The sequence below is a fragment of the Bombyx mori genome, chromosome 24, assembly GCF_030269925.1.
Source record: "Bombyx mori chromosome 24, ASM3026992v2".
NCBI classification, from domain to species: domain Eukaryota; kingdom Metazoa; phylum Arthropoda; class Insecta; order Lepidoptera; family Bombycidae; genus Bombyx; species Bombyx mori.
The window spans coordinates 15,336,406-15,408,494 of NC_085130.1; the positions used below are offsets into that span (position 1 = coordinate 15,336,406).

Genomic DNA, 72,089 nt, shown 5'->3' on the forward strand with positions numbered 1-72,089 from the left:
AAATGCTTTGTTTGTATGTAGGAGCATACAAAGTATTTGCTTGACCATCTGTGCTAAGCAGTCCTCTACTCAGCACAGGAAACTTATGTGAATATTGACGATCAAGCTATCACCACTGATAACTTGACTGATAATGAAATTATTAACTACATATTACTAACACATCATCACGTTCTTACGCATCCATCAGATCCAATAACCCTTGCATTAGATACCTTCAGCTCTAACACTAGGAGCAGGCTGAGGAACCCCGGTAACCGTACTCGTCGAACTCGACAAAGAGGTCGACGTGCAACCGAACCCATGCATCAGCCCGCTGAGTTTCTCCCTCCGGATCTTCTCAGCGGGTCGCGATTCCGATCTGGTAGTAGATTCATTCGCGAAGCAATTGCTCTTGAGTTGTTAGGTCTCCTTCGGAGGCGCTCGGGCAGCTGTTAGCAAGTCCCACTTCTTCTGGCTGAGCCTTTTAATCTTTCAATCATAAAAAAAAACATCATATGGAATTTAATTCTGAAATAAAAATGTATTGTTATTTAAATTTTAACTTTCTCAGCTTGCGCTGGTAGTACTTTAGTGGGTTTTACCACGGAATAGATAAATAAGGTTGGAAAGGCAATTTTGTATTAGAACCAGTGTCGCCGCTTCACCCCCACTATTTTAATTTCTACACATACACATACTGTGATTACAAGTATTTCGCACACAACAAAAACACCCACACATAAATCTCAGGACAGATATTCGTTCGCAAACTAGCACAAAACACCCGTAGGCATACACACTCACACACGCAAAAAGGCAATAAAAATGTTCATACACGCTAGTGCTTGATAAAATCGATATTCTTTATCGATAAATTATCTGATGAATGAATGGAGAAAATGAAACATGAAATAAATATTGAAAAAGAAAACTATTTTACTTTTATTAATTACAAATAGTCACTGTTCCTGGAATAAAACGTATTTGTTAAGCAGTTGGCGCTTGCTATTAATTGCGAATGATTTTTTCAAAACTAAGTGTATTCTGATTTTTTTATGGTAAAATCATTTTCAGTAAAATGTTTAGAGCAAATAGTACTCGTCTTTGTCTCCAGTTTCCTCTACCTGTCACGTCAATCCATTGTTCCCTGGCGTTAGGTTCTTTAGGAAACCTAAAATTTTTAATTTACTGCATAAGTCAAATAGCATTTTACTTAGATTTTAATACGTCTTAGACAATATAGTAAATACCCGTAAATGAGAGGTCTACGTGTCCCTTTATATTATACCTTCACATTAATTCAATGATAATAATTCAATAATAATAATACATATTTATTTTACTCAAAAAACGTCTCACTAAGAATATACTAGGTATCATTAATTAAATATAAAAAATAAAAGTGTGTGTGTCCGCTCCGACGCACGACTGGAGTTTACTGGATATAAATATAAATTTGTGTCAGTTGAATACAGTAAAATATGGAAGTTACGTATTCTAGTGAGAATGATCCGGGAGTTGCGGAACACGTGGATGCGGTAATTAAGTAAGTCTATATAATTCACTTTTACAATTAATATATAAGTTGTCCATTCACTGATAGAAGGAATTGTTTATATTTAATAAGCTTTATTAATAAATGATTTGTAGCGGGTTATATTCGGGTATCAACCCACTAACAGTTGATACGTTCAGGAATCGAACCCGAACGGCGTCCGGCCACAAGCAAAACGATGTCGGTAAATTAAACGAAACAATACGAGAAATAGTTCTATATTACGACAACACGATACACTACAGATTATTAACAAATTAACGAGACACAAAACAAACGACTAACAAATATATGAAAATACAATAATGAGAGAAACGCGCGATCAGTACGAGGCTTTGTGGCGGACTGCCGGCGCAGCAGCCCGGCGTCACCTGCGATAACGCGGCCGCGCGTTGGCTCCTGATTGGCGCGCGCACGCATCACGCAATCAGGAGCCAATCAGGCGCATAACGCATTTCGTGTGACATGCTATACTCTCTAGTACGATTTTGGTCCCCATAATTTTCATACCCCGGGCCTATATATGTAAATCGATTCTTAAGGAGTAAACTCCAAAATAATGCAAAAATTATCCATGTCAAATGTAAATATAGTCGAGAATTCTGTCGATGATTTTATTTCACCACATGGTCACCTCACTATCGACAACTGCACCACGGCCAATCAGGGCAAACGCCGAAATTTCAAAGATTGAAGTGTAGAGAACGCTATGCATGTAGTACATTGGAAGCTGACTTGGTCATTGCGTTCATTGGGCGAGTACACATCGCGCAATGTATGCTATTTATAACTTGCTGCAATAATATTGTTAATGTTTGGAATTTCATAATGCTCAGTATATTTTTATGTTTTAAACAAATAATATTGTAATTAAATGGTAATTTCGACTTACCGATCGAAAGATATACCTCCTCGCTCTATACTTGAGGTCTGATTTTTTGTTTTACAAGTTATAATTGCACAACACGGCACTATAAAGCGGAGATCTGTTCGCCAAAGTTGTCCGAAGCGCACTAAACGCGGTGAATGAAAGAATCGGTCGAGTTATGTTTGTATAATCATAAGTGTGGCACGCTTGCCCCGCCTACATTACCATTCCAACCTTATTTATCTATTCCGTGGGTTTTACGGACTCGCTCAAGTAAATGTCACGATTTCTTGGGGTTGGCTAATTAAGTGTGTTCTACTATTGCATTAAGTGGTTGATCATCTATTTGCAGAAACTTTCTCACGATTCTGCATGTGTTTAATATAGCAGCTTTTTGAAGAAGCATGTAAGTGTTGGGTTTCAGGTCAAGGAGCTTCAAACCATTATGTAAATGTTTTGGAATAACATCAGTTGTGGACAATACTAGAGAGACAATGTATACCTACTTTTTATTGTTTCCAGATTCTTAAAACTTCATCCTTAAGGTCTGCATATTTGTGTATTTTTTCTGCTATTGTTTTTTGTAGGTTATGGGTGTTAGGGACAGCCACGGAATAGTTAAATAAGGTTTAGGCTTATTTATCTATTCCGTGGGGACAGCTATATCGACCAGGTAAGTGATTTTATTTATTTTGTCTCGTGCGGTAATATCGGGACGGTTGTAGTGTATGGTTCTATCGGTTAGTATTGCACGGTCATAGTAAATTTTATGAGTGTTATTTTCCAAAACTGTTTTAGGAGTGTATTGATAGTATGGTGTATGTGTGTCCGGAATGAGTTCATGTTTGAGAGCTAGTCTTTGATGTATGATATTTGCAATTTTAGTATGTCTATGTGTGTAGTCTTTATTATTATTGTTATTATTGAGTCTGTGCTTCAAACACAAGAAAAGGAGGATGAAGAAGATTGCAATGTAAATGATATTCCAACAACTAGAGATGCATTATGTGCTATAACAACGCTCAGAAAGTACTGTTTATTTGGTGAAGGTCGAAATAATTTACATGTAGAAGGGATCATCGATCGTAGATCGTTAGATGGGCCGCTCCATACTAAAGTGCGCACAATATTATGTCATCACTCAAAGAGGTGCACGCACAACTCTTATCTTAGTACGCATAGATTATACACTTAATATTATATTCGAGCACGCGACAAGTGCGTGCTGTGAGTTGGCGTGTACTTAAAAAAAATATTTTACTTTTTTTCTTGTTTAAACATTTAATTATTCCTTCGGGTTCATTTTGGAATTGTTAAAACACAAGCCGAAACACAAATAAAGACAAAGGTGTTACTTTTTATGCGTAATTATTTGTAAACAATTTAATTTGATTTATTTAAAACACACGTCTCGAGCGGCTAAGCGTGATGAAGAAGAGGCGTGAGGGGTGGAGAAGCGGCCGGCCGTCAAAGATTATGTACTAAACAGAATGGTTAAAGTTCTGAAGGTAACGATCACTATACGGCACTGTTCCTTTTTGTGCAACTGGAATTGAACAAAATTATATACTATGATATGAAATACTTTAAAATAGCAATGACGTAATAACTTTCATTATGAGTGATTTTTGTTTCTATTTTCTACAATCTTAAGTTTAAATGTAAATCAAATGTATCATTATATTTTTATACAGTACAGGGATTATATCTTTTATAGTCCGGGAGCTGATTACAAAGTATGCGACCGTTTTTTAGTTTCCCTCGAGATCCACGAGTTAAAGAGAATGTATTGAAGTAAGTGGATTTTTGACGGACTTTGATTTAATTAAAGTGATTAAGTAACTGTGCATAATAATTTCTCACAGATTGTTTTTTTATATTATATTATTATTTAACGTATTCTAAATAAATGATTTTATTTCATTACTTTATTTTTTTATTATTTTCTATCATTCTTCCTAACCTGATTCCTTACAGTACTGTGAAGGTATATATAAACTTCAAAAATCAGAAGATTATCACTTCTGATCAAGATTCTATTTATTCTATGACGAATTATGACTTACCCAACGTGCGAAAATTGCGAAACTAATGACAATTCCGCGACGAGTGGGGGCCTATCTAACGATCTACGATCGATGGAAGGGATTATGAAAATGGAATACACCTTACAGCGCAGCTTGCAGAAAAAACTAAACTTAAACAGTGCACTAAAACACGTTTTTTCAATAACATCCGTGTATACTATAATTAAATAAATGATAAGTAAATACTTAAGTACATGACTTTTTATTATTTCGGATAAAGCGACGACATTAAAGTGCTTTCTGGGAAACCCTGTATATATATAAATACAGGGTATCCCAAAAAGTATGGATAATCCAACGCTCAGAAAAAAATATCTAAAAAAAATAATTCCAAGTGATATCCAAAATATGATTTTTTTTAGAAAAAAATTCGTTATTGTTACTTTGCTTCACATTCATGTGCACAACGGCCACAAAGTAATGAAAGGGGAATGCCCATTTCAGGCCCAAAGCGGACAATAGATTAGAGAAAAAATACTTAGTGCATTAATTTTGTCATAAATAAATATGCATTTACTTTCCAAATAAGCGCCACTACAGTTTACAGTAAGTAGTTTTAAAAAAGTTACTCTATTGAAAAAACAAGGTTTTTATTTTTGCGTGAAAAATATTTCCAGCATCAAAACCTTTTACGTATTAAGCATACATATTAAGTATATAAATTAATCATTTTAAGTATTATCACGAATCAATCGATTTTAATCGATTATAAGCACATAAAATAACATTAAAGACATACCCATTGGACCTTAACTTGTGGGGTAAAGTTGGGTGGCGCATTTACGTTGTAGATGTCTATGGGCTCCAGTAACCACTTAACACCAGGTTGGCTGTGAGCTCGTCCACCCATCTAAGGAATAAAAAAAAACTTTATTAGTATTGTTATTTAAATATGTACAACTAAAACAAAAACATAAAAAATAATGTGTACTGGTAAAAAAGATTAATAAAAATAAAAACTATCGGTTATTTAAAAAAATAATCGAAATATGAATTTAATGTAATTATTTTTCGTTATACTGGTGGTGGGACCTCATGTGAGTCCGCACGGGTAGGTACCACCACCCTGCCTATTTCTGCCGTGAAGCAGTAATGCGTTTCGGCTTGAAAGGTGGGGCAGCCGTTGTAACTATACTGAGACCTTACAACTTATATCTCAAGGTGGGTGGCGCATTTACGTTGTAAATGTCTATGGGCTCCAGTAACCACTTAGCACCAGGTGGGCTGTGAGCTCGTCCACTCATCTAAGCAATAAAATAAAATAAAATAAAATATATATATATACTGACAACACTGAATTTAATCTGACTGACTGGACGACTTTTTGGCGGGAACGCGAGGAGTGAAGTTGTGTGATTTGTTTTATTTTGTCTATTTAGTATTTCTTCAGGTTTAAATGTGTAATAACAGTGGTTTATTAACTGTTTAATATCTGTGAAAGTGAACAAATGTGGGAAAATGAAACAAAGCCGCTGGACGCAACTTCTCGGGGTCCTCCAAAAAGTCCACTGAAAAAATCTTAGTAAATGACCACCATTTTACTAAGATTATATTTCATTTCATATCATCTCATTTCATTTAATTTCATCCCAGTTGATTAACGTCTCAAATTAATCATTTTCATTTCATTTCACTCCATTTTATCATTTTTCATAAAAATAAGAATATAAACTAAAATAAGACATGACTTAAAGGTCTTAGTTACCAGGTCATAACATCAATTAAAAAAAAAATCTGACTGACTGACACTTCGCAGTTCGCTTGCTGCCAGGGGGGTGCAACTAGGTGAATGAAGTTAGCCCCTCAAAACATTTTTTTTTTCCTATTTTATACTTATTTTCTATTAATTCGTTTGTTCATCATTTGTTCTTGATTGTTCACTGTTAATAATTGTTTGTTCTGCATTTATTTATTTAAAAAAAATATTTAAAAATATACCTACAAGTTAGCCCCCCTAATGCAATTTTTAATATTTTTTCATCCTTAATGACTCATAAATATTCATTTTCGATTGTTCTTATATAAAACACGTTTGTTCTCTTTCGAAATTACTCGGTTTTTGTTTAATTTACTATTTTTATTAGTGGAATAAATGTATGCAAAATATGTGTACTGCGCATGCGTCAACTATAATGCCTTCCGCACCGTTTGCGGCTTATCCGGGGTCACCGTCGAGGCCCCATATAGAAAAGGCACTCCCGGGCAGTGCCACCGCTGCCAGCTTTACGGCCACTCCGCGCGCAACTGCCACGCGCGTCCGCGGTGCGTAAAGTGCCTCGGAGACCACGCGACAGCCGACTGTTCGCGGGTCAAAGAGACAACGACCGAACCACCGAGCTGTGTGCTCTGCCAGAAGCAGGGCCACACAGCCAACTACCGCGGATGCCCCAAGGCCCCGCGGAAGCGTCTGGCCAACGCGCCTCCAAAAACCGTCGGCCCAAAGACTTCGGCGCCCCGCGCGCCGAAACCTGCCTTCGTGCCAGCACCGGTGCCCACCGTCTCCGCGTGGGCAAAACCGCTGCCGCTCACGTTGGCAGGAAAGCCACCGGCACCCCAGCCCCTGCTCGCGCCGCGCCCCGCCCCCGCCCCCGCGCCCGGTCCCGCGCCTCGCCCCGGCCCCGCGCGGCCTGCCGTTAACGAACTCTCAACCGTGCGCGATTATATCGCCGCGATAAATATCGACCGCATGCGTGCGTTCGCCGACGCCATGCGCAGAGCGGTCACGGCCGAAGACCGCCTAAACGCGACGTTCGAGTACATCGACGTCATCGAGTCCGTCCAGCGCACGCTGGTTTGATTACCGGTAATCAATGGCGTGCAACGGTAGGGAAAAACCGCGTTCCATAAAGTTAGCATTTTATAATGCTAACGGACTCGCGCGTCAGCGCGATCAAGTATATGAGTTTCTCCGCGATAATCTCATCGACATCCTTCTGGTGCAGGAGACCTTCCTAAAGCCCTCGCGTCGCGACCCCAAAGTCGCGAATTACGTCATGGTTAGTGTTCGAAACCAATCCGTTAGTTTTTGAATTCTTACCACGGCAACACGGGTCGCGATTTGACGGTGCCGTCGCGATTTGACATCTGTCACTTTGTCTTGCTTCTCGAACGGGACGGTACCTGTATATTGACGGTCTACGCTAAAGTTGTGTATCATCGCTAATCCTTATCCATTCCTGCCCCATACCCTTCTCCCTAAGTGATACGGCGTGAGAAGACGAAGGCATCGGTTCCGGTGAGTGATTGCATGATATTTTGTTAAAATAGTACATACGGCGCCGCGAATCGCGGCACATGTTCGACGCGCACCTCGTGCTGGTTTCCGTAGCCCTAGGCTGCCACGAGGTCGCTGGGTTCGAATCGAACAATTTCTGGTAGCAGAGCGTGGTTAGATTTCTGAAATCTATAGTAATTACCGCGAATGTAAAATTTTTTACGTCTAACCTCACTTAATTTTGTTACTAGTCAGCAGAAGTAGTGTAGGCATAGGGTTCGGTTCTGTTTAAACTATCATTCTGCTGACCTAGGTCAGGTCATTTAGTGTGTTTCTATCCACCTGGTTAAGAAAATTAGTGAGTGGTAATAGTTAGTAATAGTAAGACTGATTTATTAGCTTCCACTGCGCATAGCTGACTAATTGTACGTGAGTTGGACAGCTGTGCTGGCTGAGTTTATGACCTAGCACACAGCTGCTACAGTGGTCAGCTATTTTCATACTATTACTACAGATTTATGTTAATTCTGCTCATCATAGCAGTAGATTACCACATCTATTTAAGCATAGTTGTGTGTAACAATCTGAATGTTATTACAGTTTGGGTTTATAATTCATTATTAATTTGTGTATGATTGTAGCTCACTTACTACTTATATTTTAGTATAATTACACATTTGTAATTGAATATAACTGGAGTACTTGTTGAACTTGTAGTAGTAGATTGCTGGTTGGGCCCTGTTTGGAGACTAGGTTAGTTATAGTCCAGAGGCCAACGGTGTATGAGTGTCATTTCAAAACTTATACCAGCAATTTGCTATTATATATATTTTTTGTTATTTGTTTTAATTTGTTCTAAATTTAAATTACTTGTTTGAATTTGTGGTAGTGGATTGCTGACTGTGGGCCCTGCTTGGTGACTGGCTTTGGTATAGTCCTGAGGCCATCAGTGTTTGAAAATTAATTCACAAATTTTTATCAGCAATTTGCTATCATATAATTAATTTTTAATTTTAATTTTGTTATTTGACTTACCCGTTGAACGGTGTGAATACTTTGTGATAGTAAATTGTTGATTGGGTCCTGCTTGGTGACTGGCTTCTAGTTATAGTCTAGAGGCCAGGTGTGCTTGAGTTTAGTTTTCAACTCAAAACCTGATATCAGCAATTTTCTATCTTATAACTTTTAATTTTAAGTTTGTTCTTAATTGTTGGGGTGTCCTTGGTACAGTGGTGAGGTCTAGGTTACCTAAATACTTAGGAGTAGGAATATTTTGGTGGGCTCACTCGTACACTACTTTAAATAATTCCTTTGATTTTTTTTGAATTTTTATTTTGAAATTTTTTTTATTTTTATTTTTTATTTTTTTTTGAATTTTTTTTTGAATTTTTTTTGAATTTTTTTTGTTCTGGTTGTAAACTGCAAGTAACATGTCGGTGTCCTACATTCGCGGGAAGGTGACTAGTGAGCTCCGATGGTTCGCATCAGCTCATGCTTTGGTTGACAGAACAGATAGGGATGCGGCATTGCTCGATAGGGCGTCTCAGGTGCACGGACGGTTGGAGGTAGTGTACGATCGGTTGTCTGACCTCGTTGCTTTGGGGTCCGAAGTGGAGAAGGAGGTGATCCATGCCATCAGTCTTGACGTGGACCAGTGTCAGGAGTACGCTGATGCCATTCTGCAACGGGTGGCCGATATTAAGAAGCAGTCGTCTTCCGGTGGTAATGGAGGTTCGGGAACTTCGTCAGGCGTCATATCACGCCTCCCCTCCATCGACCTGCCGATCTTCCACGGTGATCTGAACGAGTGGGTCGGCTTTATTAATTTGTTTGACAGCCTGGTCCATGGTCGGTCGGACTTGACTGCCTCTTATAAGATGGCTCAGCTTCGGGGTGCTCTGCGAGGTGAACCTGGTGAATTGGTGGCACACTTGCCTATCACCAACGACAATTATGCGGTCGCACGCCAGATCCTGTTCGACCGATATCAAAATCAACGACGGTTGGTGGACGCTCAGCTGGCCAGGCTGTTTGCGATACCAAAACTTTCTCGGGCTTCCGATATCAGAGCCGAGGTACTGAATCCAGTTACGGTGGCCACTAAGGCCTTGGGCAATTTGGGTCTACCAGTAGACCAATGGTCATATCTGCTCTTTTATATTGTTGCAGGTAGGCTGCCGGTTGAGGTGCTCACTCGCTTCGAGCAGCAGGACAACGCAGGTAGGGACGAACTGCCTACCCTGGCCAGTCTGCTGGCGTTTTTAGAAGCCGAAAGTCGCCGACACGAGATTATGCCACCGCCCTCCTCCTCTGGGTCGCGTGTGCCGGCTTCCGGCCACGCCGTTTCGGTTGCTCAGAGGGGAGGGGGAGGGGATAAGAGGGGGCCGTCTCAACGACTGACTGCGCTCATGGCAGCGGTGGGAGGCCCACGGTGTGCCTTCTGTCATGAGAGCGGGCACGACGTAGCCGCCTGTCCGAGGTTCCGGTCAACGCGCATCAGGGGTAGACGCAACATCGTTGCCCAGCGGCGATGGTGCTTTTTTTGTTTTGGGCCGCACACGGCGAGCGTCTGTCCACAGCCACAATTGTGCCCTAATTGCGACGGTCGGCACCATGCCCTCCTGTGTCTGGAGTCTGCCGCCACTCCGAGGTCATCCGGACGCAGTCATCCAGCCTCGCCGACCGGTGAGCGCACCGGTCGTAGCCCTCGCCAATTCGGCGGCGTGGACCCTCGGAAAGAGGCTTCGCAGGGAGGCGCCGGGTTAGGTACTGCGGGCGGGTGCCAGCGGATGCCCACTAGCTACGCCGGGGTGGCCACGTTGTCCCCCCGTGCGGGGCCGTGTTCGCCTGCTGGATCGAGTAGCCCTGCTCACTCGTCTCCCCCTCCCTCAGAAGTACGGTTTTCCCCTCCGCTGAGGGAGCGGCCGACGCTGGAGCGACTCCCTCCAGTGTTTGGCCCGTTTGGCCATCGTACGCGGAGGTATATGAGGCGGGACGGGAAACGAGGGCCTTATGTGGGAGCGTGGGATCCGCTGGCACGCTACGACCTTCCGTCGCGCGCCGACCGGGATAGCGGGGACCCGGGCCCCCGCTAGGAAATTGCCGCTCACTGCAGTGTTGCCCCAGCCCCAGAAGCTGTTTTACTTCCTACCGCTTCTATTCGGGTGTTGGATTCGGATGGCAACACTGTGTTTGCTCGAGCTCTGTTGGATTCCGGCGCACAGGGCAGTATTATGTCGAGCAACCTTGCAGTACGGTTGGGCAATCCTATTTACAAGTCTTCTTATTCTATTCGTGGAGTGGGCAATGTTAGAATTTCGGACGTGATCGGTCACACTTCATTTATTTTCTCATCGAACCCTAACCCTCGCTTACAGTTTAGAGTCTCAGCTTTGGTGATGCCTGAGGTGATAGGTCGTCACCCTCCGGTGAAGGTAAATAGTTACATACGGTCATTGACTTCAGACTTACGGCTAGCGGACCCCAAGTTTGACACACCGGGGCCAGTAGACGTACTACTTGGGGCGGATGTACTAGGGAAGCTGCTCCTGACTGGGAAGCGCGTTCTTCATGCGGAGGGTTTGGTTGCAATGGACACAAAATTAGGGCATGTATTGTTGGGTCCTGCGTTCCGGCCGGTCGCTGCGAGGAAATCGGACAATTTTCTGGTCGGGTCTACGCTTTCGGAAGTAGTCCAACGGTTTTGGGAACTAGAAGAACCTCCTACAGCTTATCGAGTTAACCCGGATGAGGAGGAATGTGAGCTGTTTTACCAGAATAATACGGGTCGTCTCTATTCGGGCCGGTTCTTGTTAAGACTTCCTTTTCGGGCGAATCGCCCACTGCTAGGCAGTTCGAGGAAGGCAGCAGAGACTAGACTTTTGTCAATGGAGAGACGCATGAGGCGCGACGCGGTGTTCCGTCAGAAATATGTAGAGTTTATGCGGGAGTATGAATCCTTAGGTCACATGTCGGTTTCCAAGGTAGATTGGAGTGCTACGGAGCACTGTTTCCTGCCTCATCATGCGGTTTTGAAAACTCCTAACGGGAAAATTAGGGTTGTGTTTGACGGTTCGGTCACGACCTCCTCCGGCGTCTCGTTAAATCAGTGTCTCCATTCGGGTCCAAAGCTGAACCGGGACATTTCAGATATACTGACGAGCTTCCGCCGGCACCAGATCGTTTTCGTGGCAGACATCCGTATGATGTTCAGGCAAACGGTGATTCATCCGGAGGATAGGCGGTATCAACTCATTCTCTGGCGTGAAAGCTCAGATGAGCCCATAAAAATTTATGAACTGAACACGAACACTTACGGGTTGCGGTCGAGTCCATATTTGGCGGTTCGTTCTTTGCGGGAGCTGGCAGTGAGGGAACGGTTGCACTACCCTCGTGCTGCGGACATTTTGGAACGGGACCTATATGTCGATGACGTATGTACGGGCGCCGACAGTGTCGAAGAGGCCTTATCACGCAAGGATGAACTGATCCGCCTTTTGGGCAGGGGCGGGTACGAGTTGAGAAAATGGCTGTCTAACTGTCCTGAGTTGTTGACTGGTTTGCCAACGGAGTATCAACAGGATCCCCATCTTTTCGAGAATGTCGATAACCCTAACATGCTGTCGGTCCTAGGGATTCAATATCGTCCGATTCAAGACGAATTTACCTATCGGGTGGAGTTGGAAAATCCAAAGGTATGGTCTAAGCGAACGGTGCTTTCCACAATTGCTCGAACCTTCGATCCAAACGGTTGGATCGCTCCTGTCACTTTTCTCTTAAAGTGCTTCATGCAGCGACTGTGGTCTGCTAACCTGTCATGGGACGAGGGGATTGCTGGTGACCTATTGAAGGATTGGTTGAACTTTTTCTCGTCTCTTCCTGATATTAACCACGTGTCAATACCTCGGAAGCTGGTTCCTGCGGGCAAATACAAGGCGTCTCTCCACGGGTTTTCGGATGCCTCGGAACGCGGATTCGCAGCTGCGGTATACTTGCGAACGGTTTCTTCAACTGGAAGGGTTGATATACGGTTGGTGTTAGCTAAGAGTAAGGTCGCTCCGCTTCGGACACGCATGACGATTCCGAAGCTCGAGTTGTCTGGTGCCGCTCTACTGACTAGGTTGTTAAACCATACAGCTACTAGTTTACGGTCGGTTATTGATTTAGAAAACACTGTGTATGCTTGGACAGACAGCCAGATAGTGTTGTGCTGGTTGAAGGCTTCGGTTCATACACTTGAAGTTTTCGTGGCCAACCGTGTCTCCCAGATTCAAGGATCTGAGGTCCCTCTAACATGGAGACACGTGCCTGGTGAGCTCAATCCGGCGGACTGCGCTTCTCGGGGATGCTTAGCATCGGAAATAGTTGATCATCAGTTATGGTGGGGTCCCCAGTGGCTCACAACGAAGGCTTCTCAGTGGCCACCCTCTCGCATAGGAGTTCCTCCAGGTCTCGTGGCTGCACCGGCGCAGTTCGAGGATCGAGGAGTGATTCAGGGGTTGGATTTGGATCTGCTCATCAACCGTTATAGCTCCTTGGACAAGCTGGTTAAGGTTACCGCCTGGATTTTGAGGTTTATTCGGAATTGTCGTTTGTCGGTGTCTCAACGCAATATGACACCTGTTGTGTGTCCCATCGAGCGGAAGAAGGCACTGCTGAAATTAATTGAAGTTGTGCAAGCCACCAGCTTTCATTCAGAATTGAAGGCGCTAAGGACTGAGCGCCCTAAGCTTCGTGGAGCTATCGCTCGTCTTAGCCCCTTTGTAGACGGCCAGGGGCTGATTCGAGTGGGAGGTAGATTAAGTAACTCCAATTTACCTTATTCGGCGCGCCATCCTCTTTTACTTCCCAAGAAGAGCCAGTTAGTTGACCTGTTGGTGATGGATCGCCACATCGCAAATTCGCATTCCGGTTGCAATGCGCTGTTGGCATCCCTCCAGAGGGAATTTTGGATTCTGTCAGGGCGTCGTACGGTTCGGAGCGTCCTTTTCCGGTGTTTACCCTGTTATCGGCTTAAGGCGTCTACGATGCAGCCTCAGATGGGAGATCTGCCTCCAGACAGAGTGAAGAAGATGAGGCCGTTTTCTGGAGTTGGTACGGACTTCGCTGGGCCCTTCATGATCAAGGCTTCACGTTTGCGGAATGTTAGGTTAATTAAGGCTTATCTGTGCGTCTTTGTCTGCCTTTCAACCAAAGCTGTACATCTTGAAGTTGTTGCCGACCTTACAACTGAAGCCTTTATTGCGAGCTTGGATAGATTTGTGTCCCGTCGAGGCTTACCCGAATTGATACGCTCCGATAACGGAACGAATTTTGTAGGTGCGGACCGTTACTTGCGGGATGTAGTAAATTTCTTGAACAATAACCAGGTGGATATTGAAACGGCCCTCTCTCGTCGCGGTATTCGGTGGACCTTCAGTCCTCCAGGATGCCCCCACTGGGGTGGAATTTTCGAGGCAGTAGTAAAATCGGCTAAGACTCACTTGATGCGCGTGATAGGGCAAACCTCGCTCACCTTTGAGGAGTTAACCACGGTATTTTGTAAAATTGAAGCGGTACTTAATTCGCGGCCGTTGTGCCCGCTCAGTTCAGACCCGAATGACTTGGAATCGTTAACTCCAGGCCATTTCTTGATAGGACAGCCACTCAATGCGTTGCCGGAGTATCCCCTCTCGGATATCAAGCCTGGACGGTTGAGGCGATACCAGATGTTGCAGCAGATGTCCCAAGATTTTTGGAAACGTTGGTCCCTTGAGTATTTACATCTGCTCCAGCAGCGCTTTAAGTGGACGGATAGAACCAGTCCCCCTCACGTCGGTGACCTTGTGTTGGTTAAGGATGCTAACCTGCCGCCACTGCGTTGGCGTAGGGGGCGCATTGTTGGAGTCTCGCTGAGTTCGAGCGGTTCCTGGGCGGGCTCGAGGCGTTGGTTCATCGCTTCGAGTCTCGCCCGGTGATACTGGCGGGGGACCTCAACGCTAAATGTACGGCGTGGGGTTCTCCCCGCACGGACTCGCGCGGCGAGTTCCTGTCGGAGTGGGCTTTCGCGACCGGCCTCTGTCTTCTGAACAGAGGTTCGGTCGCGACCTGCGTGCGGTGGAACGGGGAATCACACGTGGACGTGTCGTTCGCGTCTCCGTCCGCCGCACGCCGTGTCCGTGGCTGGCGTGTTCTCGAGGGGGCGGAGACGCTCTCGGACCATCGATTCGTCCGATTTGAGCTCTCCGTTTCCACCTTGTTGAACGCGCCGGACGAAGACGCCCGCGGTGAGGAGGAGCTCCCGCGTAGTGCTCCCCGATCATTCCCGCGATGGGCACTGAAGCGCCTGAACAAGGTGCTTGCGGTGGAGGCGGCCACAGTGGCCGCGTGGGCGCCGATGCCCGCGCGTCTAGTGGACGTGGAGTTGGAGGCCGAATGGTTCCGGGGTACGATGCGTCGCGTCTGCGATGCTGCGATGCCCCGGGTCAGCGGTCGCGCTCCGCGTGGCGGTGCGTATTGGTGGACGCCCGAGATCGCGCTCCTCCGAGAGGAGTGCGTGCGGGCGCGCCGCCGAAGCGCCCGCCACCGCCGTCGCCGCCTTCGCGATGCGGATTTCGCGGAGGTGGCGACCCGCCTGCATACCGACTGCCGTCAGAAGCAGGAGGCACTGCAGCGGGCCATCGGCGAGGCCAAGTCTCAGAGCATGAAGACGCTCCTGGAGACACTTGACCAAGATCCTTGGGGGCGCCCGTACCAAACGGTCCGCAAGAAATTGCGGCCGTGGGCGCTCCCGGTGACGGAACGTCTCCAGCCTCAGCAGCTGCGGGAGATTGTCTCCGGGCTGTTCCCGCGGATGGAGAGGGGCTTCGAGCCCCCTTCCATGGGCGCGCCACCACGCAGTAGCGTGAGCGGTGATTCCCCTGCTGAGGTGGTCCCTCCGAGCATCTCGGAGGAGGAGATTCGTGCGGCCGTGTCGAGGATGCGGAGGAAGGACGCGGCCCCCGGCCCTGACGGTGTTCACGGCCGGGTCTGGGATTTGGCCTTCGGTGCCCTTGGGGACCGACTCGTGCGGCTCTATGAAGCCTGCCTCGAGTCGGGACGGTTTCCGAAGCAGTGGAAGACGGGCAGACTTGTTCTGCTAAGGAAAGAGGGACGCCCCGCGGACTCACCTGCGGGATATCGTCCCATCGTGCTGCTGGACGAGGCGGGAAAATTGCTCGAGCGGGTGGTGGCCGCCCGCATCGTCCAGCATCTGGCGGGGGTGGGTCCCGATCTGTCAGCGGAGCAGTTCGGATTCAGGGAGGGCCGCTCGACCATCGACGCGGTGATGCGCGTGCGTGCCCTCTCTGATGAGGCTGTCGGCCAGGGCGGGGTTGCACTGGCGGTGTCCCTCGACATCGCCAACGCGTTCAACACCTTGCCCTGGTCGGTGATCGCAGGGGCGCTGGAGTATCACGGCGTCCCTGCGTATCTCCGTCGGCTGATCGGGTCCTACCTCGAGGACAGGTCGGTCGTGTGCACCGGGCACGGTGGGGCGGTGCTCCGCTTCCCCGTCCAGCGCGGTGTTCCACAGGGGTCGGTCCTTGGCCCTCTCTTGTGGAACATCGGCTACGACTGGGTCCTGCGTAGCGCCCTAAGTGCTCCTCTCCCGGGTCTGAGCGTAGTTTGTTACGCGGACGACACTTTGGTCGTGGCCCAGGGGAGGGACTTGCGAGAGTCTGCCCGTCTTTCCTGCGCGGGGGTGGCCTTCGTCATCGGCAGGATTCGAAGGCTGGGTCTGGAGGTGGCGCTCGATAAATCCCAGGCCCTGTTGTTTCACGGGGCCCGGAGAGCGCCGCCTCAGGGGGCCCACCTTGTGATCGGAGGCGTTCGCGTCGAGATCGAGGCGACCGGATTACGGTACCTCGGTCTCGTACTGGACGGTCGTTGGAGCTTCCGCACTCACTTTGAGAGATTAGGTCCCCGATTGATGGCGGCCGCCGGCTCGCTGAGTCGGCTGTTGCCGAACGTCGGGGGGCCTGACGTGGTGGTGCGCCGCCTCTACACGGGGGTGGTGCGGTCGATGGCACTGTACGGGGCTCCCGTGTGGTGCCACGCCCTGACTCGCGACAACGTTGCGGCGTTGCGACGTCCGCAGCGCGCGATTGCGGTCAGGTCGGTTCGTGGATACCGCACCGTCTCGTTCGAGGCGGCGTGCGTGCTAGCTGGGACGCCTCCCTGGGACCTGGAAGCGGAGGCGCTCGCTGCGGATTACGCGTGGCGATGCGATCTCCGCTCCAGGGGGGAGCCGCGTCCTGGCGCGGTGGAAGTTCGAGCGCGGAAGCTTCAATCTCGGCGTGCCGTGCTCGAGGCGTGGTCTCGCCGCCTGGCGGACCCCGCCTACGGGCGACGGACCGTCGAGGCGATCCGCCCGGTCCTCTCGGACTGGGTGAATCGCGACCGAGGACGTCTCACCTTCCGGGCGACGCAGGTGCTCACGGGACACGGCTGTTTCGGTCGCTACCTGCACCTCGTCGCCCGGAGGGAGCCGACGCCGAAGTGCCACCACTGCAGTGGCTGCAACGAGGACACGGCGGAGCACACGCTCGCGTACTGCCCCGCTTTCGCGGAGCAGCGCCGCGTCCTCGTTGCAAAAATAGGACCGGACTTGTCGCTTCCGACCGTCGTGGCTACGATGCTCGGCAGCGACGAGTCCTGGCAGGCGATGCTCGACTTCTGCGAGTCCACCATCTCGCAGAAGGAGGCGGCGGAACGGGAGAGGGAGAGCTCTTCTTCCCTCTCGGCGCCGTGCCGCCGCCGTCGGGCCGGGGGTCGGAGGAGGGCGTTTGTCCAGCTCCAGCCCCTATGAGGAGGCAGTCTCCTCCCGGTGATGGTCACGGGGCGACCTAAGGGGGTTGAGGCTGCGCCGCACGCTACCGTCACTCTAGCGCGCTGGCACCAGGAGGACGGGACGGCGCGTCGGCGGCTGCGGACTGCGATGCAGTCCGCATTTTCGTCGTCGCTATCGTCGCCGAACATACTGTTGAAGAGCAACCCGGTCGGCGGTGTATCGCGTTCCGACCCGGCAGGCTGGTTCTGGCCCAGCGGGGTATCCCGGAACACCAGCGGCACCGCCCGGGCGGCCTGGTAGGGCCGCCGTACCGCGGAGACTGACGTCGTTGGTCGTCGACTATCGCCTCGACGACCCGTCGGTCGGGCGTCCTCGGGGTGGCGCCGCGTGTCTGGTTGTAGTGTTGACCGCGGGAACCCCCCTACTCTGAACGGGTTCTGACCCCGGACGGAGATCGGACGTCGGGTGTAAGAGTGCAGGGGAGTCGTTTAGTGGGTGGGCCCTAAAATCCTTGGGCCCGCGATCTGCTCTCAACACCTGCAGATCGTTGAGTCTCACATACCCCGCGCGCCCGCTAGGCGCGGGGACCTCGTAGGAGGTTCGGCCCCCGGCCCGAGAAAAAAAAAAAAAAAAAAAAAAAAGGGGGCGCATTGTTAATCTGTTTCCCGGTAAGGATGGGACCCCACGGTCTGCAGAGGTTCTGGTCGGGGACTCGGTTCTCAAACGAGCGGTCACAACGTTGTCCCGGCTGCCAGTTGATTAGGGACAGGTAGGGGACCTGTCCGGGCGGGTGACTGTTCGAAACCAATCCGTTAGTTTTTGAATTCTTACCACGGCAACACGGGTCGCGATTTGACGGTGCCGTCGCGATTTGACATCTGTCACTTTGTCTTGCTTCTCGAACGGGACGGTACCTGTATATTGACGGTCTACGCTAAAGTTGTGTATCATCGCTAATCCTTATCCATTCCTGCCCCATACCCTTCTCCCTAAGTGATACGGCGTGAGAAGACGAAGGCATCGGTTCCGGTGAGTGATTGCATGATATTTTGTTAAAATAGTACATACGGCACCGCGAATCGCGGCACATGTTCGACGCGCACCTCGTGCTGGTTTCCGTAGCCCTAGGCTGCCACGAGGTCGCTGGGTTCGAATCGAACAGTTAGGAATGACAGACTCTCCGCCCGCAAGGGCGGGACTGTCATTTACTATAGGAGGGCCCTGCACTGCGTCCCTCTCGATACTCCCTCGCTCTTACATATCGAGGCGTCAGTGTGCCGCATCGCGCTGACGGGACACCAGCCGATCGTCATCGCATCCGTTTATCTCCCCCCTGACAAACCCCTCCTGAGCAGTGACCTCGAGACACTGTTCGGTATGGGGGACGCGGTCATCCTGGCAGGCGATTTAAATTGCCACCACACTAGGTGGAACTGCCATCGCACGAATGTGAACGGTAGGCGTCTCGACGCGTTCATAGACGACCTCACATTCGAAGTATTCAACCCCCCGACCCCCACGTGCTATCCGTACAACGCCGCGCGTCGTCCGAGCACAATAGATCTGGCACTGCTGAGGAACGTAACTCTGCGCTTACGCTCCATCGAGGCAATGTCAGAACTCGACTCAGACCACCGACCTGTCGTCATGCAGCTCGGTCGCCCACTCAACCGCGAACCAGATACGAGGACCATGGTGGATTGGAAGAAGCTGGGCACGTGCTTAGCTGACACCGCTCCACCAATCCTCCCTTGCGGCCCGGATTCAACTCCATCCCCCGAGGATACCGTCGAATCCATAAACATCTTCACTGATCACGTCTCGACGGCGATCATAAGATCCTCGAAACAAGTCGATGTGGAGGACTGCTTCCACCGCATCAGACTTTCCCCCGAACTTAGGGACCTCGTTAGAATTAGAAACGCGGCAATCCGGGCCTACGATCGATATCCCACGGATTCAAACCGGACTCGGATGCGTCGCTTACAGCGGGAGGTCAAATCCCGCTTAAGCGACGCCCGAAACGAAAACTGGGATAGTTATTTAGAAGAACTCGCGCCCACTCACCAAGCATACTGGCAACTAGCTAGGACCCTCAAGTCCGAAACTATAGCCACTATGCCGCCTCTCGTACGCCCCTCAGGCCAACCACCGGCTTACAATGACGATGACAAGGCAGAGTTTCTGGCCGATGCACTGCAAGAGCAGTGCACCACCAGCACTCAACACGCGGACCCCGAACACACCGAGTTCGTCGACAGGGAGGTCGAGCGCAGAGCTTCCCTGCCACCCTCGGACGCGTTACCCCCCATTACCACTTCCGAGGTCAAGGAGGCGATCGATAGCCTACAACCACGGAAAGCTCCCGGCTCCGACGGCATCCGCAACCGCGCGCTTAAATTGTTACCAGCCCAACTGATAACGATGTTGGCCACCATATTAAATGCTGCTATGACGAACTGCATCTTTCCCGCGGCGTGGAAAGAAGCGGACGTTATCGGCATACACAAGCCGGGCAAACCGAAGAACGAAACCGCGAGTTACCGCCCCATCAGTCTCCTCCCGGCGATAGGCAAACTATACGAACGGCTCCTTCGTAAACGCCTCTGGGACTTCGTATCCGCGAACAAAATTCTGATTGACGAGCAGTTTGGATTCCGCGCCAGACACTCGTGCGTCCATCAAGTGCACCGCCTCACGGAGCACATCTTACTAGGGCTGAACAGGCGGAAACCCATTCCGACAGGAGCCCTCTTCTTCGATATAGCGAAGGCGTTCGACAAAGTCTGGCACAACGGTTTGATATACAAACTGTATAACATGGGAGTGCCAGACAGACTCGTGCTCTACATACGAGACTACTTGTCGAACCGTTCGTTCCGATATCGAGTCGAGGGAACGCGTTCCCGGCCCCGTCACGTCACAGCCGGAGTCCCGCAAGGCTCCGCCCTCTCCCCGTTACTATTCAGTTTGTATATCAACGATATACCCCGGTCTCCGGAGACCCATCTGGCGCTCTTCGCCGATGACACCGCCATCTACTACTCGTGTAGGAAGAAGGCGTTGCTTCATCGACGACTTCAGACCGCAGCTACCACCATGGGACAGTGGTTCCGGAAGTGGCGCATCGACATTAACCCCACGAAAAGCACAGCGGTGCTCTTCAAAAGGGGTCGCCCTCCGAACACCACGCTGAGCATCCCTCTCCCGACTAGGCGCGTCAACACCCCCGCCCCCGCCGTTCGCCCAATCACGATGTTCGACCAGCCCATACCGTGGGCCCCGAAGGTCAAATATTTAGGCGTCACCCTCGACAGTAGGATGACATTCCGCCCCCACATCAAGACGGTACGCGATCGTGCCGCCTTCATCCTAGGACGTCTCTACCCGATGATATGTAGGCGAAGTAAAATGTCCCTTAGAAATAAGGTGACACTCTACAAAACTTGCATACGCCCCGTCATGACCTATGCAAGTGTAGTGTTCGCTCACGCGGCCCGCATACACTTAAAATCCTTTCAAATTATTCAATCCCGTTTTTGCAGGATAGCCGTCGGAGCCCCGTGGTTCGTCAGGAACGTCGACCTCCATGACGACCTGGACTTAGAGTCCATCAGTAAGTATCTTCAGTCGGCGTCCATGCGCCACTTCGATAAAGCGGCACGACACGAGAACCCTCTCATCGTGGCCGCCGGTAACTACATTCCCGATCCTGCGGACAGAATGGAAAGCAGTCGACGTCGCCCTAAACACGTCATCTCGGATCCTCCTGATCCACTAACGGTGCTTTTAGGTACTTCAAGCACCGGTCACCGTTCTCGTCGAACCCGTCGCTTGCGACGAAGGGCTCGACGAGTAAATTAACTCTCAGACACAGCCCACTGAGTTTCTCGCCGGATCTTCTCAGTGGGTCGCGTTTCCGATCCGGTGGTAGATTCTGCGAAGCACGACTCTTGCTAGGGTTCGTGTTAGCAACATCGTCAGGTTTGAGCCCCGTGAGCTCACCTACTAAAGTTAGGGTTACGCTGAAATAGCCGCTAGGGCTATCAGCTTAGGTAGGAAAAAAAAAAAAAAAAAAAAAAAATATAATGCCTAAACTTTCTACGCGGTTTTAATCGAGAAAAAAAAAACAAATATAAATCCTGAAGGAGTAATTAATTGGTATACAGTTTAATTAAAAAAATTAAAAAATAAATAAATACACAGTCGAAATTATATTCCTAACATTAGTAAAATAACATTTTAATTTTTTTTTATAGGTTATGTATTGAAAGTGTTGGAAAATTATTTCATGTTTTAGCTGCAAAACGACATGGAGAATTATATGCAATGCAATGCTCCATCAAATGAATTTGAATGAAACCAAACTGTTTACCATCCAAATTCGATTGTCGGGCAGATAGAAAACGAAAATTCACTCAAAGTGAACCTCGGCCTGCATTTGTGAAACGGCAAAGACTCACTATTGTCAAGGAGATTGAAGAGACGACTAAAAATGAGATGTGTTATATTATTATACCTTTGCCATCTTGTAGTCAAGGTAGGTGTAACTGTCACTTTTTTTTTAAGAGATTTTATGACCTGGTAACTAAGACCTTTAAGTCATGTCTTATTTTACTTTAAATTCTTAATTTTATGAAAAATGATAATATGGAGTGAAATTAAATGAAAATGATTAATTTGAGACATTAATTAACTGGGATGAAATTTAATGAAATGAAATGATATGGGATGAAATATAATCGCAGTAAAATGGTGGTCATTTACTGAGATTTTTTCAGTGGACTTTTTGGAGGAACCCGAGAAGTTACGTCCAGCAGCTTTGTTTCATTTTCCCACATTTGTGCACTTTCACAGATATTAAACAGTTAATAAACCACCATTATTACACATTTAAACCTGAAGAAACACTAAATAGACAAAATAAAACAAATCACATAACTTCACTCCTCGCGTTCCCGCCAAAAAGTCCGTAACTGTCACTAATTAGTAACACTCACAGATCTTATAATCAAATAAAGAAGTATGTGTGTTTTTTATGTTGGAAGGTCGTGATGCTGTCCACGTATAATTGTCTATGATGCACTATATTTGAATTTGTATTATGTTCCTTTTACTTTTGATGTGCGGTGTCATTCTGAATTATATTTTCTCATATACAAGTCAACACAATGTTTTCAAGTATTTAATTTACGTTTTAATTAATTGCTATAGCCGCTAGTCCACCCTATCATTTTATACCCTAATAACTACAATTAGATAAAAATACATTAGGAACATCTTAAACATTAAAAAAAGAAAAGTTCTTGAAGTATTTATATAGAAAATTAACCTCAAAACGAGTTTTTTTTTTTTTTTTTGTAATAGTGGCGTCAATTTCAATATATTTTTTAGATATCTAATACATTTAAGAAGTTGAATCAGTCCATTTTTATAGAGTAATATTTGATGTCCACCTTGGGCCTAGCACACTATGCAGAGTAGGCATTCCCCATTCATTACTTTGTGGCCGTTGTGCACATGAATGTGAAGTAAAGTAAAAATAACGTATGTTTTTCTAAAAAAAAACATATTTTGGGTATCACTTGGAATTATTTTTTAGATATTTTTTTCTGAGCGCTGGAGAGCTGTCCCGTGCGGGGTTCAAGGATTATCCATTCTTTCTGGGACACCCTGTATGTATGGAATACCATTAACCACTTATTATTTTAGTAAAAAAACAAAAACAATTAAACATTTACTTACAACAATGGGCTGAGAGATAGAAATGGTGCCCAATCCTCGTTAGTTGATTCAGAACAATTTTTTAATGTTTTTTTTTTATAACATAGGTAAATAATATTTGCGTATGGAGCTAAAGAGCCGCAGGTTGCCGACCCCCTGGTCTAACACAATCCACGCTCCGTGATCCTGAATTACGAATCCAAAACGGATCGTTCGGTGTAGACCCGGCTATTCTCCATCGGATCCAAAACGGATCGTTCGACGTAGACCCGGCTATTCTCCATCGGATCCAAAACGGATCGTTCGGTGTAGACCCGGCTATTCTCCATCGGATCCAAAACGGATCGTTCGGTGTAGACCCGGCTATTCTCCATCGGATCCAAAACGGATCGTTCGACGTAGACCCGGCTATTCTCCATCGGATCCAAAACGGATCGTTCGGTGTAGACCCGACTATTCTCCATCGGATCCAAAACGGATCGTTCGACGTAGACCCGGCTATTCTCCATCGGATCCAAAACGGATCGTTCGGTGTAGACCCGACTATTCTCCATCGGATCCAAAACGGATCGTTCGACGTAGACCCGGCTATTCTCCATCGGATCCAAAACGGATCGTTCGGTGTAGACCCGACTATTCTCCATCGGATCCAAAACGGATCGTTCGACGTACACCCGGCTATTCTCCATCGGATCCAAAACGGATCGTTCGGTGTAGACCCGACTATTCTCCATCGGATCCAAAACGGATCGTTCGACGTAGACCCGGCTATTCTCCATCGGATCCAAAACGGATCGTTCGGTGTAGACCCGACTATTATCCATCGCGTTCCTCACGTCTACTACGGTAAACGTATTCGATCGTACGAAATCGATAACTTCGCAAATCCCAAAGGTCAAATTAAAACAAAACGAATCTTCTACAATTTTATTATTGAACTCCAACAACGTTTGTAAAATGAAAAAAAAAAGAAACAAATAAAAATAAAATTTTATTTTTCACAAAATAAATTAACATGATTCTCGCACTTATAATAACTGGTATTCCATAATTGGTAATCACGGGACCGCAAGCCGGTGTGTCCCGCGAATTCACTACAACGCTTTGCTAATGAATTTAATTTAAAAAAAAAAAACGTCTCTATCACTAATATCATATTACACAGTTTACAATATCATGTGAATATCTGATACATAGATTAACTAGTCGTGTGAGCTTGTTCTATAGCGCTGTCATTTGGAAACTCGATAACATTAGATTGCAACTAGTGGGATAATTTAATTTATATTATATTAAATACACAACGGTGAACGATTACGAAATGACTCGATTAAATCGGACACAAGGCACAAATCGTCTTCTCGCATTAAAACTGTATAATCTCAACAAAAGTGACTAATTTTGCAGGAGAGTGTTTTAAAAGTTTGTAACATGTGATATTTATCATAATAATAATCATCTTTGCAACCAATTTTTTTTGTTTACCAGTTACATTACCTGTCTTAAAAGTAAGAGATAAAATTATGTATTAATTTTGTTAATAGTAGTCAAAATATAGGTAAACTAAAAAAAAAAACTATACTAGGCTCTTTTAATACTGGTCATATCAAATGATTCCACATATTAACTCAATTTCGAATATTTTTGGAAATTGTACAACTTTTAATGCGAAAAGACGAAGTGTCAAACATTTCGCGTTACATAGATTCACTCAACAATTCACGAGTTGTATTGAAGTTGAATAATAAATAGTTCGCCGGGAATGTCTCTAGATCCGTATTCGTCCATCGTTGCGTATAGTTAAAGTTTTCTAAGCTAGGCTTCTCATTTGTTCTTGGCCTCTTCGGCCTCGAGCCGAAGCCGCATGGACTCTGGCATCGTGGGTGGCGGAGGCCTGGGCATCCTCAGCCAGACCTGAGAATAGAGGAAAAAAAATTTTTTTTAGTCAACAATAATTAACTAAATTCGTAAAATAGGTGTTTAGTTAATCACTCATATTAACAGTCTCCACACGAATATGTTTCAGTAGGAACAATTGGTTTGAATATTGTTAATCATTAAAAAATATTTTTTATTTATTAATTAATACTAGAGGTCCCGCAGTAGTCGAAATTCGACTATAATTAATTGGAATTGTAAGTTTGTATACTATTACGATTGTATTTTATACTTCTATAATCACAAATTTCGCCAAGACTACATTATAAAAAATATCAACAAAGACAAACAATATTTAATCTCAATTTGACAACAGACGTCAAGAACAAAAGTTTGACAATAAATAAATAGTATGCATGCGTGTGTGCGTCAAATACATGGTATGTGTTCGCGACGGACATGAATAAATGTAGAATAGATATTATTCGCGACGGACATTGATAGTTTAAAAATAGATAGGAAATATAGTAATAGTTAAATAGAGATATGTTCGCAAAGTACAGCGAGATTTAATAGAAATAGACAATGTCCGTAAATAGACTGTGTTAGAAAATAGTTAAAATAGAGAATAAATAGTTATAAATGTCCGTAAATAGATAGTATGTGAAAAAATAGCTGTGAAATAAATAGAGAGAATGTAAATAGAAATAAGTAATTTGTAAATATTTTGTTTGAAAATAAAGACTGGTCCTCGTGGTCTTTAATTTGGCGTGGGAACGCAGGAGCGAGTCACAATACGGGCGACTAATAGAGCGACTAGGCAAACAATAGGCGAGCGAGGCGGCCGAGAGAACAATAGACGCCCACCGTGCTCGGACTCATAATAGCGCTGGCCGAGTGCGTGTGGGCGACCATAAATAAGGGGCCTACCTCGCTGCAAATTCCGCCTCGGCGACCACGCGACAGCCGACTGTTCGCGGGTCAAAGAGACAGCGACTGAACCACCGAGCTGTGTGCTCTGCCAGAAGCAGGGCCACACAGCCAACTACCGCGGATGCCCCAAGGCCCCGCGGAAGCGTCTGGCCAACGCGCCTCCAAAAACCGTCGGCCCTAAGACTTCGGCGCCCCGCGCGCCGAAACCTGCCTTCGTGCCGGCACCGGTGCCCACCGTCTCCGCGTGGGCAAAACCGCTGCCGCTCACGTTGGCAGGAAAGCCACCGGCACCCCAGCCCCTGCTCGCGCCGCGCCCCGCCCTCGCGCCCGGTCCCGCGCCTCGCCCCGGCCCCGCGCGGCCTGTCGTTAACGAATTCTCAATCGTGCGCGATTATATCGCCGCGATAAATATCGACCGCATGCGTGCGTTCGCCTACGCCATGCGCAGAGCGGTCACGGCCGAAGACCGCCTAAACGCGACGTTCGAGTACATCGACGTCATCGAGTCCGTCCAGCGCACGCTGGTTTGATTACCGGTAATCAATGGCGTGCAACGGTAGGGAAAAACCGCGTTCCATAAAGTTAGCATTTTATAATGCTAACGGACTCGCGCGTCAGCGCGATCAAGTATATGAGTTTCTCCGCGATAATCTCATCGACATCCTTCTGGTGCAGGAGACCTTCCTAAAGCCCTCGCGTCGCGACCCCAAAGTCGCGAATTACGTCATGGTTAGGAATGACAGACTCTCCGCCCGCAAGGGCGGGACTGTCATTTACTATAGGAGGGCCCTGCACTGCGTCCCTCTCGATACTCCCTCGCTCTTACATATCGAGGCGTCAGTGTGCCGCATCGCGCTGACGGGACACCAGCCGATCGTCATCGCATCCGTTTATCTCCCCCCTGACAAACCCCTCCTGAGCAGTGACCTCGAGACACTGTTCGGTATGGGGGACGCGGTCATCCTGGCAGGCGATTTAAATTGCCACCACACTAGGTGGAACTGCCATCGCACGAATGTGAACGGTAGGCGTCTCGACGCGTTCATAGACGACCTCACATTCGAAATATTCAACCCCCCGACCCCCACGTACTATCCGTACAACGCCGCGCGTCGTCCGAGCACAATAGATCTGGCACTGCTGAGGAACGTAACTCTGCGCTTGCGCTCCATCGAGGCAATGTCAGAACTCGACTCAGACCACCGACCTGTCGTCATGCAGCTCGGTCGCCCACTCAACCGCGAACCAGATACGAGGACCATGGTGGATTGGAAGAAGCTGGGCACGTGCTTAGCTGACACCGCTCCACCAATCCTCCCTTGCGGCCCGGATTCAACTCCATCCCCCGAGGATACCGTCGAATCCATAAACATCTTCACTGATCACGTCTCGACGGCGATCATAAGATCTTCGAAACAAGTCGATGTGGAGGACTGCTTCCACCGCATCAGACTTTCCCCCGATCTTAGGGACCTCGTTAGAATCAGAAACGCGGCAATCCGGGCCTACGATCGATATCCCACGGATTCAAACCGGACTCGGATGCGTCGCTTACAGCGGGAGGTCAAATCCCGCTTAAGCGACGCCCGAAACGAAAACTGGGATAGTTATTTAGAAGAACTCGCGCCCACTCACCAAGCATACTGGCAACTAGCTAGGACCCTCAAGTCCGAAACTATAGCCACTATGCCGCCTCTCGTACGCCCCTCAGGCCAATCACCGGCTTACGATGACGATGACAAGGCAGAGTTGCTGGCCGATGCACTGCAAGAGCAGTGCACCACCAGCACTCAACACGCGGACCCCGAACACACCGAGTTCGTCGACAGGGAGGTCGAGCGCAGAGCTTCCCTGCCGCCCTCGGACGCGTTACCCCCCATTACCACTTCCGAGGTCAAGGAGGCGATCGATAGCCTACAACCACGGAAAGCTCCCGGCTCCGACGGCATCCGCAACCGCGCGCTTAAACTGTTACCAGCCCAACTGATAACGATGTTGGCCACCATATTAAATGCTGCTATGACGAACTGCATCTTTCCCGCGGCGTGGAAAGAAGCGGACGTTATCGGCATACACAAGCCGGGCAAACCGAAGAACGAAACCGCGAGTTACCGCCCCATCAGTCTCCTCCCGGCGATAGGCAAACTTTACGAACGGCTCCTTCGTAAACGCCTCTGGGACTTCGTATCCGCGAATAAAATTCTTATAGACGAGCAGTTTGGATTCCGCGCCAGACACTCGTGCGTCCATCAAGTGCACCGCCTCACGGAGCACATCTTACTAGGGCTGAACAGGCGGAAACCCATTCCGACAGGAGCCCTCTTCTTCGATATAGCGAAGGCGTTCGATAAAGTCTGGCACAACGGTTTGATATACAAACTGTATAACATGGGAGTGCCAGACAGGCTCGTGCTCATCATACGAGACTACTTGTCGAACCGTTCGTTCCGATATCGAGTCGAGGGAACGCGTTCCCGGCCCCGTCACGTCACAGCCGGAGTCCCGCAAGGCTCCGCCCTCTCCCCGTTACTATTCAGTTTGTATATCAACGATATACCCCGGTCTCCGGAGACCCATCTGGCGCTCTTCGCCGATGACACCGCCATCTACTACTCGTGTAGGAAGAAGGCGTTGCTTCATCGACGACTTCAGACCGCAGCTACCACCATGGGACAGTGGTTCCGGAAGTGGCGCATCGACATTAACCCCACGAAAAGCACAGCGGTGCTCTTCAAAAGGGGTCGCCCTCCGAACACCACGCTGAGCATCCCTCTCCCGACTAGGCGCGTCAATAACCCCGCCCCCGCCGTTCGCCCAATCACGATGTACGACCAGCCCATACCGTGGGCCCCGAAGGTCAAATATTTAGGCGTCACCCTCGACAGTAGGATGACATTCCGCCCCCACATCAAGACGGTACGCGATCGTGCCGCCTTCATCCTAGGACGTCTCTACCCGATGATATGTAGGCGAAGTAAAATGTCCCTTAGAAATAAGGTGACACTCTACAAAACTTGCATACGCCCCGTCATGACCTATGCAAGTGTAGTGTTCGCTCACGCGGCCCGCATACACTTAAAATCCTTTCAAATTATTCAATCCCGTTTTTGCAGGATAGCCGTCGGAGCCCCGTGGTTCGTCAGGAACGTCGACCTCCATGACGACCTGGACTTAGAGTCCATCAGTAAGTATCTGCAGTCGGCGTCCATGCGCCACTTCGATAAAGCGGCACGACACGAGAACCCTCTCATCGTGGCCGCCGGTAACTACATTCCCGATCCTGCGGACAGAATGGAAAGCAGTCGACGTCGCCCTAAACACGTCATCTCGGATCCTCCTGATCCACTAACGGTGCTTTTAGGTACTTCAAGCACCGGTCACCGTTCTCGTCGAACCCGTCGCTTGCGACGAAGGGCTCGACGAGTAAATTAACTCTCAGACACAGCCCACTGAGTTTCTCGCCGGATCTTCTCAGTGGGTCGCGTTTCCGATCCGGTGGTAGATTCTGCGAAGCACGACTCTTGCTAGGGTTCGTGTTAGCAACATCGTCAGGTTTGAGCCCCGTGAGCTCACCTACTAAAGTTAAGGCTACGCTGAAATAGCCGCTAGGGCTATCAGCTTAGGTAGGAAAAAAAAAAAAAAAAAAAAAAAAAAATGCAAATTCAGTTCGAGACAGCGAGCCGACGAGTCAAGACCTCTCCGAAAGAAGAGGAGAGCGCCAACCGAACAAGAAAAGACTCGCTCCTACGCCCTGCGCCGGTCAAGCCACGAGGACCGTGTGAACGCCATACTTGAAGCCTTCGTTATTTTCCTCGAACCAATCCCAGCATCCGTTCCGCGACAGCCACTGCGGCAATACTCGAGCCACCACGTTTGCCACGAGTAAGAAGTCTAAAAATCACACGTGGTGGCCGAAACCTGAGCGGTGGCCGTCCGGAATATTGGTCCTTCGAGAGCCGGATTCATTTGAGGAAGATCGAAGAAAATTGAAAATTGAAGATAGAAGAAATGGTGCTCACACGGTCCAAGATGAGGTCGTCACGCCTTGACCGGCCCGGCAACGAAGCTGTCTCGGGCTCAACATTGCAAGACGCACAGCAACGAGCTGTGTCGGCCGCGCCGCGTTCGGGAGTGACGCAGGGACCGCCACCGATGGCGGTAACCTCCTCCCAGTCAACCGCGCCGCGTTCGGGAGTGACGCAGGGACCGCCACCGATGGCGGCACCCTCCTCCCAAGTGGAAAAGTGTCCGGGAGTGCCGCGGGGCTCACAAGCGATGCCCCCCTCCCGCCAAATATTGCCTACGCAATACTCGCCGGCGTCGCCAACGGGACCGAACAGCGGGGTCTGTCGTCGAGTGGTCAGACCTCCCAGCATCGCGACACCGGCAACAACTTCAGGCGACGCAGCAATGGAGAGCGTCGTATCCGCGAGCCAGAACAGAAAGGAGTCAGCGCTCGCGGCCAATCAAATAGTACACGGGTCCCACATCACGGACGCCGCTGCCAAAATCTCGACGACAGAAGAAGGCTCCACACTCCGCGACGGGATGGCGCCACCAGTACGAGGATCTTCGAGAAAGTCGAGTCAACAGTCACAACGGCTGTTGCTTATGGCGCGCCTCAAGGAAGAGCATCTTCGCGCCAAAGAAGAACAAGCCCGACTCCAAGCAGAGCTCGCCGCCGCCCGCATCTCAACATTAGAAGCCGAAGCGCTCGTTGAAGAGGAGGAAGATGCGCGCACAACACTCACGGAGGACGAGAACGAGCAATCACAGCGCATCGACACATGGCTCAGTCAGCAACGATCGATCGCGCTACAGGGAGTCGAAGAAAGAGTAATGCAGCCAACACACGGATCACCAGCCACCATCGAGCAACCGCAACTGGAACTTCCCGCACCAATAGAACAGCTGAAGCTACCGGCCCCTGCCGCGGCACCGATTGCCGCACCTGTCGCACCGAAGAGCGACATCGCCGAACTAGCAGCTGCCATCGCGACGGCCGCCCGCCAAGCCAGGCCCGGACCATCGCATCGGTACTACGGGGAGCTTCCAGTGTACAGTGGATCGCACCAAGAATGGCTCTCCTTCAAGGTCGCCTACGCCGAATCAGCGGACAGCTTCAGCGCCGCAGAGAACACTGCGAGACTTCGGCGTACGTTGAGAGGAAGAGCAAGAGAAGCGGTCGAAAACTTGTTGCTGCATTACACCGAGCCCGCCGAGATCATGCGGACTCTAAAATCGCGCTTCGGACGTCCAGAAGCAATCGCCGCAACGGAGCTGGAACGACTGCGCGCGCTGCCACGCTGCACGGACACACCGAGGGACATCTGCGTATTCGCGAATAAGGTGAACAACGTCGTCGCCGCTCTGAGGGCCCTCGACCGCGTACATTATATGTACAACCCGGAGCTCACTAACATCACATCGGAGAAGCTGCCGTCCACTCTACGCCACCGCTGGTTCGAATTCTCAGCGACTCAACCGGCGGGAGAACCGGACCTCGTCAAGCTGTCGCGCTTCCTGCAACGCGAGGCGGACCTGTGCAGCCCATACGCACAGCCGGAGCCAGAGACGAGAGTGGAGAACACCAGCGGTCGGCGGAAGATGGTGAACACGCCTCAGAGGACGCACACCACGCAAGCGAAGGAAGAGAGGAAATGCGCAGCATGTCAGAAGCCGGGGCACATCCCACAAGATTGTCCCGAATTCAAGAGAGCAGCCGTCAGCGAGCGCTGGGATACGGCGAAGCGCGAGAATTTGTGTTTCCGGTGCCTACGGTTCCGGTCCCGGGGACACGTATGCAAAAAGAAGAAGTGCGGCGTCGACAGCTGTGAACGCACGCACCACGAGCTGTTGCATAAGAAACCAGCATGGCAGAAGCCGAAGGAAAAAGAAGAGGCGGTCACCTCGACGTGGGCCGCAAGAAGTGCGACAGCCTACCTAAAGATGGCGCCAATTACTGTTATCGGACCGGCGGGAGAAGCAGATACATGGGCCCTGCTGGACGACGGGTCAACGATCTCGCTGATCGACGAAGACTTCGCGAGACGAGTGGGCGCCAAAGGACCGATTGAACCCCTCTTCATCACTGCCATCGGAGACAATAAGATAGACGCAACACGCTCACGACGCGTCCCGCTGAAGCTATGCGGACGCACGGGGGAACCGCAAGAACTGAATCTACGGACAGTCAACGGCTTAAAATTAACACCACAGCGACTGAACATCGAAGTCCTCGCGTCGTGCCATCACCTCACCGACCTCCGGCATCACTTCAAAACGAGCTACGCCTCGCCGAAGATCCTGATCGGCCAAGACAACTGGCACCTGCTGGTGACGGAGGAGATGCGGACGGGACGACGCGATCAACCAGTGGCGTCTCGTACTCCGCTCGGGTGGGTCGTGCACGGAGCACACCCGGGAGGCAAGAGACAGCGCGTCAACTTCGTGGCACACGCGACGACGGCCGACGCGAACATGGACGAAGCCCTCAGGCACTACTTCGCGATCGAGGGACTCACCGTCGCCGCCAAGACGCCAAAGAATGACCCAGACGAGCGCGCGCTGAAGATCCTGAGAGAGACCACTCATCAGCAACCCGACGGCCGCTACGAGACCGCACTGCTGTGGCGTGAGGAGGGCCTGAAGATGCCCAACAATTTTGAAGCCGCACTGAATCGCCTGACGTCCGTAGAGAAGAAACTGGAGAAGGATCCAAACATGAAAGAGCGCTACAAGCAACGAACAAACGCGCTGGTAGCAAAGGGATACGCCGAAGTAACTCCGTCGACGGGTACAAAGGATCGCAGCCGGTACCTGCCACACTTCGGCGTAACACATCCGATGAAGCAGGAGAAGCCTCGCGTCGTGCACGACGCCGATGCGAAAAATAGAGGGAAGAAGCCCAAACGACATCCTGCTCACCGACCCGGACCTGCTGCAGTCGCTGCCCGGAGCGATGATGCGCTTCAGGCAGCACGCCGTTGCCGTCTCCGCGGACATCGCGGAGATGTTCATCCAGATAGGCGTCCGAAGCGAGGACCGCGACGCGCTCCGGTACTTGTGGAGGGAGAAGCCTTCACGAGAACCTATAGAATACCGGATGAGGTCCATCATCTTCGGCGCGAGAAGCTGACCTGCAAACACCATCTGCGTGAAGAACCGACTGCAGTACCCGGACGCCGCCGACCTGAAGCTCCACACGTAAGTGGATACCAACAAGTACGCCCACGACGCCGCGTTGTACTGGCGCGTGGAGACGCCCGACGGGGAGATGAGGACCTCCCTAGCCAAAGACCGAGTCGCAACCGTGAAGCTAACATCGATACTGCGTCTCGAGCTACAAGCCGACGTGATGGGAAGCCGCATAGCCGCGGCCGTCACGGAAGAACACTATAGAAAGCCAGACACGAGAGTGTTCTGGACCGACAGCGCCACCATAGAAGAAAACAGCACTGTGGAGGAATGGCGCTGGGTCCCCACAAAGGAAAATGTCGCCGACGACGCCACTAGAGAGATACCCGTCGGCTTTGAAAGAAACCACCGCTGGTTCATAGGCCCGGAATACCTAAGACGGCATCCGGATGATTGGCCCGTACAACGGACTGCAAAAAGGGCAGAAGAGACGGGTGAAGAGAAGTGCGCAATGCTCGCCGTGAGCAGAGAGAGCCTCGGCGAAGCGATCCCGGACCCAAGACGCTTCTCCAAGTGGGAAAAGTACCTGCGTGCAACGGGGCGAATACTGCAATTCGTCAGCCTATGCCGCAGAAGTCGCGAGCGCACTCATTACAAGAGGACCAGACGGAACCCGCGTTCGGACCCGACGTGGGAGAAGAATAGAAAGAAGACGACTTCGAAGACCCCGCTGAACACACCGCGGACGCCAGAGCAAGTAATCATTCAATGGAAAACTTTAGACGCCGACACGCTTCGACGCGCCGAGATGCTCATTTGGCGACAGAGCCAGCGGGCAGCCTTCGAGGAAGAGATTTTGACGCTCCAACGAGGGAAACAAATATCCCCAGCGAGCCGACTGCGAAACTTGTCCGTAACTTACGCGGACGGGATATTGAGAATAAACGGACGCATCGGCAACATAGAGGGAGCTGACGTCATCACCTCGCCTCTCGTGCTAGACGGATCCCGACGCGAAACGAGACTGATGATAGATTTCATCCATAGAAAGATGCACCACGCCGGAACCGAAGCTACGATCGCCGAGTGCCGACAGTCGTACTGGGTTTTACGCCTACGCCCAGTGACACGGAGCGTGATCCACAACTGTCTTCCGTGTCGTATCCGCAAGGACACTCCACCGCGTCCAGCCACAGGCGATCACCCACCGAGCAGACTGGCACACCATCGGCGACCATTTACATACGTGGGCCTCGATTACTTCGGGCCCTATCAAGTGACCACCGGCAGAAGCACCCAGAAGCACTACGTGGCCATCTTCACATGTCTCACTACGCGTGCGGTGCATTTAGAACCGGCAGCGAGCCTCAGCACGGACTCAGCAGTGATGGCACTCCGGCGCATGATCGCGCGCCGGGGAGCCCCGACGGAGATATGGAGCGACAACGGCACCAATTTACGGGGTGCCGACAAGGAGCTGCGCCAAGCTATGGACAAGGCGACTGAGCATGAAGCGAGCTTAAGAATTATCCAATGGCGCTTCATCCCACCGGGCGCGCCTTTCATGGGCGGCGCCTGGGAAAGAATGGTGCGGGCGGTAAAGGCCGCGCTCTCGGCCACGGAACAGCCGAGGCACCCGACGCCCGAAATATTTCATACTCTGCTAGCGGAGGCAGAGTTCACAGTGAACAGCCGACCTCTCACCCATGTATCGGTGAGCGCCGACGATCCCGACCCTCTAACACCGAACCACTTCCTGCTGGGAGGCCCGGCGCGAGTCCCCGTGCCGGGCAAATTTGACGACGCCGACCTCATAGGGCGCGCACACTGGCGCGCAGCACAACGTCTGGCAGATGTGTTCTGGAGTCGCTGGCTCCGGGAGTACCTGCCCGACCTGCAGAACCGGCGGGAGCCCCACAGCCGCGGGCCCGCCCTGAAGATAGGCGACGTCGTGATAATAGCAGACGGAACGCTCCCACGGAACACCTGGCCACGTGGGATCATCCAGGAGGTTTACCCGGGGGCCGACGGCATCACTCGAGTGGTCGACGTACGCACCGCCGGCGGTATATTGCGACGCCCGGCAAAGAAGATCATCGTGCTGCCCACGATGTCCGCCGCTCACCAGGGAGGATGCAGCGACGTGAACGACGCTGCACGGCGGGAGGATGTTCGCGACGGACATGAATAAATGTAGAATAGATATTATTCGCGACGGACATTGATAGTTTAAAAATAGATAGGAAATATAGTAATAGTTAAATAGAGATATGTTCGCAAAGTACAGCGAGATTTAATAGAAATAGACAATGTCCGTAAATAGACTGTGTTAGAAAATAGTTAAAATAGAGAATAAATAGTTATAAATGTCCGTAAATAGATAGTATGTGAAAAAATAGCTGTGAAATAAATAGAGAGAATGTAAATAGAAATAAGTAATTTGTAAATATTTTGTTTGAAAATAAAGATTGGTCCTCGTGGTCTTTAATTTGGCGTGGGAACGCAGGAGCGAGTCACAATACGGGCGACTAATAGAGCGACTAGGCAAACAATAGGCGAGCGAGGCGGCCGAGAGAACAATAGACGCCCACCGTGCTCGGACTCATAATAGCGCTGGCCGAGTGCGTGTGGGCGACCATAAATAAGGGGCCTACCTCGCTGCAAATTCAGTTCGAGACAGCGAGCCGACGAGTCAAGACCTCTCCGAAAGAAGAGGAGAGCGCCAACCGAACAAGAAAAGACTCGCTCCTACGCCCTGCGCCGGTCAAGCCACGAGGACCGTGTGAACGCCATACTTGAAGCCTTCGTTATTTTCCTCGAACCAATCCCAGCATCCGTTCCGCGACAGCCACTGCGGCAATACTCGAGCCACCACGTTTGCCACGAGTAAGAAGTCTAAAAATCACACGTGGTGGCCGAAAACTGAGCGGTGGCCGTCCGGAATAGTATGTAGTGTGTGTAATGTTTTCTTTGTTGATTTAATGTATCTTTTTTGCATTATTTAAAAAATTGCATGCATTGTGCACTTCTTCTCTATATTCTCTATAAGTGTGGAAAATTTCATACTCCTCCGTCCGCGCAATTTTCGTAAAAAGGGATACAAAGTTTTTGCTTCACGTATTAATATATAGATAAATGAAATTGCATAGGTGGACGAGCTCACGGCCCATCTGATGTTAAGTGGTTACCGGAGCCTATAGACATCTTTAACGTCGTAAATGCCGTCAACGACCTTGAAATATGAGTTCTGAACGTTTCTTCAAACCACAAATCTATATATTATTAATATGTGAAGCAAACATTTGTACCCCTTTTTACGAAAATTGGGCGGATGAAGGAGTATGAAACTTCCCACACTTATAAAGATTATAGAGGAGTTCAGAATTTCTTTTCTTCTCAGGAGTTCTTTTTTTTAAATTATGCATAAAAAATACAATAAATCATGTGGTTTATTAACTGTTTAATATCTGTGAAAGTGCACAAATGTGGGAAAATGAAACAAAGCCACTGGACGCAACTTCTCGGGATCCTTCAAAAAGTCCACTGAAAAAATCTTAGTAAATGACCACCATTTTACTAAGATTATATTTCATCCCATATCATCTCATTTCTTTTAATTTCATCCCAGTTGATTAATGTCTCAAATTAATCATTTTCATTTATTTTCATTTCACTCCATATTATATTTTTTCATAAAAATAAGAATATAAATTAAAATAAGACATGACTTAAAGGTCTTAGTTACCAGGTCATAAAATAACTTAAAAAAAATAGATTACATATTGTTTGTCTTTATTAATATTGTCTAAAGTGTGGTTTTAGCGAAATCTGAGATTATGGAAGTAAGTCTGTATGGGCTTAGATCCCCTTGCCTTTCTTAATAAGGAAAAATTGTCTTTGACAATAGAATCCTAATAGTGTACAAACTTATGATTTCAATTAATTATAGTCGAATTTCGACTACTGGGTGTCCACTAGTATATTTAAATAATGATAGTCATTAGTTGTAAATCAGATACAGTACCTTGACGGCGTCATAGATGAACCACTGCAGCGCGGTGAGGGTACCGATCATCACGATCCTGGGCCCCAGACCCTTCCACACTCCGGCCCAGCCGAGCTTGCTCATGATCGAGCCGACGGTCGCCGTCTTGTCCTGAGAACAGAATCAAAATTAAAAACAACAATCCATACTATCATATTCACACTGTAACACTGTCTGTCTGTCTGTCGCGTTTTCACGCCAAAACTACTGAACTGATTTAGATGAAATTTAGTACACAGATAGCCTGCAGCCTAGAGCCTGAGAAAAGACAGGCTACTTTTAATGCGAAAAAAAGGGTTGAAAAAGGGGGACGAAAGAGGGAAGTATCGTCATTTTTAAAGCTAAAAGCTTGAAAACGAATTCTTTAGGTTATGGATTCGATATAAATAAATATGGCACTAAACTTACACATCAGAATAACACATTTTACAAAAAATTTATAAAAGTGTGAATTACCCAAAATATAATGATAAGTGTCAAGTAAGAAGGAAAAAATCTGCCATCAGTTACACGTATATAATGTAATAGAAATGTTTATCTCAAATAGTCCTACAAAAAAGCCCGTGACAGCATATATTTATCTTTTATTTGTAAGCCATTATCGTTAAAATAGTGAATCATTACTATAAAAAGACTATCTTTAAGGTTTAATACTCGTGTTTTTATTGTCAGATTTTTCCGGAAGTTTCGAAAGTTTTATAGTTTTCACGGTCACAGACTGACCGATCGGAATAGTAGTTTTAATTTTACGACAAGCAACATCCATGAAAATACGTTTTCTTAATTACACAAGACACAAGTTTTTTTTTTTATTGCTTATATGGGTGGACGAGCTCACAGCCCACCTGGTGTTAAGTGGTTACCGGAGCCCATAGACATCTACAACGTAAATGCGCCACCCACCTTGAGATATAAGTTATCAGGTCTCAAGTATAGTTACAACGGCTGCCTCACCCTTCAAACCGAAACGCTTTACTGCTTCACGGCAGAAATAGGCAGGGTGGTGGTACCTACCCGCGCGGACTCAAAAGAGGTCCTACCACCAGTATTATTATGGGCTAATAAACTATTTTAAAATCCATAAGACTTCACACAGTTAATGTCACTTAGAACATGAAATCGAAGCCTCAACTTCCTTAACAGTAGTCTGTAAACGGGGATCTATAGTAGCTTGTAAATTCTCCAGAGTACGTACCTGGTTGAGTTTGGACACAACCGTATCGGCTGGATGGGAGACGATAGCGCAGAACACACCGGCAATGTAACCAGCTGCAAATGTCACCACCAGCTGTTCACCCTTGGTGCATTGCTCACGGGGCTTGGGCACAACATACTGAAAAACATAAAATTTTAAGGCAACGTACACAAGACTTAAAAGTTTGTATCGATCGTGTGCATTATCATAATGCTGGGTGTTGGTCAACACGACATTCTGTTAGTAGAGCACATAGTTTGATGGTTATAATCATGCATGGGATTAGTGTGAATATAAAATTAATTTTCGTATTATTGAAAGCCTGTTGTTTGTTTATAGCAAAGTTCGAAACCTTGCCTACATTGGCTCGGTAAATTTTAATGTAAATTATTTATTGTTAGTTCAATATGTTCTCTTGCTCATAAATGAATTCAAGGTTAGAAGCGTGCGAGGAAGATTTCATTTATTGAAGTGAAACTTCTTTAGGCGCGTTGAGAGTAACATTTAACTCGCGACAGATTCGTTACGGCTAGAGAGAATAGATACAATTTATGACGAGCGAGAGTGAGAAAACAGACCGAGCGTCTCGCGAACCACTGGACCGTGGAGAGAGGGAGAAAGCGAGCTAGGTCGTCTCTCTTATACATAGCATTACAAGAGAAATTTGATTTAAGGACGAAAAATGAAGAAAACAACAAAATATTACACACCGTAAAAGTTTCACTTCTTTCATGTGCACCATTTTTTTTAATTTTTAATACGAGCTCTAAAATTGTATTTTGCTTTTAATTTACCACAACCGTTTTATAGCTCATTCACACCTGTTAAGAATTTAACGCGTGCGATAGAGACGGGTAGACGCGTTTACCTGGTACAGCAGCTCAAGGGTGCGTTCGAAGCAAGCAAACTTCATCATCGTGTACGGGATCTGTCTGCCCCAGAGCGGCACCAGGCCCTTGTAGAACGTGCCGTAACCTTCGTTCTTGACCATCTTCGGCCACGCCTCGCGGAGGGTGCTCGCGAAACCAGGCATGGTTTGGATACGGACCTGAAACGTTAAAATAAAATGTGTGCATCAATGATAAGAAAGGGTAGTGGGGGAAGAGGTCGACCGAAGAAATAATGGATGGAGTGTGTGAATGACGATTTGAGAGAGAGAGAGGAGTGACTGTTGAGATGACGGCTAATAGAAGAGAATGTACAAACATTCGCTGTGCCGATCCTACCTGGTGTGATTGGAGAAAAAGAAGAATGATCAAAATATGTAATCATATTAAAAGTCTCATTTTTTGTTATGGCAACAGGCCCTCAGATCTCATAATCTCATGTTCACCGGGCAACCCCGCAGTCACGCCCGCGCCGGACACGCTGCTAGTGCAGGATGACGTCACTCGCCACCGACGCGACGCGAGCGCGACCAACGACAGCCCTCGAGCGCTTTTCTTTCGTCATCGGGCAGGCAACATTAATGCTAACTTAATCTATAGCATTTTTTTAAAAAGGAACCTCATGGGTATCATTTGAAAGAAGTTTTACTAAAAATTCTCAAACCATAAAGGTTCAATGTCAATGTACCTATTACAATAAAACGGCAATTTCATACTTTAACCCCTATTATTAATAAGTGAAGCAAAAACTTTGTACTCCTTTTATTACGAAAATTGCGTGGACGGTGTAGTATGAAATTTCACACTTGTAGAAAATATATACATTACACATACATACATAAATTTGACATCAAAGTAATCTCTCAATCAGTCTTAAATTGCACGGCGGAACATACTTAGTAGACTCGCCTATGTATACTCATTAATTTCTAAATCTTATCTTTTATATTAGTGTTTTTTTTACTTTGGACAACCAAATTACAACTACAGCTCCAAGTGAGTTGTCTACTTGGATGTTTATCCTTCTTTATTTTTTGATCTTTTTGACTTTATTGTATTAGATTTTTATTGTATCGATAGGCAGACGAGCATACGGCCCACGTGTTGATGAGTGGTTATCGTCTCATGGACGTCAGCAATACCAGAGGCACAGTCAAGTCACTGCCTACCGCTACCGATTGACTGGAACATTTAAGTTATCGTTTTGCAAAGCTCTAAGGCTTCTGCATTATTATTTTTATTCTATATTATATGGCATTACCTTAGCCGCCTCCATGGGCGACAGGGCAATGTCGGCGATGAATTCCGCCGACGCAGACGCCGCCAGGTACACGAAGGTACGGTAAGTGTAGGCGGTCTCGTCGTCCAGCATACCGGCGTAGGCGACTTTGAACACTTCATAGAAACCGAACTTGCAGAGACCCTGTAAACGTAAAATATTGTGATTAACTATATATTTCACATTAATAAACCACAAGCTTTAGTTTGCACGGAATCATCTGTTAGATTTGTCATCAATTCTCAGTAGGAACAATTGGTGTTTGATGTAATCATTTAGAGATGCTGAGACAAAATTTGAGCATAGAATAACTTGGTGTAGGTCAGTAGAACAGGAACTGGATGTCTTGGGCATGATGTGGGAGGAGGTAGAATGGACCACCCAAGATCGATGTAAATGGAAGAATTTAATTCGAGCCCTACACCCCAGTAGAGGGTTAGCCCACTGAGTTTCTCCCGGATCTTCTCAGTGGGTCGCGTTTCCGATCCGGTGGTAGATACTGCGAAGCACGGCTTTTGCTAGGGTTCGTGTTAGCAACGTCGTCAGGTTTGAGCCCCGCGAGCTCACCTACTGGTTAAGGCAACGCTGATATACCCTCTCAAAGCTATAAGCTTAGGTAGGAAAAAAAACAACACTATTTTTGTTACCTGCATTGAATACCCAATGAAAGTGGGAGCCCATCCTTTGGCCAGACCGCGGACGCCCTCTTCGCGGACCGACACCTTGAAGCCGTTCACGACGTTCTTGTACTTCTCGGCGTCCACCTGGAGACGACACTTCACCAGGTCGAGGGGCACCACGGCCGTGTGGGTCAGACCTGAGGAGACAAGACAAATGTAAATAGATACACAACTCGCGCTATCTGCGTATTAAACTACTGGTGGTAGGCTGTCTTGTGAGTCCGCACGGGTAGTTACCACGTCCCTGCCTATTTCTGCCGTGAAGCAGTAATGCGTTTCGGTTTGAAGGGTGGGGCAGCCGTGGTAACTATACTGAGATCTTTCTTAAACACTTCACTTTCACTAAGAACTTTCTTAAACAAGCAAGCATTAGGTATTAGAATAAGGACAAGACAACCCAGTGGACTTGCTTAATTTCCTATGCGTTTTTTCATAAAATTATGAGTATAATAAAAACAAAAACAAAAACTTAAATACAGATGACCAAAGAAAAAAATAAAAAATTAAAATTACATTTAAAATGAATCTAGACCAGCAAACGGGGAACCGGGGTAAATTACCCCAAATGAGGTAAAATGAAATTTTGGGGGGTAAAAATGAAAGTTTTGTGAGTAAAAAGTATACATTGAAGTGAAACTTCTTTAGAATCGTTAAATTTTTAGTTATTGTTTTCTTTTCAAAATTATCATGGGGCTATAATAATATGAAAGATGCTAAAAAGAAGCGATTTCGTTTTTTTTGTTCTTCGCCATGGGGTTAATATCAACTTACACAAAAATATTTTATGGTAATAATTTAAAAAGTTCCCTGACTGCTGATCTAGACACAAAGCATTGTTTTGTACAATGACGTCAATGTTTAAGAGCGCGTTTTGATTTCTCTACACCAAACTGAAACATTTTTTTTTTTTTTTTGCCATTGTAGGCAGACGAGCATACGGCCCACCTGATGGTAAGTGGTCACCGTCACTCATGGACGTCAGCAATGCCAGGGGCAGAGCCAAGCCACTGCCTACAGTTAAGTACTCTCCGCAAGCCTCGTTTGAAGAAGGACATGTCATAGCGCTCGAAAAACACCGTGGAGGGGAGCTCATTCCAAAGCCGGATGGTACGTGGCAAAAAAGATCTTTGGAAACGCACTGTCGATGAACGCAGTGGTTCCAGATAATATGGATGAACTCTGCTCCGATGGCGGGAGGTGCGATGATAAAAAGGAGATGAGGGGATCATCTCGAATAATTCCTCAGAGCATTCCCCATGGACCATACGGTATAAAACACAGAGAGAACCGAAGTCCCTCCGTAGAGCCAGTGGTTCCAAGCGATCCAAGCGATAATTTGCCTTTTGTTTTAAATAAAATTTTGTTGTTTTAAAATTAATATTTCTATTTGGATTCTATCGTACATTAGTTGCACCCCAATGCCCTTCAAGCGTCTCTCTAGGTCAATACTGCACATAATTACGTAAGATATATTTTATAACCCAAATAGCTAATCATAATCCGACACACTCTGTGATTGAGGACCGCTCGTCTAGCGCGATAACGATAATTTTTAAATCCGTGATTCATCCATCATGCACTGACTTAACTTTTTATTTATCTTTCGCTCATGTCAGAGATACGAAATGAAAGACGCTAGTTGCATTAACATGAAATGTTTATTTTTGACGTGACAACGTCTTTATAAATCGATTAACACCGTGATCGCGCACGAAAAAGTGTCACGTTCCGCCTAAGGGTGCAAGCGAGAGCGCGGAGCAGGCTAGGATAGAGAGGCACGATCGGCCCAAGCGTTGGATTGTGACACATTTATCTCTCTGCTCGCGTGACGTTTTTTTTTATTGCTTAGATGGGCGTACGAGCTGAGCTCGACCTGGTGTTAAGTGGTTACTGGAGCCCATAGACATCCACAACGTAAATAAGCCACCAACCTTGAGATATAAGTTCTAAGGTCTCAAGTATAGTTACAACGGCTGCCCCTCCCTTCAAACCGAAACGCATTACTGCTTCACGGCAGAACTAAGTGGGGTGGTGGTACCTACACGCGCGGACTCACCAGAGGTCTTACCACCAGTAAAAAAGGTGGTTAGTGCAGCGGCTTGGCTCTGCCCCTGGCATTGCTGAAGTCCATGGGCGACGGTAACCACTCACCATCAGGTGGGCCGTATGCCCGTCTGCCTAAAAAGGCAATAAAAAAAAATTTAAAAAAATTAATTGTGGAGCCCATAGACATCTACAACGTAAGTCTGCCTACCTATGAAATAGTTTTATTTGTTAAACATTATAATACTCACCGCATGACAGAACACCACCAACTCCGCAAAGAGCGAAATATTTAGGCGATCCAAATTCACAGGACTCCGTGGGTACCGCAGCAGACGCCGCCATGCCACCGGTCTGTGTGTGTGCGCGTGTGTATGAAATGAGGATACGTGAATTAAATAATATTACAAGTATATTAAAAATTTCAGCTCAAGTCAAGACTAAGTAAGACTCGAGAAAACGAAGGATGAAGGGTATACGTATTTATACGAGATGTTTTCTGCTTCGAGTGTATTTCCGTCAATATATCGACTCTTGATCCTACAAAGTGCGGAGCGTCGGAATAGAGACTATTGCGTAATTTGATTATACATATACGGTGTCTCAGCGCACGCACGTATGTATAATATTTTTAATAACTTAATAACATTTACAAATAACAATTTTAAATTATTTTGCTGTTAATTTAGCATTGATTTTTGTATTGTTTTTTTTAAAAAGTAAATAAATCTTTATCCTTTAGCAATTTCTGCAAAATAAGCGAAACTCAAGCTTTAGTACTAAAAGGGAACAGCGCCTCTAGCGGCTAACGTAGGCAAACGTTCCAACTCCATACAAATGTGAGTTAACTTTTACGCTATCGAGAACGTTAAAAAAAACTCGCACTAAGCACACTGATGGCGAGTGATTACCGTCGGTTATGGATGCCTAACGTAAAAGTCGAGTTTGAATAAGTATTTGCAAGCCCTCAGCCCTCATAATCTTATGGTCACCGGGCAACCCTGCCGAGGGGCGCGGTTCGGACACGTTGCGACTGCAATGCGACGCCGGGGCGACGCAGACACGACCCGCCACCCCAAGACAGCCCCCCTCAATCATGAGTTCTCATCATTGGGCCGTCGCCTACCTTAAGATCGAATTCGCTTAGTTCACACGATCATCATCATCATCATCAGCCTGTATCTCTCCACTGCTGGATGTAGGCCTCTCCCATAGTCACACGATATCAGACATAAAAATCGGGCTATCCCTAGTTTCATCCATAGATAATAGATGCCTTTGTAAGCATAATATCATTTTAGCGCGCATTTTTTTACCTACGAAGTATTGTAAACCTCATTATCTCCATACTATGTATGGTAAGCTTAGGCCACTTTTGCGCTGACAGCCTCATATAAGGTCTGATTTTACTTGTGTTTTATGCCCATTGAGTTTCTCGCCGGATCTTCTCAGTGGGTCGCGTTTCCAATTCGGTGGTAGATTCTGCGAAGCACTGCTCTTACTAGGGCCAGGGCACCATTCCGGTTTGAGCCCCGTGAGCTCACCTACATGTTAGGGCGAAGCTGATATAGCCTCTCAAGGCTATCAGCATAGGTAAGGAAAAAAAAAATCGGTTGTAAAGTCGATTTACTGACGATAGTTGAACGTGACGTCATAAGAAAATACGCCTCAGAGCGATGTAACGCGGCGTGACTCATATTTTTTCGTTTGTGCAGCCGGCTCTATCGAATTATAAGACGTTGTCACGTAAAAAAAAAAAAACTATGCATCCCTCTAAATCTTCGGACCTTACAGTTTAGTTTCAGTGTTACCTGCTCGATAGCCACGGGCGCGACCGTCGACTGGCACTGGGCGGGCGATAGTGGGCCACGGAACGGAGAGTTCCGCGCCGCATCGAGCAACGAAGAGAACATTATTCTAGAACAATACAAAAGGACAGAAATACAAAAGGCCGTCTTCGAATAAATAATAGTTTAAAAAAACTAACAAAATACGCTTTTATAGAAAATCCAACTAAAAAATACAAAATAAATATTTACTGGTGGTAGGACCTCTTGCGAGTCCGCACGGGTAGGTACCACCACCCTGCCTATTTCTACCGTGAAGCAGTAGTGCGTTTCGGTTTGAAGAGTGGGGCAGCCGTTGTAACAATACTGAGACCTTAGAACTTATATCTCAAGGTGGGTGGCGCATTTACGTTGTAGATGTCTATGGCCTCCAGTAACCACTTAACACCAGGTGGGCTGTGAGCTCGTCCAACCATCTAAGCAAAAAAAAAAAAAACCTGTATAAACAAAGCGTGGTGTGCATGGTATAAGTAATTATAAATATTTTATGAACAGATATGAGTAGAAGGGTTATTTTGATAATATCCGGAAAAGCACCCCACGCTTTTTTACAATAAAATAATTTTTTCTTACACTATTTTTAATTAAAATTTCATAAAATTAATTTTCTATTTTTTAGTTGGATTTTCTATAAAAGCGTATTTTGTAAGTTTTTTTAAACTATTATTTATTTTTAATTTTTTTGTTGAATTTCAATTACTTCAAAATTTCTTTTTTAATATTTTTTTTAAGTTTTGAATTGTCATTGGTCCTTAATAAGTATACCAAATTTTTAGTTAATCCGACGTTTTGAAGGGGGTCTAAATCATGTTCAAAGTTACAAACATACATAAATATATACGTCTGAAGCTAATAAAAGTGTATTAAAAAGAATACAAGTAAATGGATGCTAAAGTGAAAACCTCGTTACTGTTTGCTCATTTACTGTCGGCAAATAATAAATTAAAGCATCAAACCGAACTGAGTGGTAGATGTATCACGAGGGAAAATCAAATGATCGTAGTTAACGGATCTATTATTCGATACAAGTTACTCAATCAGGATGGAAAGTTAAGTCAATGTTTTTATTTTTTTCTATTTTAAATTGTATTCGTTTAACACCTACTTAAAACATGTCCATATTTAAATAGGAAAAGACTATTCTATTCTATGTTCATGATATGAAATATTTTTTTTTTCAAAATGTCATAACAGCAAAGGGAGAATGTTATAAAGAAAATTATTCTAAAATATTGAGGTCTCACTGATTAAATTGTGTGTTGTATACATAAATTATACAAGTTAAATACTACAAATCACTACTTCAAGCTTATCAATTAAATTAATTATAGAGTAATTATACTAAGAGTCCAAATAGGGTGTGGTCTTTGTTACTACTGTCTTATCTAGATCATGAAAAATGCATAGTACATACAGTTCATTAATTATAAAGTATATACAATTTCAGTAATTTAAAAAACTGGTCATACATTACTGACGAAATTAGACATTGCTTCTATGCTGGCAATTAATCAGAAAGATTTTCTTTAGAATCAGAGCATCATCATTTTTCATTGGGGACAAATCCAGTTTAAGCCGGAATGTGTACTATCACACCGTAGTTCAAGTCCCCTTCATTACTCTAACTACTAATGTCTATGTTCTACGTCCCCTTAACAACGTTCCACATCTCTTCTAGTTATTGCTCAACAGATTATTTACATTAGCATCACTGCTGAGCTCTGGTGCTAAATTATAGTAAGCAATGTATAAAAAAAGACATATTAAGCTGAACTAAAAAATAAAGTTAACATTTTGTACTTTAAGGAACCTGGTCAAGACAATAAGTCAAAGGAATAGTGATTATATTTTTAACAGTCCAAAACGAAGATGGAAAAATTCAAGTCACTCAGCAAAATAGAATTTTGTGAAAATTACATTGAAAGATACGAGCAAGCCAATAAAGTTATGTCAAAATATTGTAAGCATTAAAATATTTACTGAACTTGAAACTATGAAATAAATTTGAGATCCAATTTTCAATACTGATCAGTGAGTCAAAAACAAATTCATATTGGTTATACCTATTTAGTGATATTCATTTGGTTTTGACAGTTCTGTTAAAATAAATTTGTATGGCATTATTAATCAACTCAAGTATGGCATTCAAACAAATTAGAAGACAAATTAGTACAAAGGTCTTCCAAAAACTTTTTAAAAACATTGTGCCAACTAGAAGTTACTAAAAATACTTCGCTGCCACGACCTTTCATACCGATTTGTTGAAAATCAATGCCAGTGCCGCCTAACTTCATACGGTGCCAGGGTTAGGTAATACATGGATAGTAAAAAAAAGATTTTAATTCATAAAATATGAAAGTAAATCAATTAAGTTTCGGAAATATTAAATCAGTGAGCGAAAGAGAAAAAAAAAACAATTTGTGTCCTGTCTTTTTCAGACGTTAACTTGTCACAATCGATACAGCCATGAACCAGAATTCCAGCATTGAACCGGTAATGTCCGATTCAATTACATGATTCACATGATTACTTTAAAATAAATAACGAAATGAATTTAAACTTCTCACTTTTTCAAGATTAAAAAACAGCACAAGGTCACGTGCAAACATAATTCTATTACACGTTACGTAAGGAAAACGGGCGGCTTATATGAATATTTATTCAATTTCACGTTATTAATAAGTATTGTTTTTTTTTTTTATTATAATTGCAAAAGTAAACGGATTCAATATATGCAAACATTTTTTTACTTACATGTTTTAATTCAGTTTAATGCTGTTCACAAGCCACGAACACACCGCACCGCGCCTGTCGCACAGTGATAAAGGAAGCAACTAGCGCGGTGACAGCGACTGACAGCCCTGTGACGGAAGTTATATAATCACGTGGTAATTTTTTGGCGTCGATAAAACTTGGTACATAATTAAAAAATCTTAGTCTATACCACTATCTTTAATTATTATCAGATAAATAAATTCATTACTACGACAAAGTCTATAGCAATTATTTTTTATAAAACTTTAGAACCATCTATCGACAAAAAGGTGAAACTTTTTTAACGGCATCTATTGTTGAATAGCTAAAAAAAATTCAAATACAATTGGGGACAGTGTTGCCATTACATTCATTAAATACACTAAAATACATTAATTGCTATAGAGTTTGTGCATATTTATAGAGCATGTGTATTTATTGTAGGGTGGTAATGATTAAAGACACGACAATTTGCAATGTTTATTGTGTGACTACTCGACACAGACTAACTAAGCCCGCTACAATTGCATTTGCAATAGTATTGCATAAATAATGGATTTTTTTATTAATAGTTTATCTAAATATACCTACGACTTCACGAATAATATTGTGAAATGCTTGAACTGCAAATGTTGAAATGCTTTCTTACCGTTTCTAATCTATAGCTTTAATAACGTTTTTTCGAATTCTTCTTCTCTTCTTAGTCTTTTTAGCGCTGGCACCAGTCTCATTATTTACTAAACTTTGTTCCCCTGTAAATGTTCATAAAACTTTTGTGTATTTGACTGAAATATTTCTTCGAATTCACGACAGACTTGTTGGATACCAGAAGAAAAACAGAGCCATTACTAGTAAATCTCAGGTAAATTATTGCTTTGCATCAAAAATAAACAGTTAAGTTAGACAACGAAAGCGAATGAATGAATTAACAAAGTCGAAAATGCACTAACTTGAGACCTATGTAAGATAAGTCTCAAATAAATCGAAGGGTGAAAGACCGTTTTGTTCAAGCGACCTTTTTGCGACTTTACAAGAGAACCATTTAAAGTTTTAAAATCTATAAAAATATAAAGACAAAAAAATTCTTCACCTATATGAAGCTCAATTAAAAACATCGATTTTTTTATGCTAATCATGACATAGTATAAAACAAAGTCGCTTTCTCTGTCCCTATATCTGTCTGTCCCTAAGTATGCTTATATCTTTAAAACTACGCAACGGATTTTGTTGCGGTTTTTTTTAATAGATAGAGTGATTGAAGAGGAAGGTTTATATGTATAATAACATCCATTAAATAGTGGAGTAATCACTAATAAATTACAGTTTCCGAAGCAAAGCGAGGGCGGGTCGCTAGTACCAAACAAAACGGACCTTTAATTACAAAGATAAACGTTGCGTATTAAGCGAAATGCCGTATAAACCAAATAGGCTTTCACTCCTCGATGTAAAAATCACACAAATTTTTAGGGGTTTATTTCATGAATATGAGTTAAGTACATACGTAGTCTGGGCTATGGTGGGCAAATTTTTTTAATTATCGCCCATTAATGTATACAAGGAGACAGCGTATCTAAGTCCGCTCATTTAATTCATTTCGATAAAGCGGCACGACACGAGAACCCTCTCATCGTGGCCGCCGGTAACTACATTCCCGATCCTGCGGACAGAATGGAAAGCAGTCGACGACGCCCAAAGCACGTCATCTCGGATCCTCCCGATCCACTAACGGTGCTTTTAGGTACTTCAAGCACCGGTCACCGTTCTCGTCGAACCCGTCGCTTGCGACGAAGGGCTCGACGAGTAAATTAACTCTCAGACACAGCCCACTGAGTTTCTCGCCGGATCTTCTCAGTGGGTCGCGTTTCCGATCCGGTGGAAGATTCTGCGAAGCACGGCTCTTGCTAGGGTTCGTGTTAGCAACGCCATCAGGTTTGAGCCCCGTGAGCTCACCTACTAAAGTTAGGGTTACGCTGAAATAGCCACTAGGGCTATCAGCATAGGTAGGTAAAAAAAAAAAACCTTTAATCTACAAGCACAATAAAGACAAAAAAAGAGTCATATTCTAACAATCGGCGTTTACTGGTGGTAGGACGTCTTGTGAATGCGCACGGGTAAGGTACCAACGTCTTGACTATTTCTTCCGTGAAGCAGTAATGCGAATGGTATTCCCCGAGCGCTATGACATGTCCTTCTTCAAACGAGGCTTGTGGAGAGTATTAAGCGGTAGACAGCGGCTTGGCTCTGCCCCTGGCATTGCTGAAGTCCATGGACAACGGTAACCACTCACCACCAGGTTGGCCGTATGCTTGTCTGCCTACAAGGGCAATAAAAAAAAACTATTTCGGTTTGAAAGGTGGGGCTGTAAGTTGTACTGTAAAAACTGAGACCTTAGAATTTATATCACAAAGTGGGTGGCGGCATTTACGTTGTAGATGTCTATGAGCTCCGGTAATCTAATACCAGGTGGACTGCGAATTCGTCTATCCAACTAATCAATAAAATTAAAAACACGAAACATGATTGGCGGCCAATTACGTGACAAAAAGGCGTGCGGAGGCAGACGTATAATTGCCGTGGTGAAGAATACTTTTTACGCAAATATGAATACCAGTGCGCTAGTCGTTTAATTGTATTTGTATTCAACAGGTTCAGTGTGCTTAGTGCGAATTTTTTAACATTCTCGATAGCGTAAAACTTAGCTCATAATTGTATGGAATGGGATCGTTTGCCTACGTTTGTCGCTAGGGGCGCTGTTCCAACTGCATACTAAATTGGGTTAACTCTTACGCTATCGAGAACGTTAAAAAACTCGCACTAAGCACACAGATTCAACTTTAAATTAAAATCAATGTAGGTAGATATAAAACTAAAACAAACCCGCATATGAAACTAAAGAGAACATACAATTAATTTCATCTTAACATATAATAGCTTAGAAGTTTAAAAATCTTTGTTTCGTCATTGGCAATTCATGTGTGTGCAAATTGTCAACTTTCTTGGCCGTCTTGAAGTCAGTGAAAATGCAGTTCAAAGACTCCTTTACAATAATACATATGTACATAATCTATCTACCTATCTATCTATTCTTTATATATAAAAACTAGCTGACTTCGTAGTGCCTCATTCGATAAATAAAAGACCTAAACTTTTGTATAAAATAAACTTAAACAAACAAATGGAATCCGTCCGACGGAGGACAGATCAAAGGAAAAGCAAAATTGGTATTTTTATTTAATTCCGAGAATTTTTATATTTATTTACCTTCTAAACCTTCTCTGGACTTCCACAAATAATTCAAGACCAGCCGGCCAGCCAAGACCGGTCCAGCCGTTCTCGAGTTTGAGCGAGGCTAACGAACAGCAATTCATCTATAGATGACGGTTCGTTTTTGTGGAAGTCCAGAGAAGGTTTAAAAGGTAGATAAATATGAAAATGTACGGAATTAAATGATGATAACAATTTTGTTTTTCCTTTGATGTGTCCCCCGTCGGACGGATTCCCTTTGTTTGTTTTAAGTTTATTTTATACAAAAGTTTAGGTCTTTTATTTATCGATTGAGGCACTACGAAGTCTGCCGGTTCAGCTAGTATATACATAATTGTCAAACTAATAAAAGCTTGTTAAAGTAAGCATAAATTACCACACATTCGTTCTAGCTGCATCCTTAGGGGTTGGAGTAACAATGTAAAGAGTTGCTTCCGTCTGTCGCCAATAAAGCCGTGTCGCGTCATGTCGATCCAAGGAGTTTCTTCTTTACAAATCTTGTGAATGAATTCCCGCGTTTTAGTCGACATTACTGCATCTGTGCGTGTTTGGTTTTTGTGTTTTTTCGAATTCATTTTACGTAGGTAATAGTTTTACCAACCAAACTTCAATAAAATAACGAAACGAGGTGACGATGGCTGAAGACGATATTAAATTAAAGATTATGAAAAAAATTGTTTAAACATTATTGTGTTGGTTCCTGGTTTTTAAATTTTTTTTGTTTTATTTAGATCATTTGCTTAATAATACATGTTGTCGTGAAGATTTTGGATTGATTACATTTTATTGACATGAATGAGGCAAGAAGTTTATTAAATTAAAAATATTGGAACTAAAGAGTTTTGATTCAGTAACCAAGAAGATTTTCATATAGTTCGCCTTTTACGTTAGAAATATACAATCATTTAAAAGCTTTAACTAGAAATACTCGCGACTGTTGGCAAAAAAGCTGCAAGAAAGCTCAGAGAATCGAGTTGGAAGCAGCAAAGGACCTTTCCATAGTAAATGCCACTACGCCACCATGACCGATGAGTTAGTCATTCCTAGCATCGCCATCGAGAGTCGCTTATCGTCACCAACAAGATATTAATTTAGCAATGATGTGCAAATTCATCAACTTCGATTTGTCGTCGCGTAAGATTTAAACATTACTGGTAGTAGGACCTCTTGTGAGTCCGTACGGGTAGGTACCGCCGCCCTCGCCTCGAAGGCTCCGTCGGGTGGGCTGAGCCGCGCCGTCTGGTTGTAGTGTTGATCGCGGTAGCAATCCTACCTCATCTGGTTTCTGACCTCGGAGGGGATCGGACGTCGGGTGTAAGAGTGCAGGGGAGTCGTTTAGTGGGTGGACCCTAAAATCCTTGGGCCCGCGGTCTGTTCACAACACCATGCAGATCGTTGAGTCTCACATACCCCGCGCGCCCCTTATGCGCGGGGGGACCTCGTAGGAGATTAGGCACTGGCCCGGAAAAAAAAAGTATCACCGCCCTGCCTATTTCTGCTGTGAAGCATTAATGCGATCCGGTTGGAAGGGCGGGGCAGCCGTTGTAACTATACTGAGACATTAGAACTTATATCTCAAGGTGGGTGGCGCATTTCCGTTGTAGATGTCTATGGGCTCCAGTAAGCACTTAACACCAGGTGGGCTGTGAACTCGTTCAGCCATCTAAGCAATAAAAAAAAACATTACAAAGTTGCTAAAAAATATGGCTAAGTGTTTTGAAAGCGAGATATTTAATACCGTCAACAGGGGCGAAATAAGGCAAGAGACACATAAACGCCCTTTTCACTTTGTGAAGCGGCGACGAGCAATTGTATTGTTCAGTGTGCTTAGTACGAGTTTTTTTATCGTTCTCGATCGCGTTAAAGTTAACTCAAATTGGTATGCACTTGGAACAGCGCCTCTAACGGCAAACGTAGGCATACGTTCCAACTCCATACAAATCCATTGAGTTAACTTTAACGTTATCGAGAACGTTAAAAAACTCATACAATGCACACAGATGTCTACTCGTTCACAGTTAATCGACTCAAAGGAGTCGAACGCCAGAGCGAGGTTGGAAGCGGGTGAATCGAAAGTCGGGAGTGTGCACCGTCGCGTCGCCGGCTCTTTGGCGGGCTTGACTTTCGACATAGAAGATGCCGGAACTTGCGATTTGCTGTTTACGCAGGTGGCTGAGAAACGAATATGGTGCAAACTTGTCAAAACAATAATTTTTTAAAAAAATCGATATTTCATCCTACAAAAATTACAAATCGTAATTGTACAATTTGTAATTTTTTTGAACGTACACGAGATGAAGAATAGGGGATAGCGACCTTAAATATCTAGATAGACCCTAGTCAAAATACTTTAGTATCTGAGTCCCTTATAAGTGTTCGATTTTTTATGTATTCGTGAGTCGGTATCAAATCAGCCTGATTCGCATCGCTAACGATGGTGCCTTTCTTATTGTTCTTAAACATTAATATTTTATTTAATTAATATTAATATTAATTAATTAATAATTTTAATATTAGAGAGAGAGAGAGAGAGAGAGAGAGAGAATAGAGAGAGAACTCTAATTTAGGGGCAAATAATCTTCAAAAAAAAGATTTTTTTGCATTGGCAACGAGACCTTTAAGCCAAGTCTAATATTTTCTTCATGATGGCTCAAACATTAAATAACGTTTATAAATCACAGTCGTTTTATATTATTATTAAATAAATAAAAGAGAGCAAAGTTTTTAGCTCTAAAATAATTACCAGATCAAGAAGTTAATTAGAAATGCGATTTTTTAAAAGTTAGCAGCAATTATCGTGCACATTCAGAGTTGATTTGTGAACTTTCAACATTTTACTATTACACTCCAAAAAATGGAAGATTTTGCAACGAATATAAAACTAATTCTTCTAAACTAAACCACTTCTCAACCGTTGAACAAACACTGGCAGATAAAATACTACAGGATTTGTCAAAGTCTGAATGTGAATTGGCGAGTGCAGTAAAAATCTCCTGTATGGCAGCTGACTCCTTTTTCATGCACCCTACAGATCACAAAGAAGTCGAAGCTCTCATTAAAAATCTTTGTAATGATAAAGCGCCAGGTATCGATGCAATAAATAACTCTTTAATCAAAAGTATTAAAGATGTATTGCTTCAGCCCTTAACTATAGTTTTCAACGGTAGTTTTGCACCTGGAACTTTTCCAGATGCTTGGAAGACAGCGTTAGTTTGCCCGATATATAAAAGTGGACCTAAAAATAAAGTGGATAACTACCAGGGCATTTCACTCTTGTGTATTTTTTCGAAGTTACTCGAGGGATTGGTGAATATAAGACTGACAGAATTCATAAAATCTCGAAATCTTATTTCTGACAGACAGTTTGGGTTTTGTAAGGGGAAGTCTACTGAGGATACGGTATAATTATTAAAAACTGTAATGTCGTCAAAACTAAGTGAGAAAAAAATATGTATTGGCGTATTCCTTGATTTAACAAAGGCATTTGATACTGTCTCCGTACCAATTTTACTAAAGAAATTAGATACTTTAGTCATACGCGGAATCGCTCTAAATTGGTTCACTAGCTATTTAATGGAACGAAAATAGTGTGTTAAGGTCGGATCTATAATCAGTGGGCTACAGACTAACCAATATGGTGTCCCCCAAAGTAGTATTCTGGGGCCTACCTTGTTTATATCATCAACTTGCATCCATCATATCATGCGTTCAAGAAAACTTCCTTCCCACATATATATTAATGATATCTTTGAACTTTCTTTAACAAACGCAGACATTCTGTGCTATGCTGATAACACAGCAATTATATTTAGCGGATCAACATGGCATGATGCTCATTCTATTGCTGAGGCGGGAATGTCCAAAGTACGGAAATGGCTACAATGTAATCTTTTGACATTGAACACAAGGAAAAGCATGTACATCTGTTTTTGAAAAAACCTCAATGTCTGCTTCAGCATCTACGAGTATTAAAATACAAGTTTGCGATGGGTTTGATCCTTCGTGTGATTGCAGGGAGATTGCAAGAGTTAATGAAATAAAGTATCTTGGTATCGTAGTGGATGAAAAGCTGTCTTTCGAGACACATATTCGGGAGTTGTCTGGTCGAATCAGAAGATGTGTATACGCCATGAAGAATCTATGTGACGTGGCTAGTTTTGATACTCTCAAGTCCGTATATTTCGCACTATGCCAATCCCTAATAATGTACTGTATCATCTGTTGGGGATCTGCTTCAAAAACTGTGCTAATTGATTTAGAAAGAGCTCAGCGTTCAGTGTTAAAGGTGATACTAAATAAACCTCGAAGGTACTCCACAGAACGCGTTTACAGGGAAAGTCAAGTTCTCAACGTGCGTCAGATATTCATTTTAAAAATATTTTTATTGATACATGGAGCAGTGCTCTCTTCTGAAATGTAAAATTCCTTTTAAACGCAGGGTTTACAAATTATCTGTAACTTTGACAGCTACAAAATTACCATCTATCCAAAAACATCTATTTCAAGATGTTGCTAAAATCTATATTTATAACGTGGTTATATTGTAATGAAAATCTAAAATACAAAACGGTTAAGCAAACTAAACCACTAGTGAAAAAATGGTTGTTAACATTAAACTATATGGACACGGAGAACTTATATAAAGGAAAAAATAGCAGTAGATTTATTAGTTTAGTACCTTTTTGTTTATTTTTTCTTATTAATTTATTTTATATTTGTTTATGTCTACGTTCCCCACGTATGTGTAATTATTTTATGTGTTATTTTTATTACTCAAAATGTTTTATTATATTATACTAGCTGACTTCGGCAGACTTCGTAGTGCCTCAATCGATAAAGAAAAGACCTAAACTTTTTTATAAAATAAACTTAAAACAAACAAAGGGAATCCGTCCGACTGGGGACAGATCAAAGGAAAAACAAAATTGTTATTTTTATTTAGTTCTGAGCATTTTCATATTTATCTATCTTATAAACCTTCTCTGGACTTCCACAAATAATTCAAGACTAAAATTAGCCAAATCGGTCCCGCCGCCGCCGTTCTCGAGTTTTAGCGAGACTAACGAACAGCAATTCATTTTTATAGATATAGATGTTAAATTTTGTAACGTATGTTTTGGAGCGTAATAATTATTAATAATAGTGATGTCGTTTTGAGGTCAATTATGTTCATAGTAAATCGCATTTTGGTCCTCACGATACAGGCTATGCCTAGTGTGAGGATCATTGGTTAATTTTATATTGTTCTCTCAATTTGTTAAATATGTAAATAGTATTCTAGGTCATGATTTTAGAGTTTATGTAGTAAATAAATAAATTATTATTATTATTATTATTAATATTGAGCGTCGAAAGATTTTCCTGGGGTTTTTCCCCATTCACTTCTCAATCCCTAATCACCTACAAAATGCCTACAACCTACAACACTAACTCTATGCCATAGAGTTACTATTTAACTCCATGCTCTATGCCCACGCCAAAGAGCATAGATTATAAACACTTATTATTTGAGAACGGTTTGTTTCGGTTAAAACATGTCGAAGATTCATGAAGCTTTGGCGCCCATTTCCTGGTTGGAAGGCCGTTGGTCCACAACTGATGGCAGAGGATATTATCCGAACATACCAGACTTTACATATCATGAAGACTTGGAGTTTCTCTGCATTGGTGAGTGACATAAACTGAATTTCCTAATAATTACCGGAATATTGGCTCGATAGGTGAGCCGGTGTGGCTTGGTCCCAATTGAATTAAAGTGTTTATTCCTGTTTAACTTGTAAATCCTATTGCTACTGCATTAGGCATAGCAAATAAAATATTGGTAAATACGTACGTAACTACCACGTGTTCACGGAAAACTTCCACAATGGAATGATTCCGTAAGTTTTCCGTTGAGTTTTCAAGCGCGTCTGTTTTTGTTGAGTTCGAACAGTGAGGTAGGTGCCAGCATTTTTTCCATTTTTGTCGTATAGTACAACTACCTATAGATGATATACAACTAGATCATGATTGATTGAGATTTCAACTTCGTCTCAAAAGTTGAATAGTTGCGTTTATATTGTCATTAACTACCTAATGATTATATACAACTAGATCATGATTGATTGGAATTTTAACTTCGTCTCAAAAGTTTGATAAGAAGCCTTATTCACAACCTTAATTCATATTTGGTTACATTCATTTTTTTTTCTTTTCATTTGACATCGGCTAAGATTGTTTTGCTTTCGCAAAAGTTTGTTACTTATGTTTATATTGTAATGTCCATCGGTTCCAATACCTATTTTTTTGTGAGAAGAACCCAGCTTTGGGAAGACCAGTGAAGCAGTAGGTAGTGTTTTGGCAAGGAGACTACCCGTTAAGCCAAGAATAGTTCTGAATAAGATATGAATTATTGACTTGATTTCATAACAAACTCTGAATAATACCAAATATAAATAATGACTATAAAATATGATTAAATTTTTTTAAACAAATTTTAGACCAGTTGGTCTGCTGAGCAAAAGAATTGTCTTCTAATTTAAAATATTTCCTACTACGAGTAACCCACTCCTTTCATGTCAGACCAGGAGCAGTGCACCTCCACAACACAACACAAAGCCAACATTAGCACCTTCTTAATAAACCAGTATTGCAGTTTATCATATGGTAGCATATACCTTCAGTATTAAATCTCACCATTAGACATTCCATGACATTCTTCTCACTTCCACTACGGCATTGGTAATGTGGCGGACCTGCAATACTACTGAAATTATTTTTCTGGACCACATGTTTCACTAAAACTTCATTTAAGCAACTAGACTACTCTTTTAAACAAATGAATGAACATTTCTAAACAATGCAAAAGAAGTTGTGTTTTGTTATAAATAAACTATTTAAGAATTTTTAAACTAACCCATTCTTATTCTGTTGATAGACTTAAATAAATAAATGTAAGATTGAGTTAAAACATTACTTTAGGGAAGGTTTTGTCATAATACTTGCTAGAGTGAAATAATTACACAATACAACTTCGATCAATAATAGCAATACAATTAACAATAATCACAATCTTCCAAACTGGATGTCTATAACTAAGCTGTAGTATTTATAGGTTCTGTTGGGTACCCCAAAAATTGATTAGGCATTATGTGAAGATTTGTAAATCAGTTTTTTTTTTTCAAATTAGAAATTAATTAGAAATGATTGTAAAAGAATTTTTCACATTCCAGGACAGCCCATGTACAATTTCCTATCGACGTCAAGGCACCCTGAAAAGCAGACGCCGATGCATCAGGAACGAGGCTTCCTTCGCATCAAGCCTGGGACAAATGAGCTGTCTTTCGTCGTGAGCCACAACTTTGGCCTGACTTCACTCGAAGAGGGACTGTGTGAGACAGAGACACATCAAGTAATTTTAGAAACAGTTAATTTATCTAGAATTTCATTTGCTAAACCACCCTTTGTGAAAAAAATTAAGAGGGTTTTCAAACTACTGAGTGATGATCACTTGGAAGCAACATTGTATATGGAAACTGATACTACACCAATGAGTGAACATTTGAAAGCAGTTTACAAAAAAATTCAATAGATTTTATTTTAATATACACATACAACTATAGCATTGTCTGCCATTGGGAGCTGTCAAGTAAGACAATTCAGATTCCTTCCACATTCTATTAAAACCTTAGATAAAGGGGTCTACTGTATGATATTGTTTATAGGGAGGGGGTCTTGTGAGGCTCATTCATTACTGACAGCAAAACAGTTCATTAGTGCCCTTGATGTAGACATCACAGCTAAGGCATCAGATATTTTGAAATCTATTTATTCAATATGATGATGAGGAATGGAAAACGCCATTGACTTATTAAAAAAAATTTGTTAAATGTTATGGATACCATTACATTAAAGAAACTGATTTTTATGTAAAAATTCAACCTGTGTTCCAAGGTTGAATTTTTAGTGTCTGTTAATTGTTGAACAATGTCTTATTTATTCAGAATAAAATAATTAGTGGGGAATATTATCAAATGTAGTCATGTATTGGAGAAACAATTTAAGTCCACTAATATGGTTCAGGTATATTATAAGCGGTGAAAAAATATTGGAATAGATAGGAATATTGCATGGCACATGTGAGTGAACAAAACAATGTTAACAGCTATTCATGTTTTCACAACATCACACAAGCGCACACACACACACACCATCAAAATGATTTTCATGAAATGTTTAGATGTAAAATTTTCAAGGGTTTTTCAGAAATATTTTCCATATATTGTGTTTCTCACGTTGAACACATTTCATATTAAAAAAAAAACTATTGGTCGCTAGTAGTATCCATGACTTTATCCATTTAAACTCCAGTTATCGTTTATAACTGCATTGTACAATAATTGAGAGCCACTCGTTCTTTAAAACTCGTTCAGAGACGCCGATATTCCTTGCGATGATTCTTGAAATTTCCTGGTGTTTAATTGTTCTTGTTTCTTAATCGGAGTTTCGTTGGAATAACGATCGTTAGCCCGGGTTGCCGTCGTGCTACCACTTATGCGGTTTCTGAGCACGGAGGAGTCTGCTGTCGCATGGTTGCCGAGACATTTAACGCAAAGTGGGCGCGCGTGGCAATTACGCGACGAGTGCCCGTAAAGTTGGCATCGGTAGCACTGTGCGGGAGTGCCACTTTTATAAGGGGGCTTCGACCGTTACCCCAGATAGGCCGCAAACGGTGCGGAGACTTGAGGCAATCCGTTGGCTTTCCGCGGTGTATGGAATGGAATGGTATACACCATATTGTATGGAAACTTGTCGCGACCGCTGTGCACCCGATGCACACTTATTATCGGGTATGCTTGCCTGATGAGGTCGTCCTTGACTAGCTCGGCATCGAGCTCCTTGGGTACTCCGCGTATTACTACGCGGAGTTCGCGTTCCTCCTGGAGCGCATGTGTGATAGCTTAGGCATTCCGGTCCGGTGGTAGATTCTGCGAAGCACTGCTCTTGCTAGGGTCAGTGTTAGCAACTCTCCGGTTGAGCCCCGCGAGCTCACCTACAAACGTTAGGGCGAAGCTGAAATAGCCTCTCAAGGCTATCAGCATAGGTAGGAAAAAAAAAGCTCCTTTCGGAGGTGGGCTGTCAGCGCCCTATGGTCGTCCTGTGTGGCCACCTTAATTTGTGTTCCGTGCGCGATTGTTACGCGCATGGACGAAGTTCACGTTTTGTGCCTTGCAGGCACGGAATACTCGACCCCACGCGGTCCTATCTTGTAGGATGACCGGCGGCAGCACGACAATTTTGCGGACGGGCGCGGGCTTGGGGCGTGGCGATAGGGTTGCGCGGCGGGGGTAGTTGGGCGTGACTACGATCTTAGGCAGCGACGCGATCGCGGCCTTTAATTGCTTGGGCGCTGTGGACGATTCCACAGCGCGGGCGCGTTTCTTACCGCGCGCGACGGTAGTGAACCCGTCCGAGGTTTCGAGTTGCGGACTCGCGGCGAAGTCTTATTCCATTTCCGACTCAACGCGTCTGCGAACGATCGCAGACGGTCGAAGTTGACCGCCGTGACAAAGTCGCGCACGAGCGTGAAGTCGTTGACGGCTGAGGGTTGCGGGGGACGGTACGCGGGCGCGGGGGGAGGTGCGAGCAGGGGCTGCGGCGCGGGACGTGTCGCGAGCGGGGGCTGGGGTGCGGTTTGTGTTCCCGACCTCGTATACGGCAGCGGTTTATTCCACGCCGAGACGGTGGGAACCGCAGCCGGTACGAAGGCGGGTTTCGGTGCTGAAGGCACCGAAGTCTTTGGGCCGACGGTACGGGGGGCTGGGTGGGTCGGACGTTTTCGCGGAGCCCTAGGACATCCACGGTAATTCGCGGGGTGCCCTTGCTTAAGGCATAGGACACAGCTTGGAGGTTCGGTCGCGGTTTCCTTAACTCGCGAGCAATCTACCGTGGCGTGATCGCCGAGACACTTCACGCAGCGGGGGCGCGCGTGGCAATTCCGAGCCGAGTGGCCATATAGTTGGCATCTGTGGCACTGTCCGGGAGTGCCACGTCTATGGGGGGCTTCAATGGTAACCCCGGATAGGCCACATACTGTCGCGAGACATGCGATCTTTTTCTTGGCCTCCGGGGTTGGTTCTAGAGCGACTAGAACCATGTTATATGGTTTTTTATCGCGTCCGTTGTGCATCCGGTGCACACTAACTATCGGGAGGGACTGAGCGGTCAGATCCTCCCTTACGTACTCTATGTCGAGTTCTTTCGGAACTCCGCGTATTACTACGCGGAGCTCGCGGTCCTCCTGAAGAGCATAGGTGTGAAAACCTATGTTCTCCTTTCGGAGGTATGCTGAGAGGGCCCTATGGTCGCCCGGCGTTGCGACCTTTATCTGAATCCCATGCGCGACGTTACGCGCATGGGTATAATTTATTTTGTTTGCCTGAAGGGCCTGGGAGACGCGGTTCCATGCTGATTTCTCCTGGAGAATCAGCGGGGGCGGGGCGACGGTTTTTTGCGCGGGTGCGGGCTTGGGACGCGGCGGTGGGGTTGCGCGGCGGCCGGAGTCCGACTCCGGTGTCACGACTACCTGCGGACGGGAGGCAGTCGCTGATTTTGTTTGTTTTGTTGTGGAGCTCCGGGACTCCACGGCGCGAGTTCGTTTTTCCCGCGTTTAACCGTTTGGAACCCATCCGAGGTTCCGGGCTGCGGGCTCGTCGCGGACTCGAAGTCCATCTCCGATCCGGTATCGGAGTCTGAACCTGAGTTGATGATAACGGACGACGCGACGGATGAGATTGGCGAGAATGACGTCGCGGGTGCGTTAGGCGCTTCGTTGGCGCTAGGCGCTTCGTGAGTCGCTACGTGCGTACGTGCGCTCAAATTGGGTTTGGGGGCGGGGCATGACTGCGCGGCTCGAAATGACGCGGCGAGGGACGCGGGCGGGGCGGGACTCGCGCGGGCGGCCCTGTAGGCCGCGAATTCGGCCGTGAGGTTGGATAACACCGGGTACTTCTCGGCAAGTAACCCGAGAAACCCTAAAAGTTCTTCTTCCATCTTACGTTTTTGCCCGGGGGGGGCGTCCCCGGGACTTAAGGCACACTCGCCGAAAGGCGAGTCCCCTGAGTAGGAGTTCACCCCCTGAGCTTTACCAGCTCCAAGGGGGGGGAGTGCCTTTGCCGTGAAAACGGCAGTCGGCTAGGATTGGGGTGGAGTTTGGGAAGGTGGGGCCCCACTGGGTTGTGAGAATGCCACAACAAGCGGTGATCTCAGCGGGGGGTTAGTCTCGAAAGAGACTGTTTTGCTCGCCGAATAAATAAATAAATTTAATAAATGATATGAGTGGGTGATAATGTGAAGTCGTTACGAATGCACAATCGACAAGTTCGAGTTGCTTTTACGACACAAGGTCGCGACGCCAGCGATAGTGCGTCAAGAATTCGCAACCATGCCGCGATCGATGCGACAACGACAATGCAGCGAAACTCAAGACACAAGATCGCGACGGCAGCGACAGTTTCTCGTAAAAACACGTCCGGACTGTAAGGTGATGCAATCGGAACTCGGTCTGTCTGTTTTTTTTTTTTTTTTTTCCTACCTAAGCTGATAGCCCTAGCGGCTATTTCAGCGTAGCCTTAACTTTAGTAGGTGAGCTCACGGGGCTCAAACCTGACGATGTTGCTAACACGAACCCTAGCAAGAGTCGTGCTTCGCAGAATCTACCACCGGATCGGAAACGCGACCCACTGAGAAGATCCGGCGAGAAACTCAGTGGGCTGTGTCTGAGAGTTAATTTACTCGTCGAGCCCTTCGTCGCAAGCGACGGGTTCGACGAGAACGGTGACCGGTGCTTGAAGTACCTAAAAGCACCGTTAGTGGATCAGGAGGATCCGAGATGACGTGTTTAGGGCGACGTCGACTGCTTTCCATTCTGTCCGCAGGATCGGGAATGTAGTTACCGGCGGCCACGATGAGAGGGTTCTCGTGTCGTGCCGCTTTATCGAAGTGGCGCATGGACGCCGACTGAAGATACTTACTGATGGACTCTAAGTCCAGGTCGTCATGGAGGTCGACGTTCCTGACGAACCACGGGGCTCCGACGGCTATCCTGCAAAAACGGGATTGAATAATTTGAAAGGATTTTAAGTGTATGCGGGCCGCGTGAGCGAACACTACACTTGCATAGGTCATGACGGGGCGTATGCAAGTTTTGTAGAGTGTCACCTTATTTCTAAGGGACATTTTACTTCGCCTACATATCATCGGGTAGAGACGTCCTAGAATGAAGGCGGCACGGTCGCGTACCGTCTTGATGTGGGGGCGGAATGTCATCCTACTGTCGAGGGTGACGCCTAAATATTTGACCTTCGGGGCCCACGGTATGGGCTGGTCGAACATCGTGATTGGGCGAACGGCGGGGGCGGGGTTATTGACGCGCCTAGTCGGGAGAGGGATGCTCAGCGTGGTGTTCGGAGGGCGACCCCTTTTGAAGAGCACCGCTGTGCTTTTCGTAGGGTTAATGTCGATGCGCCACTTCCGGAACCACTGTCCCATGGTGGTAGCTGCGGTCTGAAGTCGTCGATGAAGCAACGCCTTCTTCCTACACGAGTAGTAGATGGCGGTGTCATCGGCGAAGAGCGCCAGATGGGTCTCCGGAGACCGGGGTATATCGTTGATATACAAACTGAATAGTAACGGGGAGAGGGCGGAGCCTTGCGGGACTCCGGCTGTGACGTGACGGGGCCGGGAACGCGTTCCCTCGACTCGATATCGGAACGAACGGTTCGACAAGTAGTCTCGTATGATGAGCACGAGTCTGTCTGGCACTCCCATGTTATACAGTTTGTATATCAAACCGTTGTGCCAGACTTTGTCGAACGCCTTCGCTATATCGAAGAAGAGGGCTCCTGTCGGAATGGGTTTCCGCCTGTTCAGCCCTAGTAAGATGTGCTCCGTGAGGCGGTGCACTTGATGGACGCACGAGTGTCTGGCGCGGAATCCAAACTGCTCGTCTATAAGAATTTTATTCGCGGATACGAAGTCCCAGAGGCGTTTACGAAGGAGCCGTTCGTATAGTTTGCCTATCGCCGGGAGGAGACTGATGGGGCGGTAACTCGCGGTTTCGTTCTTCGGTTTGCCCGGCTTGTGTATGCCGATAACGTCCGCTTCTTTCCACGCCGCGGGAAAGATGCAGTTCGTCATAGCAGCATTTAATATGGTGGCCAACATCGTTATCAGTTGGGCTGGTAACAGTTTAAGCGCGCGGTTGCGGATGCCGTCGGAGCCGGGAGCTTTCCGTGGTTGTAGGCTATCGATCGCCTCCTTGACCTCGGAAGTGGTAATGGAGGGTAACGCGTCCGAGGGCGGCAGGGAAGCTCTGCGCTCGACCTCCCTGTCGACGAACTCGGTGTGTTCGGGGTCCGCGTGTTGAGTGCTGGTGGTGCACTGCTCTTGCAGTGCATCGGCCAGCAACTCTGCCTTGTCATCGTCATCGTAAGCCGGTGGTTGGCCTGAGGGGCGTACGAGAGGCGGCATAGTGGCTATAGTTTCGGACTTGAGGGTCCTAGCTAGTTGCCAGTATGCTTGGTGAGTGGGCGCGAGTTCTTCTAAATAACTATCCCAGTTTTCGTTTCGGGCGTCGCTTAAGCGGGATTTGACCTCCCGCTGTAAGCGACGCATCCGAGTCCGGTTTGAATCCGTGGGATATCGATCGTAGGCCCGGATTGCCGCGTTTCTAATTCTAACTAGGTCCCTAAGTTCGGGGGAAAGTCTGATGCGGTGGAAGCAGTCCTCCACATTGACTTGTTTCGAGGATCTTATGATCGCCGTCGAGACGTGATCAGTGAAGATGTTTATGGATTCGACGGTATCCTCGGGGGATGGAGTTGAATCCGGGCCGCAAGGGAGGATTGGTGGAGCGGTGTCAGCTAAGCACGTGCCCAGCTTCTTCCAATCCACCATGGTCCTCGTATCTGGTTCGCGGTTGAGTGGGCGACCGAGCTGCATGACGACAGGTCGGTGGTCTGAGTCGAGTTCTGACATTGCCTCGATGGAGCGTAAGCGCAGAGTTACGTTCCTCAGCAGTGCCAGATCTATTGTGCTCGGACGACGCGCGGCGTTGTACGGATAGCACGTGGGGGTCGGGGGGTTGAATACTTCGAATGTGAGGTCGTCTATGAACGCGTCGAGACGCCTACCGTTCACATTCGTGCGATGGCAGTTCCACCTAGTGTGGTGGCAATTTAAATCGCCTGCCAGGATGACCGCGTCCCCCATACCGAACAGTGTCTCGAGGTCACTGCTCAGGAGGGGTTTGTCAGGGGGGAGATAAACGGATGCGATGACGATCGGCTGGTGTCCCGTCAGCGCGATGCGGCACACTGACGCCTCGATATGTAAGAGCGAGGGAGTATCGAGAGGGACGCAGTGCAGGGCCCTCCTATAGTAAATGACAGTCCCGCCCTTGCGGGCGGAGAGTCTGTCATTCCTAACCATGACGTAATTCGCGACTTTGGGGTCGCGACGCGAGGGCTTTAGGAAGGTCTCCTGCACCAGAAGGATGTCGATGAGATTGTCGCGGAGAAACTCATATACTTGATCGCGCTGACGCGCGAGTCCGTTAGCATTATAAAATGCTAACTTTATGGAACGCGGTTTTTCCCTACCGTTGCACGCCATTGATTACCGGTAATCAAACCAGCGTGCGCTGGACGGACTCGATGACGTCGATGTACTCGAACGTCGCGTTTAGGCGGTCTTCGGCCGTGACCGCTCTGCGCATGGCGTCGGCGAACGCACGCATGCGGTCGATATTTATCGCGGCGATGTAGTCGCGAATAATTGTAAAGTCGTTTACAGCAGGCCGCGCGGGGCCGGGGCGAGGCGCGGGACCGGGCGCGGGGGCGGGGCGCGGCGCGAGCAGGGGCTGGGGTGCCGGTGGTTTCCCTGCCAGCGTGAGCGGCAGCGGTTTTGCCCACGCGGAGACGGTGGGCACCGGTGCCGGCACGAAGGCAGGTTTCGGCGCGCGGGGCGCCGAAGTCTTAGGGCCGACGGTTTTTGGAGGCGCGTTGGCCAGACGCTTCCGCGGGGCCTTGGGGCATCCGCGGTAGTTGGCTGTGTGGCCCTGCTTCTGGCAGAGCACACAGCTCGGTGGTTCAGTCGCTGTCTCTTTGACCCGCGAACAGTCGGCTGTCGCGTGGTCGCCGAGGCACTTTACGCACCGCGGGCGCGCGTGGCAGTTGCGCGCGGAGTGGCCGTATAACTGACAGCGGTGGCACTGCCCGGGAGTGCCTTTTTTATATGGGGCCTCGACGGTGACCCCGGATAAGCCGCAAACGGTGCGGAGGCTTGAGGCAATCCGTTTGCCTTCGGCGGTTGGTTCTAACGCGACGAGAACCATATTATATGCGAATTTATCGCGCCCGCTGTGCATTCGGTGCACGCTTACAATCGGGTACGCCTGCCTGATGAGGTCCTCCTTGACCAGCTCGACGTCGAGCTCCTTCGGTACTCCGCGTATTACTACGCGGAGCTCGCGATCCTCCTGGAGCGCATAAGTGTGGAAGCTTATGCGTTCCTTTCGGAGGTGGGCTGTCAGCGCCCTGTGGTCGTCCGGTGAGGCCGTTTTTATTTGTATACCGTGCGCGATGTTACGCGCATGGATGACGGTGACGTTTTGTGCCTTACAGGCACGGGATACGCGATCCCACGCGGTTTTATCTTGCAAAATTACCGGCGGCGGCGCGGGAATTTTGCGGACGGACGCGGGTTGGGGTCGCGGCGACGGGGTTGCGCGGCGAGGGGAGTCGGGTGAGACCACGACTTTAGGACGCGACGCGTTCGCGGCCTTTGGCTGTTTCGGCGCCGCGGACGGTTCCACGGCGCGGGCGCGTTTTTTCCCGCGCGCGACGGTGGTGAACCCTTCCGAGGTTCCCGGTTGGGGACTCGCGGCGGACTCGTACTCCATTTCCGACTCGGAGTCGGAGCCGGAGCTTGATGACGCGCAAGACGCGATCGACGCAGGCGCGGGGGTGGGGGGCGACATCGGCGAGTCGCGAGGTACCGGCGCGGGGGGCGACAACGGAGAGTCGCGGAGTGCCGGCGCGTCAAGGCCGGCCTTGTAAGCTTCGAACTTTGCGATTATGTCCGGACAGACGTCGCGGACGAACTTAAAGAAGAGCGCAGCGTTGGTGTTGGTGTCACCCATGGTGACGTGTGCCCGGGGGGGGCGTCCCCGGGACTTAAAGCAAACTCGCCGAAAGGCGAGTCCCCTGAGTGGGAGTTCACCCCCTGAGCTTTACCAGCTCCAAGGGGGGGGAGTGCCTTTGCCGTGAAAACGGCAGTTGGCTGGGGATTGGGGTGGAGTTTGGAAGGTGGGGCCCCACTGGGTTGTGAGTGCCACAACAAGCGGTGATCGCAGTGGGGGTTCAGTCTTTAAAAAGACTATTTTGCTCGCCGAATAATATAAATAAATTTAATAAATGAATGGATGAGTGATAATGATAATGAGTTGGCGTTTCGAGTGCACAACAACAAGCTCAAACTGTTTTTGAGATTCAAGGTCGCGACGCCAGCGACAGCGCGTCGAGAATGCACAACAATGTCGCGATCTATGCGACAACGACAATGTCGGGCAACTCACAACTCACGTTCGCGACGGCAGCGACAATTTTTCTCAAAAACGCGTCCGGACCAAATGGTGTTGCAATCGGAACTGTTTTTGGTCTGTCTGAAAGTCTGAATACGCTTTTATACAGATTGACGCGAGCTGTGTGTTGCCGTAACGAGAGCGCTTAGAATGCACCCTTGATCTGTGTTACTTTAACGAGACCACTTTATAACTTCCCAATTGCTTGTTTATATTATAATGTTACTATCCATTGCATTAAAATGTTCTGTTTAATTCTACGTTGCGTACGGTTTTATGATTTAATAATAATATTTTAACATCTTGATTATTGAAACCATTTATAATGTCATTATTGTTTTATTTTTCACTTATTTCTGTTTTAATGAGCGAGTTTGTCGCATTTGTTATTCGTCTGTACGAAGTCTTACTTTTCTATGGGTAGAATCACCAGTCTTCGCAGGACTCTGCCCAAGGTTCTAATAGCTACGTTCTCTAGCTGTTTCGTGTGACGGTGTCGTACTCTTCAAGCGTTCCTGACGTGGCTACCGGACCACCTAGCAAAAGTCCGTGAATGGTGCTCCGGAAAGGATGAACCTGCAGGCGATCGTTTGTTTTGCTGCTTCTTCCGCTGTTGCGTCGTCGATGGCTTAGCGCGATTCCATTACCGTTCCTTTCAGGCTGGTGCCGTTGTTCGACCTATCCACGTCGAACAACCATGGGGGGGGGGGGTTGCTTGCTCGGTATCGCTACTTATAATCCCTTTAGTATGGGACACGAGGACTCACGACCCGAGTTCAATGAATACGGTGACCTAGGTTTTGGATGTTGGTGGTAGCTACCAGTAGCAAGTGCATTAGTCTACTGGTAGATGCGTAGGACGTATCTAGGGCGTCGACGGTGACTGGTCGTGACGAGTCGAGCAGGAGGGTAACTACCCTCAGGTTAGCGGCGGCCACGAGCAGTGCGTTGTCGCAGTGTGTCGTTGAGGCGGCGGTGCTGCTTGTGAGCGCACAAACGTCATCCTCCATGAAGCTGCGGGAGGGTCGCGCGTCTCTGGCGGGGAGGGGGGTGTTGCGAGGTCTAGTGCATGTTGATCGATACGGTGGAATGCTATTGAATTATTGTTGAGGCGAGACGCTGGCGCTTGCCGATGGTGGCACATCAGGAGCCGCAGCCGGCAGGAGCAACATGCTTAGTCCGAGGAGTCCTCCTGGACGCTGTAGTAACGGGAGGCAGCAATTTCAAGTGCGTACTATTAGAGTGGGCCCGAGCTCCGGTGCACACGACTTCACTCAGTGGCTGTCTGAGCACAAGTGCATCTGCGACGTATTACTGGAGTTTACTTTGCACACACACACATATATAAATTAAAATCTGTCAGCAATTGACGGGGTTGAAGGGATAACTAATTACTGCGTTACTTTTTAATCTTTAATTATACTCGTATATTATTTAATTTTAAATTAAAATTTACACAACATTACATTTATTTATACAGAAATATACAGTTAAATAAAAAAAACTAAGCCTACAAAAATAATAACTCAATGAAATGTCATCATTACTTCTATCTATTCCAAAAACTCTCTTGATGTTATTAGTTAATTATAATAGTAAAAATGCGAACTATTAATTTATGTGATGTAGTCTTTTTACTAAACTCATATGCTAACACGGCTTGATGTTAATTGTGACAAATTTATAAACATATGTTATGGGAAAAAAAACTTTTTTTTGCAAACTTTTGATTTATTTTACTAAGATCTGATCTCTTTACTGATACTATTACTTGATTAAGATCGATTGGACAAAAAATATTTGTGTTGGAAATTGTTGTTGAATGCAGTGTCATATTTATTCATGAATGTCCATTCGAAGAACATTGTGATAATCTCAACATTAAATTAATTCATAAAAAAAAAGATTATATCAAATGTATGACTTGTGACTGTTTTCCTTCAAATTACATACTTTAACTGTTTCATATATAGTTAATTATCTACCTAGATAAATAAGAAAGACAGGTCCGAAACGTAAACACAGTATTATTATTTCTATTAATCTTCTGGATCGTTTTTTTTTTATTATTGATTGAATAATTTTTTAAGAGTTTGTTACATTTTCTATTAAATGTTTTAAAAAGTTTGTTTGGTTTTATTTATTTTGAGCTTGTTTCCATACTTAGAGAAGTCAATATATCCTAATACATGTCTCACTCAGTCTCATGCGCGTGGATAATGACCTCGCGCTCTTACCCACAGAGGTATTAAATTGAATTTAGGGGATGATTGGCCCTTTAAAGCGTCTGCAAAGCAGTTCGGCCGACGGAAAGTGTCTGGGAGTATTGGCGACTTATTTTTAAGGATATTGCCTAAAATATACGTAAAAATCTGCTTTCAGAAAATACGCTAAGTAGGTCATGATTTTATGTACCTTGAGTATCTGATACCTGAAAATTGGCCGTCTAAGGTAGGTAGCAGGTAGGCATGCGTTCTTAGTACATACTAACAATACGCAATCGGCTACATTTCTCTCGTCAGAAAATCGTGACGTCTGGGGGCCCTGGGATCTTACTTTATTAAGGACCGAATATTGCCGAATATTGGATTACCTTATAAACAAGATGTCCGTGGAGTAGGTCTACTGGGGATACCACGTAAAAATAACGCGCCTACAGACTAGCTCATAGGTGGCGGGGAAAAGAGTTAGGAATGAATAGGTACTAGAGATCCCGCATTAGTCGAAATTCGACTATAATTAATTGGAATTGTAAGTTTGTACACTATTATGATTGTATTTTATACTTCTATAATCACAAATTTTGCCAAGGCTACACTATAAAAAAATATTAATAAAGACAAACAATAATTAATCTATTTTCAATTTGACCACAGACGTCAAGAACAAAAGTTTGACAATAAATAGTATGCATCCGTGTGTTCGTCAAATACATGGTATGTAGTGTGTGTAATGTTTTCTTTATTGATTTAATGTATCTTTTATGCGTATCTTTTAAAAAAATATTTGCATTGTGCACTTCTTCTCTATATTCTCTATAAGTGTGGAAAATTTCATACTCCTCAGTCCGCGCAATTTTCGTAAAAAGGTATACAAAGTTTTTGCTTCACGTATTAATATAAAGATAGGTAAGTAAAGTTTTGTAAGAATATTATTACAATAAAAAAAATAAAAAAATAAAACATTTTGACTCTCATGAGCATTGACGAACCCCGTCAACTTTGGAGCGCTCTAACAGCGTTTTAAATGAATGAAAAAAAATATATATATAGGGGAAAAAAATCCTTAAAAGATCATGTACAAGAGTGGTCCGAGGTAATTGTTTATAAAATGAATTAAAAAAAAGTTACAGAGCAAAAAAGAAAATTTTTATAAGAAAAATTCTCACTTTTTTGCTTATAACTTTTTTAATTTAGTCCAAAAAGCTATATCTAGTCTTGCCATAAATACTGAGACAAAGGAAAAAAAAATCTATTGCAAATAACATTTATTACTTTTACTGTGTGTTAGTTTAATACATAGATATATAACAATTTAAAGTATAAAAAGCTTATTCGAAGTGGTCTCCATTGGCTGCAATGGGGGTTATCTGTGGCTGCTTATTTTTTTTTATTTTTATTTTTCCTACCTCAGCTGATAGCCCTAGGGGCTATGTCAGCGTAACCCTAACTTTAGTAGGTGAGCTCACGGGGCTCAAACCTGATGAAGTTGCTAACACGAACCGTAGCAAGAGCCGTGCTTCGCAGAATCTACCACCGGATCGGAAACGCGACCCACTGAGAAGATCCGGCGAGAAACTCAGTGGGCTGTGTCTGAGAGTTAATTTACTCGTCGAGCCCTTCGTCGCAAGCGACGGGTTCGACGAGAACGGTGACCGGTGCTTGAAGTACCTAAAAGCACTGTTAGTGGATCGGGAGGATCCGAGATGACGTGTTTTGGGCGACGTCGACTGCTTTCCATTCTGTCCGCAGGATCGGGAATGTAGTTACTGGCGGCCACGATGAGAGGGTTCTCGTGTCGTGCCACTTTATCGAAGTGGCGCATCGACGCCGACTGTAGATACTTACTGATGGACTCTAAGTCCAGGTCGTCATGGAGGTCGACGTTCCTGACGAACCACGGGGCTCCGACGGCTATCCTGCAAAAACGGGATTGAATAATTTGGAATGATTTTAAGTGTATGCGGGCCGCGTGAGCGAACACTACACTTGCATAGGTCATGACGGGGCGTATGCAAGTTTTGTAGAGTGTCACCTTATTTCTAAGGGACATTTTACTTCGCCTACAT

General features: G+C 45.9%; 2 protein-coding genes across 3 annotated transcripts; one reads left to right on the forward strand and one right to left on the reverse strand.

Moving 5' to 3' along the window:
• Window positions 1-24,151: 24,151 nt before the first annotated feature.
• On the reverse strand, window positions 24,152-51,968 carry LOC733022 (phosphate transport protein). Of its 2 annotated transcripts, XM_038019656.2 has the most exons (11): window positions 51,557-51,968; window positions 48,566-48,668; window positions 47,917-48,023; window positions 45,127-45,232; window positions 43,567-43,669; window positions 41,240-41,409; window positions 40,575-40,736; window positions 39,295-39,474; window positions 38,427-38,564; window positions 37,211-37,342; window positions 24,217-25,152 (listed from the first exon to the last, which is right to left on the reverse strand). In XM_038019656.2, the coding sequence occupies exons 4-11, from the start codon at window positions 45,226-45,228 to the stop codon at window positions 25,063-25,065; spliced, it is 1,077 nt and encodes a 358-aa protein (XP_037875584.1). In that variant the 5' UTR covers window positions 45,229-45,232; window positions 47,917-48,023; window positions 48,566-48,668; window positions 51,557-51,968; the 3' UTR covers window positions 24,217-25,062.
• A 4,683-nt stretch (window positions 51,969-56,651) lies between these two features.
• LOC101735771 (peroxynitrite isomerase THAP4) lies at window positions 56,652-59,539 on the forward strand. The gene is made up of 2 exons (XM_004933801.5): window positions 56,652-56,847; window positions 58,392-59,539. The coding sequence occupies exons 1-2, from the start codon at window positions 56,715-56,717 to the stop codon at window positions 58,748-58,750; spliced, it is 492 nt and encodes a 163-aa protein (XP_004933858.1). The 5' UTR covers window positions 56,652-56,714; the 3' UTR covers window positions 58,751-59,539.
• Window positions 59,540-72,089: the final 12,550 nt, after the last annotated feature.

Excerpts from the sequence above, each read along its gene's own strand:
- LOC733022 (XM_038019656.2), bottom strand. The coding sequence starts at position 45,228 with ATGTTCTCTTCGTTGCTCGATGCGGCGCGGAACTCTCCGTTCCGTGGC. Across the intron at positions 43,670-45,126 it reads CGCCCGTGGCTATCGAGCAG|ACCGGTGGCATGGCGGCGTC; the intron begins GTAACACTGAAA and ends GCACACACACAG. Across the intron at positions 37,343-38,426 it reads TTGTGTCCAAACTCAACCAG|GACAAGACGGCGACCGTCGG; the intron begins GTACGTACTCTG and ends TTCTGTTCTCAG.
- LOC101735771 (XM_004933801.5), top strand. The coding sequence starts at position 56,715 with ATGTCGAAGATTCATGAAGCTTTGGCGCCCATTTCCTGGTTGGAAGGC. Across the intron at positions 56,848-58,391 it reads CTTGGAGTTTCTCTGCATTG|GACAGCCCATGTACAATTTC; the intron begins GTGAGTGACATA and ends TTCACATTCCAG.